Here is a 72089-nt window from a genome sequence, read left to right as displayed (position 1 = left end):
TGATGTTCGTTTTAAGATTTTGGATCTGTTCAGCTGTTGAGCGACCTTTTCTGAACCCTCCTTGGTATTCACCTATTTGATGTTCGACTTGTGCTTCCGAACGCTCCAGGATGGCAAGTGATAGAATTTTGTAAGTCACGGGTAGCAAAGATATTCCTCTGTAGTTGTTGATGTTCTTCATGGTGCCTTTTTGGTGTAATGGATGGATCAAAGCTATTTTCCAATCTTCGGGTAGGGTCTCCTTGTTCCAAATTTCTTCTATTTTCTTTTGCAAGATAACAAGTGATTCCTCTGGGGCATATTTCCATAGTTCTGCTACTACTGAGTCTTCCCCCGGCGCTTTGTTATTTTTGAGAGGGCAATGTGGCGCTTGATTTCATCTCTGTCGGGTGGTCTGGAATCTGGGAACCTGAGTAAGGGTTCCTTGTTCTCAATGGCGCTTTGCGGTTTAGAGCAATTAAGTAAATTCTTGAAGTAATCTCCCAGAATGCTGCAATTTTCTTCACTTGACGTTGCCAGTGTGCCGTCCTTTCGCTCAAAGCATAGAGATGGTGTTTTATAGCCAATGAGTTTGCTTTTGAAGGCTCTGTAGTACTCTCTGCTTTCATTCTTCCTAAAGTTTTGTTCTATCTCTTCAATGAGAGATTTTTCGTAATTACGTTTCTCAGTTCTGAACACCCTAGCTGCTTGGGCTCGTTGGGTTTTGTAGGTTTCCCAATCATTTTCTGATTTCGTAGAGTAGTACTGTTTCCACGCATTGAGTCTTTCTTGGAGGACTAATTCGCAGGTACTATTCCACCAGGCATGCTTTCTTCTCTTGATTTCTTCAACGTGTTTGGCGGCCTCAACAAGGAGACTTTCGGCGTTGTTAAAGTCACATTCATTTGGTCTAGCCTTCTCCTGGAACTCCTGGACCCTTTGCCGAAGTTTATCATTGTCGAAGCGTGTGATCTGTTTGGTTGTCTTCCTTGTGTTTGCGGGAATTGGTTTGAATTTGATAAGAGACATATAATGATCTGAGGCCACATTGATGCCTTTCTTCACCTTGACATTAATAATCCCAGGGCTGTTTCTCCTGGAGATTGCAACATGATCAATTTGGAACTCTCCGAGAGCTTGGACGGGAGAACGCCAAGTTATTTGCTTTCTGGGTAGATGGCGAAAGTGGTTCGACATGACCTGCAGGTTGTGATTTTCGCAAATGGACACCAGTCTTTTGCCGTTGGGATTGGTTCTTTTGTGAGCAGGGTAATTTCCTATAACTTTCTTGTACTTCTGTTCACGACCTACTTGGGCATTGAAGTCACCCAAAAGAAGCTTGACATGGTGTTTGTGGATTTTGTTTAATTTTTCATCCAGTAGGTCCCAGAAATTATCAACTTCGTCTGGATCAGACTTGTTCTTATCGTTTGTAGGAGCATGTGCGTTAACTAGGACGTAGGTTTTGTTCGCGCATTTTATTGTGAGTATAGACAATCTGTCATTCACAGGTTCGAAATTTGCAACCGATTTAAGGATCTTGGTTCTAATAGCAAACACGGTTCCAAGCATCACAGCTCCATTGAGGATTCCTCTTTGCGCTTTGCTCTTGAAAAATCGGTAGCCTTCGGATTCAAAAATCTCTTCATCTGGGTACCTTGTTTCCTGTAGTGCCGTTATGGATATCTGATTTTCGTGAAGAGCTTTGGTGAGGGTTTTCAGCTTGCCAGTTTGTGTAAGTGAATTTATGTTGAAAGTTGCTAGAAAGGTTTTAGATTTTGGCCTGAGTTTTTGACTCTTCGGGGTACACCGAGACGCTCCGACTCGTCTCTTGCATGATGTCGAGTCTCCCCCAGAATCCGAACGAGACTCGTGCGCCGTGGCGTTCACGACGAGGGATTTATCCGAAGATTTACCCCCTGGGGTATGTTTCTTGAAATGTTGTGCCATCATGCTTTTTGACTTGACTTTGCTTTGGACGGGTACCCATCCTTTTACAACTAGGGTTGTTAGCCCTAGAGGTTGCCTTAAGATGTTTCCTGGCTTCTGGTCATTTACCAGTCTTCGCCGTAACCTTGGCAAGGGACCAGTTTTATTCACGGTGGTATTTTATTTCCCTACTACCCTCTGACTCTGCTGGCGGCAGAGCCAGCGAGCTTCTCCAATTCCAATGGGACGCGCCCGATGGAGGTAACCGGTGTATCCCCACACGGGTATTATTATTATTATTATTATTATTATTATTATTATTATTATTATTATTATTATTATTATTATTATTATTATTATTATTATTATTATTTACAGGGACTGCCATATGGTACCAACTCTTATTGAACGACGGAACTGCAGCGTTAGACTGAACTCGTGAACGGTACGGTGGAAAAATTGTTGAGTTCCGTGTGCACAAGGGCGTGGGGTGGTAATGGTTAAGGCACAACCCCAGCATTTTCCTTATGTGCAAAATAGAATCCACGGAAATATCTCTTCAGGGCAGCCGAGATTGGAGTACGAGCCCACTATCTCACGAATGCAAGCTGAATGGCATGTGATATAAACCGTGTAGCCGGTCCAAGTGAAAAATCCTCGGCCTGTTTCCAGTCACTAGACCGGGTCAGGAATGAAATTAATAAAGACATCATCTAGCGGTGAGGATAGGAACTATACCGGCTACCGAAACCTGTCACACTCCTCATGGACATGATTAATGACTGACATGAAATGAAATGAAATTGGAGAGTTTTTCTGGAATGGAGAATGACGGGGAAAACCGGAGTACCCGGAGACATCGTGTCCTATCTCCGCTTTGTGCAGCAAATCCGGGATTTGAACCACGGATTGGAGCGGTGAGAGGCTGTGCGCCGTCCTCAGAGCCACAGCTGGTCGAGATATGTTTCAAAAATTAAAGACGTATTGTACGTTAGAACTTGTATCATCGAGGTCGACAGTCTGTGTGCATAATCATCATCGTCTTAGTGTTGTTCCGCAGTAGCAGAGTTCACCTTTTAAAATCTTATTTCGTCATTTCGCTCGGTTCTCTGCATTAGTTGGACAAATGCCGGAGATTCTCAGGTCCTTGCTGACAGTGACTTGTCATCGTTGATGGGTCTGTCACATAGTCGTTGGCCGTCGACGGCACGATTATAGGATGTACTGGCAACTAATCTCCCGTTGTCCGACTCGTTGTCTGAATGGTCAGCGTACTGGGCTTCGGTTCAGAGGGTCCCGGGTTCAATTCCCGGCCGGGTCGGGGATTTTAATCTTCATTGGTTAATTCTAATAACCCGGGGGCTGGGTGTTTATGCTGTCCCCAACATCCCTGCAACTCACACACCACACATAACACTATCCTCCACCACAATAACACGCAGTTACATGGCAGATGCCGCCCATCTTCATCGGAGGGTCTGCCTTACAAGGGCTGCACTCGGCTAGAAATAGCCACACGAAATTAATTAAAAATCTCCCGTTCACTCCGTGTGAGATTTGTGCTGGACAAAGCGGAGGCAGGATAGGATTTTCTCAGCGTACTCCGATTTTTCCTATCATATTTCATTCCAGCAACACTCTGCAATATCATTTCATTCCATCTGTCATTCATTAATCATTGCCCCAGAGGAGTGCGACAGGCTTTTGCAGCCGGTACAATCCCATCCTACCGCTAGAAGAAGGCTTCACTCATTTAACTCGCGAATAACTGGAAAAAGGCTCTGGAGTTTTCATTGGAAACTGTTCCAGGTGTTGCCTGTAAGACGGAGCCAAAGTAGCACTTCTTTCACTTGATCGTGAATGGGAACAGTACCAAACTGCTACCTGATAGTGTTGTTAATGATGTGGCCCTTTGTTTATGTGGGTAATGCCTATTGGAATCCTGACGATAACATGTGCTAATTGATGATGATTATGATGATTGTTAAAAGGGCGTAACATCTAGATCATCGGCCCCAACATCTGCTATTTACTATTCTGTTTATTTATCGTATGGCTTTTAGTGGCGGAAGTGTCCGAGAACATGTTCAGCTCGCCCGGTGCAGGTCTTTCTATTTGACGCCCATGGGATGATCATGATAATGAAGAAGGGAGAACGTGAAACTCGTTGTCGGTACATAGCCTACTCCTGTCGAATATCACCAAGGGTTACGCTCAAAGCTTTACGTCGCCATCCGACGAACGAATCATCATCAACAGTGTCATATGCCCTTAATGCACATGAACACCGCAGATAGGTTCAGAATTTAAATCCAGGCATTTGGCACGTAATCTAGTGATTAGAAACTATATACCACCACTTCTTCTACCTACCAGCCATCACTCCGACAGTGAAAATCCTTTTTACCAACGGGACTCGAACCATCTAGCCTGGTGTCAGAGCATATACGCTTTAACGATCATGGCCACCAGGTACGCCTGTGCAAATTTACTCTCTGCACTGATGGACCTAGATCCATGGCCAGCGATACAATTATACCATCATTAAGAAGTGATGAAACTGGTTAGATTCCTGGCTCTGCAAACAAATTTTAAAAGTGGTACAAGGTTTGGAACGGGATCTACTCAGCCTCGGAAGGTCAATTGAGAAGAGGGGTTTTGATTTCCACCTCAGTCATCTTCAAAGTGGATCTCCGTGGTTTTCCACTTCTACTCCAAGCAGATGCCGGGATGGTAGGTACAGTAACTTTAGGCCACCTTCCCTCTTCCTTGTCTATCCCTTCAAATCTTCCTAACTCACACAAGGCCCCTATAGAGTATAACAGGTAAGGACGCATGGGCAATGTTCTGGTTCTTCTCTCCAGTTGTATCCCCGACCAACAATCTAGCGCACCAGAACACTGCACATGATGTGGTAGAGGTGGGATCCCTCGCTGTGTCCGAGGATAACACCAACCCTGGACGGTAGACGGATTAATAATCATAATCATAATCATAATCATAATCATAATCATAATCATAATAATAATAATAATAATACTATTGTCTTCGCATCCCCTTAACTACTTTTGATGGATTCAGGAGACGCCGGGGGCCATGATTTTGTTCCGCAGTTTAAGTGCTAGTAAATCTATCGACACGAGTATGAAAAATCTGAGCACCTTCAAATACCAAGATCGAACCTGCCAAGTTGGGGTCAGAAGGCCTCAACCGTCTGAGCCACACAGCCCAGCATAACAAAAATCTTCATACATTTCCATCAGAATATTGTTGAATAATTGATCAATGTATTTTACTGACAGTGATAAAATACGCTACACTAGAGCAGCTGGGACTGTCAAAAATATCGACGCACGGCAATTATTGGGTTAAAATGTCAGCTTACGACACCTCCCGGTGCTATGCCACATTTGGTGTTTTTCATTATGCTTTTCGCTGCACTTCTGCCTGGTCCTTTTCCAATTGCCTGAGGTCAGCAGGATGCATAGATTAAGCCCAGTTTTACGGCCGGATGCCTTTCCCAACGCTATGAGCTGTCTGTGTTCAATGAAGATCCGGAAATCAAACAGAAGTGGTATTTAAAATGCTACACATTTTTTAAACATAGTGACTGAAACGTTCATATTAAAGAGGCTAATTAATACTTACGACAGTGAATGAATTATATAAAATGTAAACTTCGTCAAGCAATTCAGATTTTAAACTAGGTATTTCCTTTCTAGTTATTTCTGGGGAACGTTGTAAACATCTCAGCAACATTTAAGCTAAGGACTAACATAGAGAACTTCAGTTAATAAATAACATTACACAAACGTTAAAAATATCTCCACCAGGCGAGTTACTATGCAGGTAGGGCCGCGTAGCTGTGAGCTTGCACTCCAGAGATAGTGGGTTCGAACTCTACTATTGGCAGTCTTGAAGATGGTTTTCCGTTTTTCACACAAGGAAAATACTAGGGCTGTACCTTCATGAAGGCCACGGCCGCTTCCTTCCCAGTCCTAGGCTTTTCCTATCGCTTTATCGCCATACCTGTGTCGGTGCGACGTAAAGCAAATTGCAAAAAAGAAAAAATCTCCAGTAGAGTGAAATTTGCTATTATCTTCAATTGATATTTTTTCGTGTTTTCGGCCCTTATTTATTTATTTATTTATTTATTTATTTATTTATTTATTTATTTATTTATTTATTTATTTATTTATTTATTTATTTATTTATTTATTTATTGAATCCTTTTACCCTTCAGGGTTTGTTTTTCCCCTGGCTCAGCGAGGGATCCCAGCCCCACCGCCTCAAGGGCAGTGTCTTGGAGCATGAGATACTTGGTCCGGGGAATACAACTAGGGAGGAGGAGTAGGACCACGCCCAGGTGGTCTCACTTCCTATGCTGAACAGGGACTTTGTAGGGGATGCAAAGATTGGAAGGGATGGGAAATGAACGTAGAAGGAAGCGGCTGTAGCCTTAAGATAGATACCTTCCCGGCATTCGCCTGGAGAAGAAGTGGGAAACCACGGAAATCGGCAATCGAACCCCCCTGTACTCAGTTGACCTCGGGAGGCTGAGTGGACCCCGTCCCAGCCGTCGTACCTCTTTTAAAATTTTGTGGCAGAGCCGGGAATTGAACCCGGGCCCCAGGGAGTGGCAGTTAATCACACTAACAATTACACCACAGTGGTGGAACTTCAAGTCCCTGAACATAATTTATTTCAAAAATTTAAAAAATCCCCATAATTATTATATAAAAATATAAGTGTTGTTTACCAGCCCCATGAATGATAATATTGATTACGTACAGATGAAATGAGAAATGTTCCGTTTGGCACCAAAGAGTAAAGCATCATCCGACGTGGAATCAGAATGTTGTGGTTTTGGCTCACACTGCTCTCTAGATGGCCATTTTCGTACACTCAACCACACAAAATTTGGTCTCTAGCTAAATTCGAAGAGCTCTCGGGGTGGTTCTCATTCTTGTTCCTGTCCTCGTACTAATTTTGGAATTTCGTGGCAGAGCCGGGAATAGAACCCGAGTCTCCGAGGGTGGCAGCTAATCACTCTAAGCACTGCACCTCAGAGGCTGATAAAATATTAAGTACGAGGAACATACAATAAGAACCGTATGCTCATTCTTCTCTTCAGTGATTGTTGTTGTTGTTGTTGTTGTTTGAGTCTTCAGTCCATCTTCAGCATTCTTCTGTAACACCACATTTCAAAAGTTTATATTCTCTGTCTTTCTGAGCTAGTTATCGTCCATGTTTCACTTCCACACAATGCCTCGCTCCAGATGAAAGTCTTCGGAAACACCTTTCTAATTGCTATATCAATGTTTGAAGTGAGAAATGTATTTTCTTAAGAAAGCTCTTCCTTGCTTTTGCTAGTCTGCATTTTATGTCCTTACTACTGCCATCGTTAGTTATTTTACTACCCAAGTAACAATATTCATCTACTTCCTTCTACCCTCTTCGGAAGTAGCCCTACCCAGGGAGTGGCGCCCCTGCCTACGTGAGACCAAGAGCACACTGGCCCGGTGTGTAACATCTGGTAAGGGTCCCAGCTCAGGGTTACGAGTGAAGACCTCAACGTAATCTTTAACGGAGAAGATGGACTTCGGAACGGTGGGGATTGCGGAAGAAGCAGCCCTGTACTTGGGGATTAATACGAGTACAACCTGCTGCCTTGCAGGTTGATAGGGGACTATCAAAGGCTAAGGGAGAAAACCCCAACAGAAATATCCTTTCTCTCCTTAATTGGCTGTTAAAGGGCACTCTTTTGTCCTTGAGTTGGGCAACTGGTTTTAAAGGCGGAGGAACCACAAACGTGGTCAACGGCATAAGGATGTAGAACGCACTGGACAACGACTACATTAAAGGCCTGATGGCAAGTCCTAGTAATCATTATGGCTATGCTCATGACGAAATTATCATCATCCGGAGTAAGTTCCTCAGTCGGAGCTCCGGGAGGAACAGTAGTGAGTACTGGCACGAAGAAAATCAAGTGGTAAGAAAAAATTAAAGTGGCAACCTGGAATGTGAGAACAATGAGCCAAGGAAGAAAAATACATAATACGATTAAAGAAATGGATAGGATGGACTTAGATATACTTGGTGTTAGTGAGATGCGATGGCCGAATACGGAAGATGTTTCCATAAATAAACATAGAGTGCTATATTCGGGTAGAACTGATGGAATGCATGAACATGAAGTCGGTGTAATACTTTCAGCGGAAGTAGCAAGGTGTATCAAAAGTTTCACACTTGTATCAGCCAGAGTAATGATGTTACAGCTGAGTGCTAGGCCTATTTAGATAAACATTATACAAGTGTATGCGCCTACAATGGACAAGGAAGATGAAGAGGTAGAATAATTCTACGAAAGCATAAATGGAATTTTGGAAAACCTTAACAAACATGACCTGACAGTTGTGATGGGAGATTTCAATGCGAAAGTGGGGGAAGGTAGGACATCAACATGGTAGGACCGTTTGGACTAGGAGAGAGGAATTCCAGAGGGGATGATCTTGAAAGTTTTGCGATGTGAAATGATTTAGTGATCATGAACACTTGGTTTAAACTCCCACCTAGAAGGCTATATATATGGAAGTCTCCAATGGACAAACCCGGGAAATGTGTGAGAAACCAGATTGATTTCATATTGGTAAATAAACGTTTCAGGAACAGTTGCACCGCAGTGAGAACCTACCCAGGTTAAGATCACACACCACTTGTTGGAGTTTTCATAGTCAAAGTGAAGAAAGTGAAGAGAAAGAACAGGCAAAACTACAATTGAGGAAAATCAAAGACCCAATAGTGAAACAGAACATGCAAGTAGAACTTAACTTGAAGATTATCACAGAGGAAAACATCACCAGCAATAATGTCAAATTAGAATTAACTAAACTACAAAACGCCGTTCAGCAAAGAAAAGAGAAGTACATGAAATCGGACGAGAAAAAGAGAAAGTCATGGATGACAGAGGAAATACTGAACCTAATGGAGAAAAGAAGAGTCAATAAAAGAAAACCTGCAGAATACAGAAAGATAAATTCAGACATCAGAAGAAAGATTAGGGAGGCAAAAGAAAAAGTGGAGCAATGTGAGGAGATTGAGTTATATCAAAGTAGGTATGACAGCTTCAATGTACACAGGAAAGTAAGAGAAGTAACAGGGAAATACAGGAATGGCACTGGTGGAAAGTTAATAGATGAAGCCGGGAACTTGATGGTGGATTTAGAAGACAAAAAAGAGATTTGGAAAAAAAAATATATAGATGATTTATTTTGTGACACTAGATGTGCTTTCACACAAAATACAAATGCAATAAGCGGCACAGATAGAATATATTAGAAGAAGAAGTTCAAACAGCCATCAATCAGATGAAGGACGAAAAGGCAGTGGGACCAGATAAAGTAGAAGCAGAGCACTTAAAACTGATGGATGAACATCATGTAAAATGGTTGACCAAAATTTTCAACCAAATTTATGTATCCGGGAACATTCCATCGGAATGTCTCAAATCAGAGTTCATCACCTTGCCCAAAAAGCCAAACGCAAACCAATGTGCAGACTACCGCACAATAAGCTTGATGAATCATCTCTTGAAAGTGTTCTTGAGAGTGATACACAGAAGAATATACAGACGTGTGAAGATCAGATAGCCCCTAATCAATTTGGGTTTATTAAAGCAGTAGGTACAAGAGAAGCTTTGTTCAGTGTACAGGTCCTCTTTCAGAGATATAGAGATGTAAATAAGAATGTATTTGATTGTTTCATAGACTACCAGAAAGCCTTTGACTGTGTAAAACATTAAAAATTGATGGAGATTTTGAAAAATATTGGAATGGAGGAAAGAAATCTGCGAATCATCAAGATGCTGTACTAAAATCAAACAGCGGTGTTGCGTGTTGAAGGAGAACACACCGACGCAGTCAAAATCCTTAGAGGAGTGAGGCAGGGATGTATCTTGTCACCTATACTATTTAATTTGTATTCAGAATACATATTTAGAGAAGCCTTGGAAGATACAGTCGCCTCTTACGACAGGCAGGGGATACCGTGGGTGAATTCTTCGTTCGTCTGCATCCCCCACCCACAGGGGTTGTGTGTTTGCTCCGCGAGAGGTATTTTATTTCCGTCAAGTCCACCGGCAAGCCGGTTAGGATCACCCTATCTTCCACCTGGGATCACCGAGCTCGATAGCTGCAGTCGCTTAAGTGCGGCCAGTATCCAGTATTCGGGAGATAGTAGGTTCGAACCCTACTGTCGGCAGCCCTGAAAATGGTTTTCCGTGGTTTCCCATTTTCACACCAGCCAAATGCTGGGGCTGTACCTTAATTAAGGCCACGGCCGCTTCCTTCCCACTCCTAGACCTTTCCTGTCCCATCGTCGCCGTAAGACCTATCTGTGTCGGTGCGACGTAAAGAAACTAGCAAAAAAACCACCTGGGACGCGCCACGTGGGAGTATCACTTCTCCCCCCGCTACGCCAGCGTAGTAGGTTCGTGGTTTTATACAGATTGTAGATAATTCTTCGTTCTAGGTATCTGATCCCAATCACCTTCCGAATCTTGAATAGCTTGGTCTAATGAACATTATCGAATGCCATTTCTAGATCTACGAACGCCATGTACGTGGGCTTGTCGTTCTAAATTCGATCCTCTCAGGTCAAGCGTAAAGTAAGGATTGCTTCACGTGTTCGTACATTTCTTCTGAAGCCTATACATCCTAATTGAGGTGGTTATTTGTGAGAATGGGCCTTGAGCCGAAACTTCGTCACCGAGCTCGATAGCTGCTGTCGCTTAATTGCGGCCAGTATCCAGTATTCCGGAATAGTTGGTTCGCATCCTACTGTCGGCAGCCCTGAAGACGGTTTTCCGTGGTTTCCCATTATCATACCAGGCGAATGCTGGGGCTATACCTTAATTAAGGCCACGGCCGCTTCCTTCCCACTCCTAGCCCTTTCCTGTCCATCGTCGCCGTAACACCTATCTGTGTCGGTGCGACGTAAAGCAACTTGCGAAACTTCGTCGCGAGTAAAGACGATATATCTCTGTCTACAATCTATACGATATAAAACGCTGAAAATCTGTTTAAAATAACCATTTTTTGATAATTGTGATGGTATACTTTGCAAAATACTCAATTAATAATAGCTAATTTACCTACATAACTTGTCAGGCTTGAAAGCTTTCACCTCCCAAATAACATGAACATTCAAATCCATCAACAGTAAAGTTAATTTCCCCACAGTGGGCGGTTGGTATTATTGAATGATTACTTTGTTCTATACTGAACCCCTTCAATGTAATACGAGATTCTATTTGCGAACCAGAAGGTGGCAGCGCAAATCGATGCGACATCAGTTGATATTAGATCGGTTCACGTTTCATGTCAGAGAAGTGATACTCATATGAATTCCGCTTGAAATATTGCCTTCATCACCGACTCAAGATTTCTGTAATATATTACTCAAATCTTACGGGATTCTTTGTAAGGGAATTTGGGAAAATCTGTTTCTTTTCAATAGGATTGTATGAGGTGGGGCATTACATATTGTGTTCCAATGTAATGAACGCCATTTTACTTTACCATTTTTTTTTGCTAGTGTCTTTACGTCGCACCGACACAGATAGGTCTTATGGCGACGATGGGATGGGAAAGGCCTAGGAGTTGGAAGGAAGCGGTCGTGGCCTTAATTAACGTACAGCCCCAGCATTTGCCTGGTGTGAAAAATGGAAACAACGGAAAACCATCTTCAGGGCTGCCGACAGTGGGGCTCGAATCCACGATCTCCCGGATGCAAGGTCACAGCCGCACGCCTCTACGCGCACGGCAAACTCGCCCGGTACTTTACCAGTTAAAGCAACATGTGTTTCTCTCTGAGTAGTACTAGGTTCGTTATTAAGGGCAGTCGGAAATTACGAGGAACGGTTAAATGGCGTTAATGCGTTGCTCATCTCATAGATAATTTGAAAAAATAACTTGATACCTCGCAGAGTTTACATTTTTGCTCCTGAAGTTATGCAACCAGATCGCTTCGCAGGCGAATTCAAAAATGGGCTTTGTGAGGCGGTGTTGCTAAATCTCGCGTTGCAACACAAGGTTCCTTCGATTGGTGCTCTCAAGGTGGTCTTAAGTCACCTGCAGAGAATAGGAAGAGAGGAAGAGAAGCGATCAATCGCATTTGAACAGTGGTGCAACAGAAGAATGATAAAGATCAGTTGAAGAGAAAGGATGACAAATGAAGAAGTGTATAAGAAAGTCCACATAGGGCAAGAAGCACACTTCTGTTGTTAAAAACATTTTCCTTCTAACCCAACTGATAGTATTTGTGATAAAGAGGCTTCTCTTTTACCAAATACAGCTTTTGCTTGACTGATCCTACTTCTTATTTCGTTATTTCTTCTAGCCTTTCTTATAACCTTGCATCCACGGTAACTAACTTGTCCCACGTCATCTAATATTGACCCTTAATTATGATTTTTGCTTTTTATGCCTCTTCTCTGTCACGTACTTCTGGTAACTTTAGTGTTTTGTTTATTGATTTCATATTATATTCTTCTCCCATTATTATTATTATTATTATTATTATTATTATTATTATTATTATTATTTCGTGTGGCTATTTCTAGCCGTGTGCAGCCCTTGTAAGGCAGACCCTCCGTTGAGAGTGGGCGGCATCTGCCGTGTGTAGGTAACTGTGTGTTATTGTGGTGGAGGATAGTGTTTTGTGTGGTGTGGTGTGAGAGTTGCAGGGATGTTGGGGACAGCACAAACACCCAGTCCCCAGGCCATTGGAATTTACCAATGAAGGTTAAAATCCCCGACCCGGCCGGGAATCGAACCCGGGACCCACTGAACCGAAGGCCAGTACGCTGACCATTCAGCCAACGAGTCGGACATTATTATTATTATTATTATTATTATTATTATTATTATTATTATTATTATTATTATTATTATTATTATTATTATTATTATTGTTGTTGTTGTTGTTGTTTCGTTTCGGCCAACTAAGGACACGTCATTTCAACTGTTTCCTTTGAGCTTAAATGTTTGTCCAGTATTCCTTCATTCGTATACGATGTTGCTCATTTCGCTCTTTCGTCCGTGCCTTTCCAGTTTTCATCTTCGGCTTTGGTTGGAAACTGTGATGATCTTGGAGTTTTTTCTTAAGTGGATCACGCTCCTGAACATCTTTGAATGAGATCCCAATCTCCCGCAGGTCTTTCTGTACCTCACTGAACCATACCCCCTTTAACTGCTTCTCTTGGAGGAAAGTGAAAATGCGGTTGGTCAACCGTGTTGACTTCATTCGAGCCATGTGTCCATAATAAGTTATTATTATTATTATTATTATTATTATTATTATTATTATTATTATTAATATTATTGACTGGCTCCATGGTTAAATGGTTAGCATGCTGACCTTTTGTCCTGGGATATCTTGGGTTTTATTCCCGGCAGTATGGCGGATTTTAACTTACATTAGTTAATTCCTCTGGCTCGGGGGCTGGGCATTTGTGCCGTCTTCAGCATTACAATTCATCTTAGGTAGGGTCCCATCTTCAGAGACAAGCAAGTCGCCTATACGGCGTCAACTCGAAAGACTTTCACTAGGCCTCTCTGTAGGCCATAAGCAATTATTATTATTATTATTATTATTCTTATTATTATTATTATTATTATTATTATTATTATTATTATTATTATAAGTTTTAGTATTGCTGCTGCAGCTGCTGCTGCTGCTGCAGGACTCAAGAGGTAATGGAAACAGAAGCGAGCATCCAAAAGAAAGTAGTCATAAACGCTCTCTAATAGGCTTAGATCACTAATAATTAGTATTGCTGAGTGGTCACCATTTTGGTATTAAATCCGCGGGGTCCCGCGTTCCATGCCTGGTCGCATACAAATATTTTAATATTCAATGATTAATTCTCTCGGATCTGGAATTTGTTGATTGTGTTATCCCCTACGTTTCAGCAGACCACACACAACACCAACATGCAGTTTCCTATCCATGGCAGACTCTGTCCATGCTCATCCGAGTATTTGCCTTTCCTGGGTGCACCAGGCTAGCAGTAGATACACGAAATTGTAATGCTTATTTTTCTAACCAATCTGCTAAAAGTCCTTTTCATGATGATATTTACATCCAGATAAGTTACACAGGAAGCCCACTGGAGAGTCCGTTCTGACATTCATCCCATCTGCATTTATTTGTTTCTTCCAGTGTCTTTCGTGTTCGATTCAACAACTCATAAAATGGTTCCTTGCTTAATCTTCATTCAAACTGACGTTGAATGACCAGCGACCAAATTATAATCAAGTGTCAGTACTTGTTAATCTTCTAATGTATAAAACGGAATAACCGCTTGTCACCGTATGATTACAAATTCAATATTTAACCGTTGCTCCTGTCAATCACAATATTTTTCTTCCATTGCTGTAATCACTTTTAGTTAATGTCCCATTCACATGCTATTGCCTTTCTTGTTTTGTTTTAATCTGTTGAAATATTAATAGACAGGTCAGTTAAAACACAATTATTTCCCTGAATGTCATACACGTTAAATCTATATATGTATTGTTTGTGAATGACGTTCTACAAGTTTGGTTTTCTCGAAAGCCTAATTTGTTTATTACCGAATTCATAGAATTTATCGTCGATTTTTTTTCACTTGAGATACTGAGTTTATCCATGTCGGTGATGTTTGGCATCAATGTATCCAGGCATTCTCTGTAGCTCAGACTGCAGAGCACTGGCTTTCTGAGCTCATGTTGGGAGGTTCAATCCCGGTTCAGTGAGATGGTATCTCAAGGTGCTCAATTAAACCAGCGTCGTGTCGACAGATTAACGGATACATAAAGAATGCCTGGGGGAAAAATTCCTTTACCTAGGCGTCCCGTGAACCGTAACAATAGCCAGTGGTATGCAAAACAATTTTATTATTATTATTATTATTATTATTATTATTATTATTATTATTATTAGAGAATCCATGCTGCTTTGCAGCATTCGTTATACATATATCGGATAACTCGTCTTGATATGCCTGTCGTAGTCATATTGTTTTGTCTGCACTTTTCAATGCCACTTGTTGGCTGAATGGTCAGCGTACTGGCCTTCGGTTCAGAGGGTCCCTGGTTCGATTCACGGCCTGGTCGGGGATTTTAACCTTCATTGGTTAATTCCAGTGGCCCGGGGGCTGGGTGTTCGTGCTGTCCCCAACATTCCTGCAACTCACAAACCACACATAACACTATCCTCCACCACAATAACACGCAGTTACCTACACAGGGCAGATGCCTTCCCACCCTCACCGGAGGGTCTGCCTTACAAGGGCTGTACTCGGCTAGAAATATCCACACAAAATTATTATTATTAATGGTTTTATGAACATGTAATAAGAAGCGCGTTATGATAAGGCACAGTTCGTAGTCAGAATTCATCCATTTTGAGGTTATCATGTTGTCTGATTGGTAAGAGTCTGTCCCATGTTCGCTTTTTTTCTTCCCTGCAGTTCTTGATGTGAATCTTGGTATTGTGTTGAAGAAGGCAATGGTATTTTTAAGCGCAGTTCTTCTATATAGAACGGTTCTCTTGAGGGCTCTAAGGAGCCTTTTTGGCCAGGAAGAGAACTTTTTCAAGATACATCGCTTTCACTCTTTCTAGAGTACCTAGGTTCACCTTCGGTAATGTCTAAGGCGTATGTCGTGGTGGGGTCTGTTTGTAAGTAGACTTATTTCTCTTAGCAGCATGTAACTTATTAGGAGCAGTCTGCCATCTGTTGAATACATTTGGAAGCTGGGAAAGATTAGGAAATCAAAGAGTATCTACCATGGAATAATGTTCTTCCGTGATCAGGGAAAGTGTACAGTCTCTGGCTTGACAGGTAGTAATCAAACATGGCTGCATACAATGGCATTACTAAGGATGAAAATTACATACTCAGAATATTAATAAAAGTGTTAGTCACTTAGCAACCTAATAAGTACAGAGTGTATTGAGGGTTAGGATAAGCCTTCGGCTGCAGTTATTGAAGTGATCATTTGATGATTTAATTTCATGATTATTCAAAGTTGGCTGATCTTGGAGACCTAGACGGACTAACCCCGAATTTAAATTCAGTAAAATGAAATGTTCTATTTGATCGTAATAAGCTCCTGATATGTTATAGCTTTAAGTGTTAATAATATATTTGAAAAACTGCAGAATTCTATCGTAATTGTTTAAATTCATATCAATTTAATGTGGAATGGGTTTCTACACAAACGAAGTTGGATATACTTGAGCTCAACATCGTTATGAACGTCGCAGTTACAACGTTCACACCGAGCTCGATAGCTGCAGTCGCTTAAGTGCGGCCAGTATCTAGTAATCGGGAGATAGTGGGTTCGAGCCCCACTGTCGGTTTTCGGTGGTTTCCCATTTTCACACCAGGCAAATGCCGGGGCTGTACCTTAATTAAGGCCACGGCCGCTTCCTTCCACTTCCTAGGCCTTTCCCATCCCATCGTCGCAATAAGACATCTGGGTCGGTGCGACGTAAAACAAATAGCAAAAAAAAAAAAAAAAAACAATGTTCACAATTAATATTTACAAAAACGTACAATCTTACGACTATAACACATTGAGATTTTATTATGATCAGATGGTATGCTTTAATTTCACGGAGTTTAGATGTCAAGGTTCTCCCATACAGGGTCAAAAAACAGGTTATTTTTCCGTTCCGATTAAAATGGCTAAATCAGTGAGCAGGTAAAAGAAAATTGCACATCACTCTTAAAATCAGAAAAAGTGCAGATATAATATGATGTAATTGGGTTTGACTTTTAATCTCGTGTATCCATACAATTTAATCTGACTTTTGATGATAATGATGATGTTTGTTGTTTAAACGGGCATAACATCTAGGTCATCGACCCCTAATATTACGAAATGCTACGAAATATAAAGATAATTTAAAAGTCCAGAATCATCCACTGACCAGAATTCAAAACGTGATAACGTATAATGAATGGATGGATGGATATCAATTTAAAACAATCAGTGGATCCGACCCGCAATGCCCCACATTCCCAGAAACTGACGTAAAACAATAGCATTACTGACCAAGCGACTGCTTCTAAAGCACAATACTGAGACGACGATGCTTGTAGTGTAAAGGGGCCCAGAATCCAGATCAACGGCTCCCCATAATGGTACGTATCGCTAGGAAAGTAGAATCATGTTATTTATCATATTGCGTTATTAATCAAAATAGCGTAGACTCGCGGTATTACACATCCACCGGTAATGTAATACGCACTTGTAATACAGAACTATGGTGTGTCTCACATAGGTGTAGTAATCAGAGGGACTCGTGCTCTCGCGTGGTGTTCCTCACATAGTGGGAACTAATCATAAGCAAGGCAGACCTATGGTGTCGCTCATATAGTGGTACTAATCACAGGTACTGTAAAACGCACCTTGATTCACACACTGTAGCTACTAATCACAAACCAATTGTGTACCTAACAGTGGTACTACGCGCAAGTAGTAACGACCCATGGTATTCCCCGCGTGGTGGTACTAATTACAAGAAATCCCATGGTTCTAATTCGATCATAACTTGATCACCCCTTTTAGTCGCCTCTTACGACAGGCGGGGGATACCGTGAGTGTATTCTTCGCCGGCGTCTCCCACCCACAGGGGGACGTGTGTATGGTCCGCGAGAGCTATTTTATTTCGCTCAAGTCCGCCGGCAAGCTGTTTAGGACCCCCGTATCCGCCACCTGGGACGCGCAACGTGGGATTATCACCTCTCCCCCAGCTATGCCAGCGTAGTAGATTCGTGGAAACTGACTTTTAGGGGTTCTAGACTTGATTGTCGATACTGGCTCTCCAACAAAGTCTAATTCGCATTCTTCTGCTAGACTCTTCGTCATTCATGTTTCTTGGGAACTTTCGTTCTCTTCTGACTTCAACGAGGTAAGGTTTGAGAAACATACGACATCTTCATTTAGGTTTGTTTAGGCATTACATTGTTGACACTGTTGAGTAATGGCTAGGTTCTGGTAAATGAAATCGGACGAGCTACGTTTGCGATATACAATATTAACTGTATGGCACTGTCTTTCCCATTTTTCCTCAGGAGCCCCTCAGATTGTGGGTTTAACCTCGGTTACTTCTCGGAATTTATTTTTTCTTTTAACCCAGATACTTTTATGTATGTGTAAGTGAGTGCTTACTGCCTCCTTTTCAGAGCCTAGTGCACAACATAAAACATCCTAGATAATAATTTTATTTAATTCGGAGGACACTACTAATACACTATAAAACCATAATTAAAATACTTATTATTAGGGGCTATCTGGTTGAGATTGTAAAATGTGTTTCATTCCCATGCCATGGTGGTTCGATTTTCATTAAGAAATCTAGAAAAAACAAGGAGATTTTTCATCCTGGAGATGGACATAACCTTGAAGTTCATTCATCCTGTGCCGGAAGTAAGTGGCAGGCCTGTTTCTGGGGGTTATCAGGCTGGAATTGAACTCGCCACTCTGTCCGAATTAGTGCTGTGGGTGTGAATAGTGAAAGCCATTTACTTCTACATAGATCTGGAGTACGTAGGTGATGTAACTTTCTTTTTGCAGAATCACACTGAAAATGAAATGTCGTATGGCTTTTAGTGCCGGCTCGCCACGTGCAGGTCTTTCTATTTGACTCCAGCAGGCGATGTGCGCGTCGTGATGAGGATGAAATGATGATGAAGACCACACATACACCCAGCCCCCGTGCCATTGGAATTAACCAATTAAGGTTAAAATCCCCGACCCGGCCGGGAATCGAACCCTCGACCCTCTAAACTGAAGGCCAGTACGCTGACCGTTCATCCAGCGAGTCGGACAGAATCACACTGCAAGAAAGGAACACTCAGACTACTCACTGAGACCAATGGATCGGACTTGTTGTGGAGTAGAGTTTCAGAACTATTACATCGTAGCGGTTTTGTCTGAAATCATCGTTAATTGTTTAAGAATGTATTAAAAGTTTATTAATGACATCTTTCAAAACCGAGACATGCTGTTCATCAAACTGTTTTGTCCTAGTTAGCTCAGCTCTACACTAGACATATTCAGCTAATGAGCATCCATAGAAAGTAAGGTACTTGAATTACATGGACATCGGGACAAATGAATGGGGGGTGGGAGAGAGACCGTACTTATTCCCGTGCAGATCATGTATAGTGAGCTCTCTCTCCTTCTGTTACTTGCGTATCGTATGGAGACAGAACAGCATTTCCAGCACATCCATGCTAGAGAATTGCTACACATGGCGAATTTCCCGGGACCGTACTGGATTGCACTCATTTGTCCCAACGTCTAAATAGTTACGCGACTGCCATGATTGTGGTCGTTCACGTTACGAGTGAGATGTTCAGGGAGTTGCTAAACGAGTCACTTTAGTGGCTTTTGTGTACAGTATTTTGTTTCATACTATTGTGAATTTACTTATTTTAAATTTAAGGAATTTTTCTACACAAATAAAATCGTAACCACCGTGTCTCTTTACATTGAATATTTTGGCGAAATTTTCATTCAGTTACCCGTTTCAGGTGCAATAATGACCTTTTGCATATCTTTAGATTTGGTGTCTGTCTGTCTGTCTGTCTGTCTGTCTGTCTGTCTGTCTGTCTGTCTGTCTGTCTGTCTGTCTGTCTGTCTGTCTGTCTGTCTGTCTGTCTGAGTTCTTATAAATGGAAAACTACTTACTGGATATATTTGTACCAAATTTCATATATGGAAACTACCTGCATTTGGGTAGGTTTTAAAGCCAATATTATTTATAAATCCTTGAATGGATTGGGGGTTTATAGCAGAATCGAAACAGTGATTTTACCCTCTCAAACATTATATATGGCTAACTTTAATGGAAATCTGCCAGCCTTAATGGAAATCAATTTATAAAAAAAAATCTTCTGTGCACTTTTTCGATGGTGGGATTAATAAGGAAGATATCATTAACGGACGGTTTTTCAGTACAAGTCCCATTTGAGATCGAATCAAAATCTACGTATTGTTGAAAAACAATAGTGGGATTATGTGGACTACTAAGTGCTACTGACTGATTGCACAAAACACCTGAAAGTTACACTGATTGGAGTTAACACAACTAGAGCCTCGAGATGAATGTGAAGGAAAGGAAGTTCAAGGTAGTCAGTTCAGAGTGTTGGTGTTGAAACCGTGTGGAATTGAACGTCTTACCCATCATAACTGTCTTGAATGCCGCTAGAGTGAAGAATGGGAGCATATTCAAGATATCAAGATAAGAATCGAGCGGACAGGAAACACATTCATCAAGGTAAAGGAACTCCCAAGTAAACGGCATCTAAATTTGGATCTGAGATTTTGAATCGTCAGAGGTTATTTGTTTCCATCACTGATGTTCAGGATGAAAGTATTAGTTATGACCGAGGACAAGTGCGAAAGACTAGACACCGAAATGTATGTTAACAGATGAATTTTACGAATCTCGTTAACGGAAAGACAGAGACGTTCCAAGGTAATGGATAGACTAGAAATTGGAAGTGAACTGCTGTTTTCGATCAAAATATTGAAACACGAATATTTGGGACACGTGATGATAGGAGCTTACAACTAATGATTCTGGGTAACATGGAAGGCCGGGAAAGCTTTCTGGAGGATGAACCTTAGGGGCGGGTACGGCGTAACTATTGCTACAATTTTCTCTATAGGAATCTCGAAAGCAAGGATCTCCATGATGATCGCCAAATTTCGATGAAGAATGCAAAGAAGTATGAAGTTGTTTATAGGCTGTCACATATTGACATAAACATGTCTTATGGTGGCACAGTCATCTGAAAATATGCGTCACGAAATTATCGATACAAAATGTGTGACGTGATATTGCCTAGCAACCATGCAGGCTGTGATTGAATATTGATGGATGGCGAGGATTGAGAGACATATTAACAAAGAGGGGCGTTAGCGTATAGATGGTCGATGTGGTCTTCCAGGCTGTGATGTGAACTATTGACTGCGAGACATATTTATCAAAAAGTGGCATTAGCGTAGAGATGGTCGATACGATATTCTAGGCTTAGAGACATATTATCAAAGAGTGGCGATAGAGTACAGATTGTTGTTGTGAACTTGCGGACTGCAATGTGAAGTATAGATGGGTGGCCATTAATGACAGACATATTTTCAAAGAGTGGCGATAGAGTACAGATGGTTGTTGTGAACTTGCAGGCTGTAATGTGATGTATTGACCGATGGCCATGAATGAGAGATATACCTAAGAAGACGCTTTTATCAAAGAATCCTCATCTCACCAAAATCTATAGAACTGATTATTTCATTCGTTGTAGTTTCGTGGGCTCTGTCAGTTTCTCCCTTTCAGTGCACTGAATTATACATTTGTCGACTCCAAATTCCACATGATGTCTCTCAAAAATGATTCGTTACATGTAAAATATTACTCGCTATAAATTTTTGTTTCATATATCTAAAGACATATTTATGATCATTTAATTTTTACCAAAGGGAGATCTAACACCATCCTATTTTTCTGATTTCTTTTAATAAGGTTTGACATCATTTATAACAGATATTCTTCCGCAAATCTTCCAATTTCTGCTCTAATATTTCTTGAAAATCCTGTCTGAGTTTGCACGACGATAAGCAGACTGTGATAAGAGGTAAAGGTTCGGAGCCAGCCACAAGTATGTGGAAACTATGGAAGTTGGCAGATAAAGAGTGTAGGAAAAGTGGAAGAGGTACATATTGGGAGGCTGGCACAAGTAAGTGGAAACCATGGAAATTGGTAGATTCAAGAGTGTAGGAAAGGTGTAAAAGGTAAATATTCGGAGACTGGCACAAGTAAGTGGAAGGGATAGAAGTTGGTAGATTCAAAAGTGTAGGGAGGGTGGAAAAGGTAAAGATTCGAACCCTGGCACGAGTAAGTTGAAGCCATGGAAGTTGGTATATTCAAGAGTTTAGGAATGGAGGGAAAGATAAAAGTTCGGACCCTGGCAAAGTAAGTGGAATCGGTAGAAGTTGGTTGGTTCAAGAGGTTAGGAAACGTGGAAATATTCCAATCCTAAACAGAATGTTCAGAATTACACTGATTTTACTAGATATCTGTCCGTTCAATTACAACATCACACAAATTTTCAATTTCCCCGGGCAAAGAGGAAACAGATTCCCACACTTGAATACTGTACGTGAACAATTTCGAAGTGTGTTGGTTGTAACTCGACATGCTCTCTCTAAATTGTTAATTGAAAAATTTGTTGCTGATATTTGTGTCACTACATCGCAATTGGATTAAAGTAGCGAGTTAACGTAACGACATTTCATTGCAGGTCGAGTTAATTTTAAATTGCAGTTGACTCAATTATATATGTGATGAGCGTTTAGGTGGTGAACCCCGGGGTGCCCAACGACCAGTTAATAGAACTCGTTCGTATTACATGACAACGAGAATGGTGGGCAAGTAACACGCCCATCTGCTGGTGTACAGTAGTTACCTGATTTCAGAACACAGTGCAGTAGCAAGCTAATGTTTCACCAGTACCCTTCTTCCGAAAGGAGTGCTTAACCATTTCAATCCTAACACTCCTTTTTGGAACCTATGCATTAATCCTACTCTTAAAATACCTAAAAGGATTGGCAAGTGAAAGTATTAATGGGTCAGAAAAACTAAACTGAGATGTTTTGGTCTAGCTAAGGCAATGAACGTGTTTTATGATCCATATAAATAAAATCGTACCGACCGTGTTGGCCGTGCGGTTAGGGGCGCGCGGCTGTGGGCTTGCATCCGGGAGATAGTGGATTCGAATCCCACTGTCGGCAGCCATGAAGATGGTTTTCGGTGGTTTCCCATTTTCACACCAGGCAAATTCTGGGGCTGTACCTCAATTAAGGCCACGGCCGATTCCTTCCAACTCTTTGGCCTTTCCTGTCCCATCGTTACCACAAGATCTATCCGTGTCGGTGCGACGCAAAGCCACTAGCAAAAAATTGTAATGACCGTGTGTCTGTATATTGACTATTTTCGACGAAAGTTATTCGTGTAATGATTACCAACTGCATATTTTTAGCTTTGGTGTTCGTTTGTTTGTTTGTCTGAGTTCTTATAACTTGAAAAATACTGGATATACTTCTTCCAGACTTCATATTTATAATCCACCTGTCCTTGGGTAGGTTTCAAAGGAAATAATGTTTCTAAATCCCAGAACGGACAGGCTTTTTTTTTTTTTGCTAGGGGCTTTACGTCGCACCGACACAGATAGGTCTTATGGCGACGATGGGATAGGAAAGGCCTAGGAGTTGGAAGGAAGCGGCCGTGGCCTTAATTAAGGTACAGCCCCAGCATTTGCCTGGTGTGAAAATGGGAAACCACGGAAAACCATTTTCAGGGCTGCCGATAGTGGGATTCGAACCTACTATCTCCCGGATGCAAGCTCACAGCCGCGCGCCTCTACGCGCACGGCCAACTCGCCCGGTGACAGGCGGTTTATACGAAACCAGAACTTAGAATTAGTAATATCATATCTGGCCGGCCAAAGTCGCGCCAGTCACCGCGGTTATACGCAGGACGTGGGGACCAGAATCGTTACCAACACCAGTTCGGATTCTTTGGGTACCAAGAATTATATGTTTTAATTCTCCCAGGATTCGAGATAGTTTCATATATTATTAGCCAAGAAAGCGGGGAAAAGGAAGCCTTTGGCACTTTAGGTATAATTTAGGAGGATAATAGGAAGATAACAAGGGAAATTCATTAACGGAGTGTTGTACACGCTGTCATGTTATTTAAAGGTGGGTTAAAGGGTTCAAGGGGAGAGATCCAGCTTAACACGGGGAATATAGGCCAATATTCATTCCTTTGCTATATTATGTTACAAACGTTGTTGACAAATGCTGCACATTTACCAGTATTGGCATGCTTCCTAGCAATCAGAAGCAACTTCAATAATGTCAAAATTCTACTTATAACAATTTTAAATAAAATGTTCAAAATTTCACCGCCTTTTAGACAATATATCACGGTTTTCTTCATAACTATCTTACTGTTTCACGAATAAGTATGATTTTTTGAGGTTTTCCTCCCATTGTGTTGTACTACAATCTGTACCTAATTCAGATCAATAGTATTTTATATAACACATTTATTTACACGAATATTAATATTTTCAGGTGCTCGGAATAAAAATCGACAAAAAAATATCTAAATCACAGTCTGTGTTAGTGCTTGAGGTTCATTTTGTAGGTGGAGGTTTGATACACACTTTATAAAAGGAAAAGTACGAAAATTCTTATAAACTTTGAATTTATAAGGGAAACAGTGATATAGACTACTGTTAAAAAGGCGAGAAATTTTGAACATTTTGTTTTAAAGTATTATAATTATTGGAATTTTGATATTATTGAAGTTGCTTCTGGTTGCCAATACTGGGATATGTGCAGCAATTGTCAACAACAATGGTAGGTTATTTAACAATCGAATGAATATTAACCTATTGTTTTCCTTTGTTAAGCTGGGTCTCCCCCCTAAGGAGCTATTTTACTCTTTTCGATAGAGCAGATAATGAGGGAGGTTATCGTCAACGATAGGTTTCATGAGCCTTCAGCCACAGTGCCACTTCCGGTTTCAGATGAACAACAATATGTAACCGAAAAGTGGGGAGAATTTCGCACGACTTCGGACCAGGAACTGTGCCGTTCAATAAACTCTGTGGCTGTTCTCATTTAGTCTCCCCTTTATCGCACTTCACGCTACTGCCATGTGCTTTCGTTGAAGATTATCACTTTACCATGCCGTATTCAACGTTTGAACGTAAGCATGTAACTTCGCATAAATTTATGAAGGAGTCGTGAAATCAATCACCAAGTCCCGTGCGAGGAACGGGTACCTATGCTAGTCTTCCACATAAATACAAGAAGACCGAGCTCGATAGCTGCAGTCGTTTAAGTGCGGCCAGTATCCAGTAATCGGGAGATAGTGGGTTCGAGCCCCACTGTCGACAGCCCTGAAGATGGTTTTCCGTGGTTTCCCATTTTCACACCAGGCAAAAACCGGGGCTGTTCCTTAATTAACGCCACGGCAGCTTCCTTCCAATCCCTAGGCCTTTCGTATCCCATCGTCGCCATAAGACCTACCTGTGTCCGCGCGACGTAAAGCAAATAGCAAATACAAGAAGAACATTTGCCAGTCCCATTAATTTGTTTGTGGCAACTTCACAATGTTCCACGTTTCAGAACTTTCGAAATGGAATGGAGAAATATAGTTTTTACTATTTGTTTTACTTCGCACCAACACAGATAGGTTTTATGGCGACAATGGGATAGGAAAGGCCTAGGGGTGGGAAGGAAGTAGCTGTAGCCTGAAATAATGTACAGCTCGGTGTGAAAATGCGATACTACGGAAATCCACCTTCAGGGCTGCCGACAGTGGGACTCGAACCCACTATCTCCCGGATGCAAGCTCACAGTCGCGCGCCCCTAAGCGCACGGCCAACTCGCCCGGTGGGGAAAGATAGTTTCATGCATGTATGTACGAGGGTTGATTCAAAAGTTATGACAATGATTTATTATTTTCCGAAAATGTGCACACGCCAAAAATATTATACCACTTGGAAGCGTTAAAATCCTTTACCGTGACCCTTTCTACGTTGTGGAACAATAATAATGTTATTGTTGATTCGTAACACTAACTAATTTGACGGTTTTTGGAGATGTCGAGGTGCCTGAATGTTGTCCTGTGGGACTTCCTTTCGGTGCCAACAAATCTACCGACACGGGGCTTGCGTATTTGAGCACGTTTAAATACCACCGATCAAAAGCGAACCTGCCAACTTGGGCACAGAAAGACAGCGCCTTAACCGTCTGCGTCACTCAGTTCTGTTGTGACAATCAGGGAACATATCTCAACTTTGCTTTTTTCTTTTTCTTTGTTTTGATAGGAATCTGCTTTTCTGCATTCGCGAAAATTGTGATAATCCAATACAACATTAAATTTAGTTAGTGGAAAGCGCATTTATTGACGGAGTCGTCGTTCCACGATAAGTAATGATAATAATATTTGTCGAGGTGTTTCTCTGGACATACTAACAACCAGATCAATTTACAAATTTCCCTTCCTCTCATTCTTGCCCCAAATCATGGTATGACAAGGAAATAACCCTGCGGATATTATTGTACCTATATGAACAGATCAATGCCTTTGCTGGCGGGATGTAGTGTTTACAGTGCACTATATCTTCTGGTATGGGCTAGGACAAATTTCTTACTTTCAATGACCTGTTTCAGTCTCATCCTTGGCTTTGACAATATGAAAATGACCTAGGTATGAGTGATTCTAATAATACCGTTCCTTATGCAGCCAGTCGAAAGGGTGAAAATATCGCTTATAGGGTCGGTCGGTGATTGCATTTCAGTGGACTTGGCAGACTGATATGTAACAGCAACTTGTGGCTCAGTGAAGAAAGCAACGGGAAACTACCTCACTCCTCATTTCTCTACTATGCTTCTTCAGTGACACCTAGGATATCTATGACAGCTGTTGGTGCAGCTGTAGAGGATCAAACCAGTCTTCGGGCTGAAAGCCCAAAAACAACACATGTACAGGTTTGACGGAAACAAGGTGAACTAGCCACATGAGCGTTAGAGGGTTGGTCACACTGATTAATAATTTTAAATGAAATAAGTCGATATCTTCCGTCGTCACTTTATCAGTTGCTGAACTGAGCCAATCAGATCGCTTCGCGGCCAAATTCAAGTAGGCTTTTAAATCTGCACGTGGCAGACCGGTTTAAAAGCACCAATGGAAGGAGAAGCTTCACCGATGGGCGGAATTTGAACATGGACCTCCAAGCTAACAGAATAGCGCCATGGCATGTACGCTACAGTGACAACGGTGAAACTCATGGTGTGGTTGAGATCTACGCTGATTCCTCGGTATGGCTCCCAAACTGTTCGGGAACATCGTCTCGCAAACCCCATGTAAAATCGACGGCCCAGTATTTCTTCTACCGAGCTCGATAGCTTAAGTGCGGCCAGTATCCAGTAATCGGGAGATAGTAGGTTCGAACCCCACTGTCGGCAGCCCTGAAAATAGTTTTCCACGGTTTCCCATTTTCACACCAGGCAAATGCTGGGGCAGTACCTTAATTAAGGCCACGGCCGCTTCCTTCCAACTCCTAGCCATTTCCTGTCCCATCGTCGCCATAAGACCTGTCTGTGTCAGTGCGACGTAAAACAACTAGCAAAAAAAAAAGTATTTCTTCATTACATTCTTGCGACCAGGTGTTGCCGGTCCGTTTCCTATTTGTGTGATCATCGCTGATCGTTTGATTCCGGAATCCAGTTAATTTTATAATGGTTTTTCTATAATAATATCTATTATATAGGCTACTGTAACCTGTGCTATGTTCTCTTCCTCCATGTCCTCCTTTACTCCCTTAAGCCAATTAATTTGTGTCTATCTGCTCTCTATGTAACCCAAAATTCCCTTAGCTGTCGTCTCCAATGGCATTCTTTTGATGCTTACGTAGAAACAAAGCTTTCCCTTTTTTTTAATGATGTTGTGATTTTCTTTCCTTTTTCTATAATTCAGCATTTGCTCGCAGTCGACATGATTGTCCCACTTTCTAAGGTCCTGGTATTTTCCTCAAGATTTTCCTCTCTTTTTTATTTCATTCTTTTCTAGTATGCTCTTCTTGTTCAATGAAATGCAATCGATCGCATGCATGCTCTCTGGGTTTATCACAGTGCTGTAATAACCGAGTTTTGCAGTTTTTGAGATTGACTTTTTGCTATATACATTGCGACATAGCTGACATGCCGTTTTCCTCTTTCTTGCACTTTCCTGTAAGTTAACGCTAATCCTGGTAGCTCTGTAGGAGTTATCCTCTCTCCGCGATATTTAATCTTCTGTACTCAATTATTGTTACGTACTTAGAGACAATATTCTGTGTTGGATCACTTCTGCACTGAGTCATTAGTTCTGTCTTTTCGTACGATATTTCAAGTCCGGTATTTATTATTATTATTATTATTATTATTATTATTATTATTATTATTATTATTATTATTATTATTATTATTATTATTATTATTATTATTTGTTGATGATATTGCACTAATTGCCGAAGACATCTCTGATGCACAGAAACAGATTGCTATACTGGAAGAGAAAACAGCAAAGGTAGGGATTAAAATCTCATATGAAAGGACTAAATGTATGACAAATATCAAAACTTCTCCACCTGAACTTACCATTGGTATGAATAGACTTCCAAGAGTAAACAAATTTAATTACCAAGGTAAATGGATCACGGAAAATGGCAATTAAAATAAATCAGTAGCGTCAAGATTTCAGAAAATCGAAATTGCTTTTCAACACTCAAAGAATGCTTGTCCTGGAATTGTAAAATTTGTCATTACTTAACAGTGATAAAAGCTGAAGTTCTTTATGCTTCAGAAACGCTGAATTTACATCATGAAATTTAAAGGAACAATTAGATATTACAGAAAGGAAAATGATAAAAATCTTAGGGCCAAGAATTAAAAATACCTTAACTTACTGATGCAATGAGACTGCGAGACGGCGATGAATTCAATTTATAATTCATTTGAAATGAATGATTAACAACAGACTTACTTATCAAATACACAACTTTATGCGAATCAAACGTACGAGGTCAACATCGTGCAAGCAAACAGAGAAAGACCTCAGTGAATTAGGATCACAAAACCTACACGATAGCAATGTAATCGGGAAAATTGTTCTCACAAGGGGATTTGAGGAAGACGAGAAGAAACCAACATGGCGTACTTGGTTGGAGGAACAGAAATTAACAACAATCGATGAAAATGAAGAATAATTGGGCAAAGAGGGAAACTCAACAAATGTTGATTCCGCGTGATTCTAAGTGGCCCATTCGCACAGAAGGAAAATATGGCGATTATTGTTGTTGTTGTAACCAGTACAGTTTACCGTATGTTTGGTTGTCTTGGTCTTGTTTCAATTTCAAACAAATCTGTGTTGCCTAATTGCGTCTTGTCACTTTCAGAACTCCAAATGTGGCTCCATTCGAAGAGTATTAATCAGCTGCCGCACTATACGTCACTGAAGACTAAATGTTTTTGGTCATTAACCTAGATACAGTCACGGGCAAGTGCATGCCATATGCGCTCTCAGTGGACACTGCGCTCAACATGAAGTGAGTGAGGATTGACTCTCGACCTCATTCTATACAAGTACAGTACATGTGACATGCTGGGGTGAAGTACGTGGTATTTTCTGCTTCCTTTACCTCATTAACAGATGATTAACACACCGTTTCGTATCAGTAATGGTCGTTTCTATTGTACTAGGTACATATCAAGAAATATTTCGTACATAGAGGTGGGCTAAGGGTGCATTCTTCCCGAAGGCAGGTCCGAACCTCCGCAGAGGTGTGCCTGAGCCGGAGTTTACGTACGGTAGGGTGGCCAATTCCTTTCCGCTCCTCCATTCCCTTACCCCCCACCAACAGCGCGTGGCAACTGATCCAAATTTTGACCACGCCCAATGTCGCTTAACGTCGGAGATCTCACGGGATCCGGTGTTTCAATACGGCTACGGCCGTTGGCTTGTACATAGAAGGTGTGATAAATACTTTGCCAAAATTTTGATTGATCAACTCGTTCATTGCTATATTTTAGATGTGCACATTTGCCTTCTTTGTCGGGCCTTATGACAAAAAAAAAAACACCGATAATTTCATTTTTATTTATTTATTTATTTATTTATTTATTTTGCAATTTGCTTTACTTCGCACCGACACAGAAAGGCCTTATGGTAACGATGGGAAAGTAAAGTGCTATGAGTGAGAAAAAAGAGGCCGTGGCCTTAATTAATGTACAGCCCCAGCATTTGCCTGGTCTGGAAATGGGACACCACGGAAAACCATTTTAAGAACTGCCGACAGAGAAGTTCGAACCCACTACCTCCCGAATGCAACCTCACAGCAGCGCGACCCCAACCGTACGGCCAACTCGCTCGGTAGATAATTTAAGTACGTATATTTTGTTATAAATATGTTTTTTGGATTAGGGGTCATCTGAAAATTTGCGTTACATGAGTAAGTGTCACAACAGGTGTGACGGATGTGTAACCTTAGCAAACGTCCAGGCTATGTCTTATGGCTGATGGTCATCCGAAATTAGCAATCGCTGATGGAGGGAAAATTGGTTTACTTTTCCCTTAAAATGTACTGAAAATTTTACTGCAATATCAAGTTTAAGTACACAAGAACTATTGTAATGATGCAAATATTCTCGCGTGAGATTGTTTGGAAAATCCTTTGAGAAATAAAACGAATATATATGTAGCATGCTCTGTTATCTTTAAAAATGGTTTTCCGTGGTTTCACTTTTTCTCACCATGTAAATGCTGGAGCTGTACCTCAATTCAGAGCGCTGTCGCCATCTTCCCAATCCTAGTTCTTTCCCATTCTTCCGATGCCGAAAACCTTCGATTGGTTAGTGCGATGTTAAGAAAGTAGCAAAAGTAATAATAATAATAATACTATTTGCTTTACGTCCCACTAACTACTCTTTTACGGTTTTCGGAGACGCCGAGGTGCCGGAATTTAGTTCCGCAGGAGTTCTTTTACGTGCCAGTAAATCTACCGACACGAGACTGACGTATTTGAACACCTTCAAATACCACCGGACTGAGCCAGGATCGAACCTGCCAAGTTGGGGTCAGAAGGCCAGCGCCTCAACCGTCTGAGCCACTCAGCCCGGCAGTAGCAAAAGTAAGTGGACATGATGATAATAATAATAATAATAATAATAATAATAATAATAATAATAATAATAATAATAATAATAATAATAATAATTGTTACTGTGGTTTGGTGGATTAGCAGAGGTGAAAGAAGGTGCGGGGGTGAACAGGTCTCAAAAATACGAAATTAAAGTTAAGATAAAATTTAACAAGGTTATATTTTCTTTGCAAAATCAAGAAATAACAAGAATGGCAGGTACAGAGTAGCAAAGTAAAAAAAAACGTGAATGTACAATGACAGTGTTACAGGATTTGGGCTCCGGGAGCCAGACACATAATTCTTGAGCAATGAGCCCAACTTTACTTATATTCAAGGTTCAACAAAGGGGCAGAAAACCCCGATCATGCCTAGGAGCACTTGCTCCTATTTACACGGTAAAGCCTCCTCGAGGCATACAGCAACTCAATTTTCAAGAAAGAGCAACTCGTTCTCAAAATTTAAGCCTGTCAAAGGCCACACCAAACTCCACTTTCAAGTTGTCCTCGAAGGACATGAAAACAGGGGTAAAAATACCCAACCTACTGAGGCCTATTAAGTAAAGAAACAGGTCAATTATATGGCCTCTACAATACCAACTTGAGAGGAGGCGTTCTTGCACTCCTAATACACTTTATATAAAACCTACTTGGCACTAGGCCGTTACTGCAAGGGCTAATCCCATACTAGAGGGGTGACTTATAGAAGAAGACAATTTACATTACATTAAGGAAGAAACGGTTGAGAAAATAAGTTCACCTCAACGCAATATGAGTGGGAGGTCGAGAGGGTTAAGCACTCTTATCCCAATATGTAGTTCAAAAGATAGAATTGATACGAAGTGTCTTTACATTTTAGGGGAAAAGTTACATGGTAGAAAGGCTTCGGACCTGCCCCGAGAGTTAAACTGCTGAGCTAGCAAGAAAAGAAGTTATTAAACGGCCATTACCTGGTGGCTGAACTGCTGCCCGAAGAAAGAGGCGCTTCCCGCCCCCTGCTACGTACTTTACACACTGATAGATGTTACTGAAGTGGCGCAGAGACCCTAAAATCAGCAGTTTATAAACCCTCGTGGAAAGTTCGAGACGTTTCATGAATGAGAAGCCACACCCCCCCTCACTTTATTGGCTAGGGTTAAGCAACATATCCAAGTTGAAGAAGATACACCTGATTGGTCATAAATTAATTAAAGAAATTCGGGATTGGCTAAATTCAAACCTGGCGGAACGAAAGGATTAACATTGCCAACACAAACAATGACTGAAGGAAATTTAACAAAGAGCAAACTTATACATACTAAATTTCTTGAAAAAAAAAGTTCCTTCACTTCGCACTAGGGTGCACAATAGTAGTTCTTAAGTAGTGCCATCTAGAAGAGAATGTTCACACTTCTTGCTACAGAGAAAACAAAAATGAATCGAAACTGACACAGTTCAGAACTTCAAAATTTTACAAGTAGTGACATCTTCTGAGAAACTTGAAAATTAACACAGTAGATAAAGTTCAGACTTCCTCCAGTAGAGGAGTTTCAACTGGCGCAAAGTTTGAATTAGCGGCGTGGAGGTGTACCGCCCGGTACAATAATAATAATAATAACAGTAATAATAATCTACAATTCTAGAAAAATATTACTAAAATAGGGGGATGATTTCTTAAACTGAAAGCAACAGCTGAGTACTTCTACTGATTCACTACTTGCTTTTAGTAAGAGTAGCCTAACGATGATGATAATACGGTAATCATAAGACCATACTCGCTTAAATCTTCCACGGTTTGATATCGCTCTGACATCTTGTGGAATGAGGGACACTGTAGAAAACGAGTTGGCAATGTTGCTCATAATACTTCTCGATTTATTTTTTCCCAGCCGGTTGTTGTCATTTCTTTCTTTCTTTTCTTTTTTGCTACAGTCACATTTATGCGTATAATGACAAAGAATCTTTTCATTATTCTACGAAATGTCCATTTTCAGCCTTGTATCATAGGACTTGCGCAGCTTTGAGACAATAATAAAGCAGAAATTCTGTGTAACTGAATTGAGGTCCCATCTAGATTTTGAACATAACTCAACCCATTTGATATGATATTGACAAATTCCTAAATACAACATTATTACTATTTGAATTTACAGAACTGCGGTTGAAAAGCTTCGCATATCAGTGAATGGATAATCTCCAACTAATTACACAGAGCATCGAAAATGGTACGTAATTTATGATTAATTAGTCTGATTTCAACATGCTAGGAAACATTTGAACAGCACGGTGTTCTGCGTCTCTCTGTATGTTTGTACGTACATCCATGAAATACTAGGGCACACATACACATAGCTGATATTAATTTTGATAATGGAACGTATGACCAAGCGCGTTGTCCCAAAGAAACTCGGCAGCTAGATACGATTTTCATTTAATCACGCTGAAGCCATTCGCTATACACCATGCTGACACTGTCGGGAAATTCTAAACTGAGCGTTTATTTATTTCACTAGAATGTGTTTGGCGAGCAAAGAGACTTTCCGCTTAAGGTTCAATGTAGTTTAGTGGGTACGGCTTTGGTACGAATAATTTTTAAGACACCTTATGGGGTACAGTAAATGTAATGAAGGTCCGTCCTGCCTGTGTCAGGACGTGGGCATTCCCTTATCCCTTCTTGTAGACCTAACATAAACACACAGTCTGGAAACATTCAAACGCTCTTGAAATTTACCATATTTCCGAACCAGTATTTCTATTCATTTCCCCTCACACACCACGCGACAAAACTTTGAAAAGCTTCTCTTCTGGCCGAAAGCATTATCAAGGGGACTTCCTAGACAACGGGTTCAATATGCGTGATGTAACTGTTTATTTATTATTTTATTTTTTTGCTAGTTGTTTTACGTCGCATCGACACAGATAGATCTTATGGCGACGATGTGATAGGAAAGGCCTAGGAATGAGAAGGGAGCGGCCGTGGCATTAATTAAGGTACAGCCCCAGCTTTTGCCTTGTGTGAAAATGGGAAACCACGGAAAATCATCTTCAGGGCTGCCGACAGTGAGGTTCGGACCCACTATCTCCCGAATACTGAATACGAGCCGCCAACTGTAAAAGAAAAAGTATTCGATCTGAAGCAGGCCCCCTGCCGACTACCTATCACAATCCAGTTGACTGAGCAAGCGGCTTCGTGGTTTGGTCACGTAGCAGTCAGCTTGCATTCGGGATTTAGTGGGTTTGAACCCCCACTATGTTTTTCGTGGTTTCCTATTTTCATAACAGGAAAATGCAGGGCCTGTTCCTTAATTAAGGCCATACTCGCTTCCTTCCCACTCCTAGTCCTTTCCTGTCCCACTGTCGCCGTAAGACCTACCTGTGTCCGTGCGACGCAAAAATTGAGTTGAGGAGTTTTCATTATAATGGTAGGCCCCTTCCCCGCTGCCAATCCACAATCTACACAAGGTATTCACTTTTGAATTTGTCTATGACTTGCTCCATAGTTTATTTCTTTCCACGGCCCCCTTAACATAAAATGTGATAGTAAGTAGCCTACATTTTAACGAAAGATTCCAGCTGTATGCTTTCCAAATTTGAGCATAGTCCGTCAAGAAGCCAAGGATAAAACTTGCACCAAAACACAGATAAGCACATTATTCTCGAAAACTTTTAGAGATACTAAAGGAATGTATAAAAACATTTTTCTGAGAAATTGAATTTTAGAAAAGCATTTTTTTTTTTTGCTAGGGGCTTTACGTCGCACCGACTCATATAGGTCTTATGGCAAGGCTGGGATAAGAAAGGATTAGGAGTGGGAAGGAAGCGGCCGTGACCGTAATTAACGTACAGCCCCAGCATTTGCCTGGTGTGAAAATGGGAAACCACGGACAACCATCTTCAGGGCTGCCGACAGTGGGATTCAAACCTACTATCTCCCGGATGCAAGCTCACAGCCGCGAGCCTCTAACCGCACGGCCAACTCGCCCGGTTTTAGAAACGCTTGGTACACTCCATTGTTCAATACTATCAACTACTTAGACTGTATATTCAGTTTTAAGGGTCTAGGCTTACGTTTTCCTCTGACTTGCTTCACATTTTCTATCACTACATGCTTCACTTAAAAGACAGCGTGATAGTTAATAACTCATATATTTATCGAAGGTACCACCTATAAGTTTGAGAAATTGTAAATCAATCAAACAAGTGGAAAAGTGCACATTCAAACACTCAGATTTATAATTGCTGCCATTTTTCTTTCAATCACGCTTCTCGCAGGAATTCTTTCATACTTCGGAAAGGTGCATAGTCTATGTTCACCGCAATGATATTATATTTCAAATAGTGTAGTTCTTTTTCACTAATAATATTAATTACATTTATTATAATTAACATTTACGTATATATTGTCATCACTTCAATGTAAATGATATCTTATGAGTATAGTATTTCCTAATACTGTAGTCCTTTTTCACTGATAACAACCCATGCACATATGATTATTTAAAAACAAATCATGATTTTATACTAAGATGCTTTGTTTGTCAGCGAGACAGACTAAGTTTGTTTATTTTGTTTCGTTCTGTTGAATTTTCCTTCTTTTCCAAACTCATTAACCTTTTTATGTTATATTTTGAAATGTTCTATGTGTGTACTAATATGTGCTGCTTTTTGTAAATGGAGGCAATCTCTGTAAAAGGTAATGTTTAAACAAACAAGCAAATACATTTTTAAAATCGATCCTGTAACCTCTGAGATTACCACTTACATACAAAATAATAATCTTATTGTCTCTCTTTATATATTAGTAGAAAAGAATACTCCCATCCCCTAGTTACGTATCACCAGGATCTCTAAATTGCGTTTTCTAAGTTTTTGTAATATTTTATTTTTGTCCTAGACGTTAAACGTTCACGTTTCTTAAGTGTGAATGGGGTGATGAATGAGAGTGAATATGGTTGTTTATTGTAACGTGTTGCAGTTTATGCTTTATTTATACTTTAGTTAGTTTGGTTAGACACTTTACTTAGTTAAGTTTATACTTCGGCTTTTACATATTAAATATTTATGAATTAGGTCATTTCAGTTTTTATACTGTTAGTATATATTAAAGAGCCTCCGTGGCTCAGACGGCAGCGCGTCGGCCCCTCACCGCTGGATACCGTGGTTCAAATCCCGGTCACTCCATGTGAGATTTGTGCTGGACAAAGCGGAGGCGGGACAGGTTTCTCTCCGGGTACTCCGGTTTTCCCTGCAATCTTTCATTCCAGCAACACTCTCCATTCTCATTTCATAGCATCTATCAGTCATTAATGTAAATCATTTGGGAGTGGCGACCCCATCGTAATAATAGCCTATATCTGATTCATTCATTACATCCCTGACCTGGTCAATGACTGGAAAGCAGGTTGTAGGTTTTCATTTTCATTTTAAGTACATATTAAAAAGTAAGTTGCTGAAATTCTTATATTGTAAAATTGTAAACGTTATATTGTAAGTTAGTACTCATTTATATACATAAAATGGTTAAGTGTTAGAAAGGGCCAGGAACCCTAACTTCACCACAATAAGGTCGCTTTATTAAAAATAATAAATAACAATAAAATAATAATAATAATAATAATAATAATAATAATAATAATAATAATAATAATAATAATAATAATAAACCATGTTTACAAGATCAAGAATGGCAACAAGTGGATCCAAGGAGTAAAAAAAGATATGACAGAGATTGAAATAACAGACGATATATTACAAGACAGAAAAACTTCCAGAATATTGATACAAAATTTCAAGGATTTCCAGGAAAAGGAAAGAGGAAAGGTAATAATAACATCTGGACACAAGAGAGGAGGAAGCAGATGAAGAACTATTGGATGTCAAGAAGAAAAGGATTAACATGAATTCACAGGGTTACTGTCCGACTCGTTGGCTGAACGGTCAGCGTACTGGCCTTCGGTTCAGAGGGTCCCGGGTTCGATTCCCGGCCGGGTCGGGGAATTTAACCTTAATTGGTTTATTCCTACTGCACGGGGGCTGGGTGTATGTGTTGTCTTCATCATGATTTCATCATCACAACGCGCAGGTCGCCTACGGGGGTCAAATAGAAAGACCTGCACTTTGGCGAGCCGAACCCGTCCTGGGATATCCCGGCACTGAAAGCCATACGACATTTCATTTCACAGGGTTACTTTCCGTGATCCTTAGATGGCCAAAATCGAAGAAAGCAGAAGAAGAAGAAGAATAACAAAAATGAAATGGCGTATGGCTTTTAATGCCGGAAATGTCGGAGGACAAGTTCGCCTCGCCAGATGCAGGTCTTTTGACTTGACTCCCGTAGGCAACCTGCACGTCGTGATGAAATGATGATGAAGACGACAGATACACCCAGCCCCCAGACCAGCGAAATTAACCAATGATGGTTAAAATTTCCGACCCTGGTGGGAATCGAACCCGGCACCCCTGTGACAAAAGACCAGCACGCCAACCACCTAGCCATGGAGCCGGACATAATAGATTAGGACAGGAATGGCGAATCTATGACACGCGTGCCACTAGGTGACACGCAAACACGATTTGTATTTCACACCACACAACATTTTAACATTACGTTTTAAGAAAGAAGCACGTTACAATTAATTCTATGACCATAGGTTATTTTTTTTTTTACAAATTTTATTCGTTTAAAGCGGAGCCTCCTTGTCTCCGGCGGCAACGCGCCAGCCTCTCGCCACTGAGTTCCGTGGTTCAAATCACGGTCACTTCATGTGGAATTTGTGCTGGACAAAGTGGAGGCGGAGCAGGTTTTTCTCCGGGTTCTCTGGTTCATTAATTCCAGCAACACTCTCCAATATACTTCATCTGTCAGTCATTCCACCAGAGTAATGCGACAGGCTTTGGCAACCGACACAATTCCTACCCTCGCCGCTAGATGGGGATTCATTCATTCTATTCCTAACCCGGTCGAATGACTGGAAATAGGCTTCGGATTTTTAGTTTCGTTAGGTTAAAGCAAAAAATTATTTTTCCCTAAAATTTACTTGTTTCAAAAATGTAATTTTCATTGATCTTTGAAAAATAAAATCATGATACATTCAGTTGAAGGGATTTATATGTAATGCAATCTAATACTTAAAATAAGCCATAGCAGGGTTTTTATGAGGATATTTAAAGGAAAATAACCAATGACACGCTAATCGGGAAAGGTTTGCCATCCCTGGCCTAGGACAACATGTATCTTACCCCTATTAATTCGTGTTAGTGCAAGTATTTATCTGTGAATGTCTGAACAGTGTTATCCCTAGCTTACAATAGATATTCTGAATGAATGAATGAATGAATGAATGAATGAATGAATGAATGAATGAATGAATGAATGAAATGCCTGATGGACTCTAATATACTAGTAGGCCTTCTGATATACGCCTTTATACATGTACTAGGTTACTCGTAACGAAGTTGGCTCGTGAAACGTTTGCCTCTACGTGCGAAAATGTACATAACACTATCATTTGGAAGTCTGATCAATAACAGGATATTGCCATAACCTTCAATCTCTCTGAAGACTGCATTACGCCTGCACCCCGGCGTGTCACACACAATCTCTGCAGTACTGCGACAATTTTCAGGAGCTCTAAGACGTGCCTTTTAAAGTAGATGTGGCAATAAGCATTCATGTCGTCACCCTTTACTGCCTTATTGATCCTCATGAAGGAGTGTACCAGGATCCTTGTTGTACGTAATGACATCATCTGCGTCATGGGCGAAAACAACAATACGGACATGCAAACGACAGACAGGAGTTATTTTAGCCATGTAGTAAGACATAAATCTAGTCTAGTAAAGCTATGTTCCATCCATACGAATGAGAGGATTATGCCAGGAATTTCTAGGTTGCGTCTAGAAATTCCTGGCATAATCCTCTCATTCGTATGGATGGAACATAGCTTTAATATCACAGATTTTTGATTTTCAGTGTTTTAACCCTTAACTACCCGGGCACCACAATATAGACAAACATACCCCGGCCCAGCCTGAGAGACCTCTGTCAGAATTTGCTTTTAATATTAAAAATACCCATCTCTACTTTGTTATTTGCGTATGTTATAATCAAGAAAGACTTGTCACAAACTTCTACAATGAAAAAGCAAAACATTGTAGGTAGAGAAGAGCAGTATTTTTTAAATATATCACGAAAAAACAAGGAACAATTATTTGCATATGTTTACTCCTATGAACATAATAAATATTTACAATATGGTATAGACGACGCTTAAGCATATTTGGAAGCCTAATACATTAATAAAACACAGTGTAAACAACTGTATGATATACACAAGTTTTCTTGAAAATTGCGAGCACTTCAATCCACATGTTTCCAGACTTCCTTCTTGTCTTCTAAGTCCTGGAAGTTTCTCCACGATGTTGTGTTTCTTCCTTGCGGAGTAGCAAATGCAGGGAGAGGAACTCAATTTGAATTTGCTTTTACCATGAAACGCTTTGGGAGGTGTGCTGAAGTCACCAGTGTCACCTGATTGAAGTGCGTGAACCATCACCACTGTTTTATTAGAATTTTCCCCTCCTACACATCCGTCTTCTTGTTCCGAAGGACTGTCATGTTCTGAGGTCAAATATAATTATGTCCTTTTCTCCAGATACTTCATTTCCTGAAACATGGTCTACCCAGTCTTGTATTGATTGATTGATTGATTGATTGATTGATTGATTGATTGATTGATTGATTGATTGATTGATTGATTGATTGATTGATTGATTGATTGATTGATTGATTGATTGATTGATTGATTGATTGATTGATTGATTGATTGATTGATTGAATGAATGAATGAATGAATGAATGAATGAATGAATGAATGAATACCTACAACCTGTTTTCCAGTCATTGACCGGGTCAGGGATAGAAGGAATGAAACTGATATAGGCTATTAGTACGATGGGGACGCCACTCCCAAAGCGATTTATAATCATAATTTCTGTCACCAAACGTAACAGTTTCTGACATCCCTGTAGCCCTCCGTATTACACTCACATTTGGTTCAAGTCTGTCAGACGTACACAACGCCGTAACAAATTATATCTTGTGAACAGTTTAGCAATTGTTGCCTCTTAATTGGCTGTTGTTTTCAAAACGATTACAAAGCCGGATGAGTCCACACTAACTACGGAAATGGAGCTATCTAAATATTAAGGATCTCGCGCGGTCCAGAAGAACGGAATTCTCTACTTTTCAGTTTATCCATACACACAAAAAATAAGTCATAGAACTTATTTAGAATTTTAAACATTCCTCCTAATATAGCTTCAGTCCTCTAGATTTAATGTTTGACTCCGTACTTAAATGGTCAAGGTTTCTCCGGTTTGATTCACAGCCGAATCGTGCATATTTTAGCGTGCATTATTTATCTGCTGTGGCTCGCAAACTGGTAATTTCTTCCCTCTATAACAATGCTTTAACTCGCACTCTACACTTCCCTACACTACAACGAAACTCAGTTCCCTTTCTTCGGCAAACTTTGCCCACTTTCATGGGAGAGTCTTCCTTGTTGCACCTGGCTGTAACACGTACAAAAAATTATTATTATGATTATTATTATTATTATTATTACTATTATTATTATTATTATTATTATTATTATTTTATTTTATTTTAAAGACATCTGATACCGCGTTAAGCAACAATCATAAAATACTGGAAGCCCTCTTTGCAGCCCAAAATCTTCGTATTATTCCTCTGGCAGCCTGTCTTATTGCCTCTGCCCATCCCCTATTCAATTTCTATTCGCCACGGAAGCCTCTGAAGCTGCCAATGACTGATTTGGTTTATTATTATTTGCTCGGTTTAGAGTGTCTTTCCGATTTAATCCACACTGCCCAGCTTCACGTTTTCCTCCCTAAACCACTTGCTTGATGATGATGCTTGTTGTTTAAAGGGCCCTTAACAGCGAGGTCATCGGCCCCTAATGGTACGAAATGAAAGAACAAAAATGTCAAATTCATCCACTGACCAAAAAAAAATAATGCCATGAAGAATGAATGGATGGTCATGAACCCAACAAAATAAGGAAAGAAACAAACAAAATACAGTGGATCAGACTCAAACAAAGATCATACATAATTGATTACTGACCAAGGAACCACTCATAAAGCACGATGATGCTTGATGTCTAAAGGGGTGCAAAATCCATGTCTAAGGCTCCACAGAATGGTACATGTCGCAAGTTAAGTAGAACCATGGTATTTGTCATGTTGGCGTACTAATCAAAAGTAGCGAAACTCACGGTGTTCCACATAAGATGGTACTACTCACAAGTATTGTACTTCGTACAGGTAACGCAGACCTATGGTGTTTCTCACACAATGACGCCACTCAGACCCAACGCAAACCAATGAGTTTCCTCACCCAGGTGTACTAGGCACGGATGCCGGTCCCACGGGCTCCGTGGTGTTCCTCACATAGTGGATACTAATCAAAGGCAACGGAGACCCACGGTGTCGCTCATATAGTGGTACAACTCACAGGCTACGCCCAGACCCGCGGTGGTGCTCACATGGGTACGACGCACGGGTACTGGAAACCCCCAGGCCAAGCTCATGACTACTACCGATCACAAACCTATTTCGTACCTCATGTAGTGGTACAACTCGCAAGTACAGGCAACCCAAGGTGTTCCCCGCGTGATGGTACGAATCAAAAGTAGTTTCATGGTTCTAATTCAATCATCCCTTGGTCGCCCCTTTTAGTCGCCTCTCACGACAGGCAGGGGATACCGTGGGTGTATTATTCGTCAGCCTCCCCCATCCACAGGGGGTGTGTGTTTGGTCCGCGAGAGGTATTTTATTTCCCTCAAGTCCGCCGGCAAGCCGGTTAGGACCCCCTATCTGCCACCTGGAACGCGCCACGTGGGAGTATCACCTCTCCCCCTGCTACGCCTGCGCAGCAGGTTCGTGGCCTCCCTAAACCATTTATTGGAAACTTTAATTCTGCTGTCAAGTGTCAAGTGTTTCTAAAATTTGCTTTGTCGGTCTCTTCTCATCCCTTTTATACAGATGTCCATAAAACTTGAGTTTCCTCATTCTCATTGACTCAATCTTTTGCTTTCCTGGTATAGTTCTCTCCTTCCTAGCAACCTATACTGGCCATCCACAATTTTTGGATCCATTATTTTGCAGAGGATCTTCCTCTCAAATTTCTCGGCTTCTCTTAGTCCTCGCATTCCTGTCATTCGGAGGCATTCACTAGGATACAGACACTCTGTTTCAACCAGTTCTGCAGTGTCTTTATTTTGCCTTGAGATGGCTTTTCTGTAGTAAAAGCATGTGTCTTGGAGAAAGGGAGCGGCCATCTTATCTCGCCTGGTGTAATTGGCTTCTCTCTCGCTAATTTTCCCCGATGTATTATTATTAAAGCTTCGTTTCGGCCGGCAGTGGATCACGTTATTTCAACCGTTTGTACCCTCGAGCTTTAATTCTTTCCCAGTATTCCCACATTCGCTTTCTCTGAGCCTCCTTTCTTTGATCAGTCCACTCCATGCCTCTTTTCCACTTCGGTTTTCTTGGAATCGCTGGTATGCTCGAACTTTCGTCTGGAGAGGAACACGTTCCTGGATGTCTTCATGTGTGTTCTCTATTTCTTGTAGGTCATTTTTCAACTTCGGGTGAACCAGGGTCCCTTGGTTTTCTTGTTTATAACGTAGGAAAAGATCCGCTTGATCAATATCCGCGACCCGATGCGTGTTATGTGTCCATAAATATGAATCCTCAGTTTCCAAATGGCATCCGTTATCCCTTCTACATGCAGGTACAATTATGCATTGTTATGCCATCTCCTACACTCACCATTTTCTTTGATTGATCCTAGGATATTTCACACGATTTTTCTTTCTTTGGCTTCTAACTTTTCAATTACACACTTCCTGTTCAATGCAAAGCATTCTGCTGCACACAGAGCCTCTGGAAGTATGACTGACAAATAATGCCTAAGCTTGTCGTTGTTGGACACTGATCTTTTGTTGTAGATATTGTTATTATCATTGTTATTATTATTATTATTATTATTATTATTATTATTATTATTATTATTATTATTATTATCATGTGGAGTAGCGTGTTAACGCGCTACGGCTATAGATCCATATTCTGCATTCTGGAGACGAGTGAGTTCAAACTTCATCGTCCACTGTCCAAAGAATGATTGTGGTTTTCGCTTCTTCACTTTCAGGTAAAATACCGGGTCAGTTCCTATTCATAGGCTACCAGCCGATTCCTCCCACCTCTTTACACAATTTAATTCACCGTCATTCATTTCATTGTCATTAGCTCTTCATATAAGGCTGGTGTCAGGAGATGCATCCGGCCGTCTCGCCTTTGAGACCTTGGTTCCATAGAAGTAGCGTATTAAAAGACGGAGCTAAGGAGGCTCATTTTGGCATTGCCCATTTTTATAAAGGCCAAATTCCCTTGCTGATGCCACGTGTGAATTACCAGATAAAAATCTCTACCTTCAATCGACTGGGTTTCGAACCTCTGCTTTCCGGTTGGGAAGCCAGCAACTAAACTACAAAGCTAATTTCGCCCGCTACGTTCTCACTATTCAGTGCAGAACTGTTTTCGACTGTACCTAAAACTCCAAAACTCAACTATTTTGCATTGAATTCTTTGTTACATTTTATAGTTTCCATCCCGTTTATTTGAAGGGCTGTTGTAGAGACAACTTCATCACTAAATCCCCAAACCCCATGACGCAACAGCCCCGAAGGGCCATGGCCTACCAAGCGACCGCTGCTCAGCCCGAAGGCTTGCAGATTACGAGGTGCCGTGAGATCAGCATGACGGATCTTCTCGGCCGTTATTCTTGGCTTTCTAGACCGGAGCCGCTATCTTACCGTCAGATAGCTCCTCAATTGTAATCGCGTAGGCTGAGTGGAACTCGAATCAGCCCTCAGATACAGGTAAATATCCCTGACTTGGCCGAGAATCGAACCCAGGGCATCGGGGTTAGAGGCAGACACGCTACCCGTACACCGCGAGGCCGGCCTACTTCATCACTACAGGAGAATAATTTTCAGGCACGAATAGGTTAGAACGCAAACGTATTTAACCAAGGCGCAAGTGTATCCTAGCCCGCACAACGGCCCAGCAGGGAGATTTGCATAAATATCAGCGATCTGAACTATCAAAACCCCTCAACGTTATGCAACTCACCAACTTAACTGTAGAGCAGATAGATGACACTTGCGCCTTGTTCAAATACGTTGCATTGTAGCCTACTGAAAATCCACAGTCTGTTTCCAGTCATTTGACGGGGTCGAATGAATGAAGCCACCATCTACCGGCGAGGATAGGAACTGTGCCGGCTGCCGAAGCCTGTTGCACTCCTCTGGGGCAATGCTTCATGACTGGCAGATACAATGAAATGATATTAGAGTGTATTGCTGGAATGAAAGATGACAGGGAGAACCGGAGTACCTGGAGAAAAACTTGTCCCGCTTCCGCTTTGTCCAGTACAAATCTCACATGGAGTGGCCGGGATATGAACCACGGAACCCAGTGATGAGAGGCCGACGCGCTGCCGCCTGAGCCACGGAGGCTCATGTATTGTAGCTTATTAATACCTAAAAATCCACCCCCTATATCAGTAACATTGAATTCATTAAGTGATTAGTATGCAGTGCTACTTGTAATACATGTGGAAATGAAATAAAAGTGTGATGGGAACTAAGGGAAGTGTAATAGGGGCAGTCATCTGTAAGAGAACAGGGGTGTAAGGAAACAATCTCTTGTCGCTACATTTATTCCCTTCATGTGTTAAGAGTCACAGAATAATTTAGAAGGGGGTGGAATAGAAGTTTAAGGAAACAGGATTAAGAATTTAAAATTTATTGATGGCACTGTTACACGACCTGTGTTTAAGTTATTAAAAGACGTAAATATAATATTAGCGAAGAAGTTCACAACGAATAACAACGGAAGGGGGAAGTATTTAGAATGTTTTTCTTTGTATTTGACAGCAGGAAATTATCATACTGAGGGGTTCAAGGAGGGGAGTAGAATCCATTAACTTCCAGGCAATTAACCAGACGTTGCTGTTGTTGATGTTGTTGCTGTAGCTTTATACAAGTGGTTGACTCTAGGAGTCCTCCTGGTTCATTTCAATGCTTTCAAATTTCTTCCGAACAGACCATGGTGGTCCTTGGAGTAGTTTACGGTAAATGACTCATATCTTTATAAATTTGATTGAGTGATTGGCTGCCTTTTCCCCCTAGGAATTAACCAGGTTCTAATTTATGTCCCAGACCGAGCGAACTTTACGGTCACTAAAATCTCGTTTCTGATATGTTCCTGTTTCTAACAGGGAATCGAACCGAATGCGCCTTTACCGCCATGGCTAGCCAGCCTCTCATTTCATTATTTTCTCTATCTCAAGGCAGTATCGTGGAATCTTCCTAGTTAAGTCACTTCGGACGAAATTACTACCAGGCGAGTTGGCCGTGCGGTTAGGGGCGCGCAGCTGTGACCTTGCATCCAGGAGATAGTCGGTTCGAACCCCGGTGTGGGTAGCCGTGAAGATGTTTTTCGTCGTTTCCCATTTTCACACCGGGCAAACACTGGAGATGTACCTTAATTAAGCCCACGGCCACGTTCTTCCCATTCCTAGGCCTTTCCTATCCGATCGTCGCCATAAGACCTATCTGTGTCGGTGTGACGTAAAGTAAATAGCAAAAGAAGTCAGTACTCGCGTTCCTACACGCGCGCTTTAGGCTTGTAAAGGAGTGAAAAGGAACTGGCTGCATGTCGTAAGAGTTTTGCTAGTTGCCTAAAGTCACCCTAACACACAAGATTTCTCGGAATTTGAAGCATCGCCTCATGAAAACGGCCGAGTTTTTTCACAAATTCTGGCTGAGTGGCTCAAACGCGGTAGAGAACTGATGGGTCTGATTCCGGAGGTTAGAAAAGTGCTCAAATATACTAGCCAAGTGTCAGTAGAATTATCAGCATGTAAAAGAACTCATGTGCGACAAACTTACGGCTGCTAGAAGAATGTCTGGAGGTCTGAAGCTTCATAAAATTAGAGCTGGAAGGGAAAAGTACCCTCAGAAGCCCTGGTGCGTATGAAACGCAAGGATACAAGGCACATCTGCTCGGCTTGTCAAGTTCCTTTGCACAAGGGCAGCTGCTTCACACGATACCACACAATAAGAAAGTTCTAGAATCCCTGGTAAGTGCTCGCACCAAGTTTCAATAATGTATCTCATGTCATTTACAAGTATGCTACGTCTCATGCTAGGCGTGCTTTAGTTGTTCGGTACGCAGAGCAGAGCGCGCCCATGTGTTAAAATAATGAGAATTAGATTGCCCATTTTAATTGGGAGAGTTGTTCTATTTTAAGCCATAATACAGTTCATGTCCGCCTCTGTGGTGTAGTAGTTAGTGTGATTAACTGCCATCCCCGGAGACGGGGTTCGATTCCCGGCTCTGTCACGAAATTTGAAAAGTGTTACGAGGGTTGGAACGGGGTCCACTCAGCCTCGGGATGTCAACAGAGTAGAGGGGGATTCGATTCCCTCCTCAGCTATCCGCGAAGTGGTTTTCAGTGGTTTCCCACTTTTCTTCCAGGCAAAATGTCACGATGGTGCCTAACTCAATGTCACGGCCACTTTCTTTCCTCTTCCTTATCTGTCCCTTCCAATCTTCCCATCCTCTAAATAGGACCGTGTTCAGCATAGCAGGTGAGGCCGCCTGGATGAGGTACTGTCCTCCTCCCCAGTTGTATCCCCTGACCCATGAGTCAGAGGGAGAAATCAACCATGGAGGGTAAAGAGATTCAGAAAGAAAAATTTTCTTCCGGAGAGTAAATTCTTGAACATTCAGTGACTACCTGTGATAATAATCATTAAAAATCCCCTAGCGCTACGGGCCTCTTGGTGCCATCGGCCAAGTGACTACTGCTCAGATTATGAGGTGGCGTGTGGTCAGCACCATGAATCAATCCTCTCGGGCGTTTTTCATGGCTATGTACGCCGGAGCTGCCATATCGCCGTTAGATAGTTCTTCAAATTCATTCGTTACGTCCTTTCTGTACGCAGCCTGACACAATACTGCAGTCCCATCGCCCTGTGAGTGGTACACGTATGCACAGAAATGGCGTTTCAATATAAACAAAGCATGCCCCCCACCACCATCACCTCGCTTAACACATTGCTGCAGGTGTATAGCCCGCTGCAAGACTGTTGTGACTGGGAAGTAAGTGTAATTCGACTGATTACTTGTTGAAATAGTAATTTGTAATTGCAAATGGGTACAATTTTCTTAGGTAACTGAAATTCAGTCCTGTTGCATTTTTCTTGTACTTTTCCCATCACTGATCCGTCACAGACGGGTTTAATATATTGTACCATTTCAAGATTTTCTAGTCTACGGGAACAAATTTAATAACAAGGTGCAAAATATATCACTATAGATGATTATTCCGTTTGTTTCAAACGTATTATTTACAATATAAGACAAATATTTTGAAGATTCCTGTGGCATCACCGTATTGTCCTATGATTCTCGAAAATAAATTAAACCCCACTGGAACAAAACTTTGAACAAAAATAAATAAAAATCGACTGATTATAAACTTTAATGGGTATATTGACCCCCACGTCGAGGCTTGTTGGTTTAGACCGTGGCGTGTTCCAATAATCCCCACCCCTCTCATTCCCCTTGGGCACCCGCCATCACTCGGTGAAACCCACACCGCACGTGTTTCAGTCGACACACTGGTCAAATAAATCATGTTTAGAGCTATGTTATCTGGCCTGCCCCGTATCACAGGTTGGCTTAACCTAGCGTGTACCGTCTGCTCAATAACATTCATTAAAAAATCTCAGCAGGAAAAAAGGAAGGTTAAACATTAATGAAATGTAATTAAATACATTCGTATATAGTAGCTCGTGTTGAATTTCATCGCACGTTTATATTCAATGGTCCCTCCTATATATGTGTATTGCTTTTTGACGTATGTTACTCAATTTTCCGCGTCGAGATAAAAAATATTGTATTCTATCGAACACGGCAGAGAGCGTAGTGGTCATCTAGCACAAAGGCATATTCCACCTCGGAATCCATGATGAATCATTTCGTACTTGGCTCTTCATTGGGACACTAGTTCTAAAACTCTGATCCGCGACCTACAAGGAGGCCGGGCGTACTTCAGATGAAGATTAAAACTTGCTTAACAAATTCTTCCAGCGTCGTATTGTACGAGTAAGATGTCTTCCTTTTATTTGGAGGTCCTGGTTTTGCTTCTTAGCCTGTTTAAATATTTTAATTCTGGACTTAAGACTGTATCGGAGTTCACTTAGCCTCGTGATCTCTGATACGTTTTGCTTCACCGACCAATATGTGAAGTTCGGACCAAATGCTGACTGAATAATAGAAATGATACCTAACCAAAACCTAGATTAAATCTACAAAAACAACACAGTAATAATAACAATTGAAATGTTTATTTACACTTTTATGTTGCATACTCGTATGCTTTGAATTTATATTTCAAATTATTTTTTAAAATAATTAATATTGTTCATAATTTTTACTGTGCAGTAATGCTGTTAAGTGCTAGAGAAGAAAAGACAAATTAAAAAAATTAATAATTTAGATACTGACTAAATTATACAACTACATGAAAAATCCAGAAATTCGTTGTAAAAATACAGGAAGTTATTTCCTAGACCAGAGATAGGAGTTACAGCATTCAAAAATGTCAAGCCATGAAAATAGCACCAATGAATCAAGACAAGTAACATGAATTCACAATGGCTAACGACAATGACTTTTCATTAATAAAGCCTGTCGTACACGATCAGCTTGTTATTTCAATTCAATATTTCGCAAGAGAAATTGTCATATCTTGCCAAAGATAGTTCAGAATTCCTGAAGGTTTGACAAGATTTGAAATTTTTTTTTTTTTGCTAGTTGCTTTACATTGCACCGATACAGATAGGTCTTACGGCGACGATGGGACAGGAAAGGGATAGGAGTGGGAAGGAAGCGGCCGTGGCTTTAATTATGCCTGGTGTGAAAATGGGAAACCACGGAAAACCATCTTCAGGGCTGCCGATAGTGGGGTTCGAACCTACTATCTCCAGAATACTGGATACTGGCCGCACTTAAGCGACTGCAGCTGTCGAGCTCGGTGAAAATATTTAACAAGGTTTGACAGCATTTGGTTTTAAAATGGAGCAGTTGTGGTTCTTGGACTAGCTGTGGGATATATTCTTAATAAGAAGAGAAACGCGCAAGAAAGGATAATTTACATTGGAAAAAGATTAATGTAGTAACCCTCAACATATTTTTGCAATGTATTTACCGCCATAAAGTAGTTTGCAGATGTTATGTTATCTTCCATTTTCTTCCAAATACACTTTTCTACATGATAGGTTGTTGTTAGCAATCCTTTCCGTTCTAAGCAACTGTCACGTACAAAAACAGGTAGCATTTTTACAACAAACATGGACTGTTGTTCCCTTGGTGCAATATTTTCTGATTCCATATGAAGTCCATTGTTTAGCCGGTAGGCATTCGTTAGAATATCTGATTTCTCTTGTCTACTAAGTTTAAGTCCGAGTGTCGATAATTAACTCTATGGACAATTGCTATGGAGTTCGTCGCGGTAACGTTTTACAGGGTTTGTGCATCTCCCTGAACGTTTTAAATATTAAACAGTACTTGAATTTTATTCCGGAAGGAAGAGATAAAGACACGAGCAATAATACGAGTAATGGAAATACAGTTAAATCTCCATGTACCAAAGAGAGCCAAGTTACAACGGCTAGTTAACTTAGTTATATCCAACTACCAAATGTACCCATGCTTCAATACGGCATTCCACAATGCATACGGATTTCTAAGTAAATTATTGCACACGCAGTAAGTAAGGTTTTATTAAAGTCCAGGTCTCTTAGCGTTATCCGAGAACCACCACGGGGAGGTTCCCATACTTTGTTTCCGATTTAAGGTGCACGTTGGGAGGAGAATATTTTTTTGACAAGTTGCTTTATGTCGCACCAACACAGTTAGGTCTTATGGCGACGATGGAGTAGGGAAGGGATAGGAGTAGGAAGGAAACGGCCATGGCCTTAATTAAGGTACAGCCCCAAGTTGGGGAGTTTTGATGATAATGGCAGTCCACGTGCAAATACCGGAACACATTTTGCGGTGTGAAATGATAAGCTACACTCCACGGTACTGCTGAAATACTAAGAGCCACGCTTAGGATTATTCGAAGACGATTGTAACCTCCAACGGTATTCCGCAAATATACTGCAGAATGGCAGCTTGACGTCTCTCTCGGTTTCTACCCAACGAACAACCATGAATTTACGGAAATTACGATTAAACTGATATCAAGTTACCTCCATGCTGGCAAGCAGCCAGAGAAGCTGCCATGGCAACCGGGAGTACCGTTGTCGGTCTGCGAGGGTTTCCGTCACTCTACGCAGAACATGAAACCCGTGGAAAATAGAAAATTTCTCCGTCAGTTGAAGAGCAAACGAAATTATGTTGATAACATATATTATGTAACGTTTCACATACAGTGTAGAGAGTTTACATAATATTAATGGTGTATGAGAAAATATCAAATAAGTCGTTTGATCTGCCTATAAATCCCCAGTCTGTTCTATGATGTTTAAATTATATGCATATCAAAACGTACTCCTGGATGAATATACTCTAAACATGAAGTTTGGTCGAAATCTATCCAGCCATTTCGCCGTCATGGTGGAACGGACACACAGACAGACATACAGACACGAAATCTATAAACCACTGGTACGCTCTTAAGTTGACCTAAAACGGATAAATACATGAAAAATTGCCAAAATTAACGAAATTACAGACAGTGGACCTCCTATCACTTTATTTATATAAATAAGGAGATACGATACCCGTAGCTTCCAATGCAGGTTTCATACATTATCGGTAACACCTCCAAAACGATATACGCCTACTTGGTTACAATACCTCCAAGCAGCAATATTATTGGTCTGTAGACAAATGACGAAACGTATTGCAGCAGAATACCGTCGTGAATGAATCATTTTATGACACGTCATAGCTGTGTAACCTTCTTCATTTTTAAAATTAGAGTGCGCCTTATATTCAGAACTGTTCGATATTTTCCCTCTTTCCATTCTTGTCTTCGCAAGCGATGGGATGCTTTGAGCATAATTTAAAATAACAATTACGGAACCTGTAGGGAAGGATCAAAGTGCTGTAATTGGATGCAAATCTCCACGAGCCTGCGTATCTGATTTACATGAACATCACCGATGAGTTCCATGCATTGCATCGGAGCTGTGAATGTTTTCTACAGCACTGAACTAAATAACCATCGCTCGAACACGCACAGCATCACTTATACCTCAAATATCTAAATCGAATACAAATAATTTGCACAAACATTAATTACAACACATAACTCCTTCAGTATGCTGCTGAGTGTGAGTGCTAAACGCTTAAAGCGTATGCTTAGTTTTGATCTTACAATAAAGGCTTTTATATGACCAACACTTTACCTCAGCATCATGACTTCAATTCCCGGCCAGATCGGGGATATTAGGCAGGTCTCCTTATTACCCCTGGCGTGGGAACTGGGTGTTTGTGTTTATCTCCATACACTACCCCTCGCCTTTAATACAGCGTGTACCATAATTGATAACGCAAATTAAACAAGCTTTAAGTACGTGATACTATAATTTTTTTTTAAATGTCTTAGTAAATATGGTCCGCAAACGAGTCGTTTGAGTGATAATTTAGAATTTGTGTTTACCAGCCACTACCGACTTGACTCTGCGGAAACGTCATCTTAGTGAAAGGTACCAATATAAGATTAAGAAAAGCTATTCGATTCTTTGGTAGAAGTGCAGTTGCTTTTAATGAACAAGAATACATTCTTTTCTTCCTCTTCTTCTTCTTCTTCTTCTTATCATTATAACATATTTATTTATTTATTTATTTATTTATTTATTTATTTATTTATTTATTTATTTATTTATTTATTTATTTATTTATTTATTTATTTATTTATTTATTTATTTATTGAGATCGAGAAAGGGCAAGCCGCACGTACACGGAAGTGCTTCAATCCCCCTCATAAACTTTAGTGAATATTTACATATCTGTAGACGATTTCAGATTGACATATTTACACACCAAACACTGTACTCTTAAAATAGTAATTATTTATACTATACATAATAGAGTAAGAAGACGCAGTCATTTATACCCTCATTCATAACGCTGTATACACACTCTTTCACGAGCAACCTCACACCCATACGCATACATTCTCGCCCAGATACAACAGTACTTGCACACATCATTCTTGAAATTCTAATTTATACAAGTTATATATGCCACACATGCGTATCTATTTACATACATATTTTCTTCACTGCGTGGAGGAAGTGAGGATGAGGGAGCAGTTTTATTTCAGATGGTAGAAGATTCCAAAGACGAGCAGACCGTGCGTTAAAACCATTTTACGGGTTACAATGACTGTACAGCGTAATTACTCGTCGTTAAAGGAAGTATCTTTGACACACTAAGTTAGAAGTGGTGGTTGATAACCACACATTTTAAATTATCTTGCAAACAGCTCGTTTGAGGACCCATGTTTAGTAAGATTTTTTGCTTCGAGATCCCAAGATGAGAGGTTTAGTAGTTTAGTGATGTTTTATTTTACATGGCGAGATTTGTTTGGCCTTCTTCAAACATAGCACAGAAAGTCGGATTTTGGATGGAATATCAGCTTACTGGTTCGACATTGGTGTTCCCCGACTCATCACCACCAGCCGAATGAAGTACTACACCACTAATGCCCGGTAATATTCGTCTACGCAACGTGGCACAAATGAAATAGAAATGTAAAACGCTGTGAAAAAAGTCATATTCTTCTCCCAAAATAGACAATGTTAAGGATAATATCTCTGTGATCAGCATAATCTAAACGAAATGTTGTTTCTATTTCATCTATGTTAACAGCTAAGTGACTGGACCAGAAAGCCTTAGCGCATCGGACAGTCTCAAACACATCTTGCCCCGACAGTGATCCCGTTTGCTTCCTTTAATGTTGCGAATTCTCTTTCTTCCCTTGCTGGACGTATCTCCTTTGGTACCAATCCAGCCGGCAACACATAAACTGCTCTTCAAAGGTCTGTGCTCGTCTGTAATTTCTTCAATTGTAAAGGGTACAAACCGTCTCTAAACCTTGGCTTAGCTGTAATCGATTGACGATAGAAGGCTATTTCGAAGCCCAATAAAACACAGATGACTGTCGCAAGGTTATGGCAAAATAATATCCCGACAGAAGTTACGGAAATAAACATAAGGACAGAGAAGGTTTTATATTGCATATTTAGACTTACATCTAATATTACTAGCATCACGATATAGGGTGTTTTCTTATATACATATGATATGAGTAAAGAAGCGAAGTCACAGATAAGGCTATGAATGAGTTGTAGGATTGTGAATCACTGCAGGGGGACTTCAACAATGTCGTGAGATGGACAGCAGACATTGGTATGAATGAAAGTAAGTGGGATGAAATTACAAGTTGTAAATTTCACTAAGAGCAAATGTGCTCACAGTTTTAAATATTTTACTTATTGTGTTGTACCTAGGTATTAATGTAAAGAAAGATTTTAACTGGGATAATCATATTAATGAGGTTACAAAACTCTTCACATGGTTATGAGAGTATTATTTTAGGGGTTGTAGTAAGGATGTAAAGGAGAGGACGGATAAGTCTCTGGTAAGACCGTAGTTAGAGTATGGTTCCAGTGTATGGGACCCTCACCACTACTCCGTAAAACGAGAACTGGAAAACATTCAAAGCATGATTTGTTCTGGATGATTTCGAACAAAGGAGTAGTGTTACGAGAATGTTGTGAACCTTGGGCTGGGAAGACTTGGGAGTAAGAAGACGAGATGCTCGACTATGTGGTATGTAGTCTATCGAACTATCGGTAGAGAGTTGGCGTGGAATGACAAAAGTAGACGAATAAGTTTGAGCGGAGCTTTTAAAAGTAGGAAAGATCATAATATGAAGATAAAGTTGGAGTTCAAGAGGACAAATTGGAGGAGTGAGATATTGGAATAAATGATCAAGGGAAATGTTCGAGTAATTTCCAAGTTCTTTGAAAAGGTTCAAGAAAAATCTAAGTAAGCAATCGGTAGGGAATCTGCCACCTAGATGACAGCCCTAAATGCAGATCAGTGGTGATTGATTGATTGATTGATTGATTGATTGATTGATTGATTGATTGATTGATTGATTGATTGATTGATTGATTGATTGATTGATTGATTGATTGATTGATTGATTGATTGATTGATTGATTGATTGATTGATTGATTGATTGATTGATTGAGCGCAAAGCGTTGTATATTCGATCGTGAAGAATATCAACTTCAATAATTTAATCGAGGTAGCAAATTATAGTACGCTGTTCTTAAAGTAGGCAGTAACTATGACTGGTCTCTTACAGCCATACTGACCGCGAAATACGCAATCCTATTTAATGAGCCTCACTAGCATTTATTATTTTTATGCGGGGTGAATGTACAACAACTTTAGGATGTGGTGTGCCTGCTCTTCACATGATGAAATACTTTCTAATAGCAGATGTCGTTATAAATGAACCGCAATGACATTTCCAATCTAATATCGTATATAAAAAGAAAAGTTGTTGTAGTTACGAGTGTTTTGTAAATTTTCCTCTGGCTAAAATTATACGACAGTTTCATCTAATCTCGTAAAAAAATACCATCAATTAATCGCAAAATCACTATCACTGATCACGAGGTTGATGATACCTTACAGAGAATTGCAAGTCATGCAACACAGCAAGTGAAGCAGTTTAAATACCTTGGACAGGTTCTGACAGAAAATCTTGGTTGCGAAACTGAAGATGCATAGCCGTGGCGAAAAGAGCATTTTATGACAAAAAGTCTCTGATTTGTCGAGGTAACATGTCCCTCAGTTTAACTGAAAAGATTTTTAAGATCTACGTATGGCCAGTTGCGATATATTGTGGACGAACCTGGCTAGACATTGAATAAAGAGAGGAAATATAAAGACTAGAAGCCATTGAGAGGTTGTGCTGGCGAAGGTTAAAACAATAAGCTGTGTGGAGAAGACGACCAATAAGGATGTACTGGAGCGAGTTAATGAGACCGACAGCTTATCAATATAGTCAAAAAAACAAGATCAACATAGCTGGGACACAGTTTGTGACATGGCAGTTTAATCAGTGAAATAAGGGCAAAATTTCTGGTAAACGCATTCGTGGGAGGTCAAGAGAAATTTATGAAGACATTCTTCAGTGATCCAAAAATGTTATGAAACAGCCAAAAGAACAGCCCAAGATAGATTTATTGGGAGAAGGCGCATCGAAGAGACATGCCAGTTGTATGACTGAAGACGACGACGATGTGATAATGATTTCATTTAAGTTCGTCATCGAGGCCCGCTACCGCGTAATACTCAGGCAGTCATTCAATCATCTGTCAGGAGTACTAGAAATTTCACCCTATAATAAAGCGTGTATCTTAATTCATTTTACACACTTTCAGGGCTTTTTGCAGGGATAGAGAAGATAAGGTTTTGAGTAGAAACTTATGTATAAAAAAACGTACCATTTTTCCGCTATAAGCAAACCGCCACCATGCACTTTAATCTCTGACGTCTGCTATGTCAATGAGCCGAGCTTAAAATGTACAGCTCGGGAGATGTAGCATGAACACACAAAGAGATATGCAGTAACCTCAAGGCCCCCTGCACAAGCAGATCTTCGTATGACTCCCCCTTCAGGTGGCCCGACAGAAATGACGTAAGCACTTCACTCACGGGACGCAGCGGCTACGCGGCATTGAAACGCGAGTAGGTGTTTTGTTCGGAGCGGAAAAGCGGTACATTTCTGGACACATGCTTTTATATACAAAATATGTTCTTCTCGGTTCCCTCTGCAAGCCCTGGAAGTGTGCAATTTGTCCTTATGTTCCCAATTTAAGTAGCCCTAAACATTCAAATACCGTGCTCGATAGCTGCAGTCGCTTAAGTGCGGCCAGTATCCAGCATTCGGGAGATAGTGGGTTCGAACCCTACCGTCGGCAGCCCTGAATATGGTTTTCCGTGGTTTCCCATTTTGACGCTAGGCAAATGCTGGGGCTGTACCTTAATTAAGGCTACGGTCACATCCTTCGCTCTCCAAACCATTTCCTATCTATCGTCGCCATAAGACCTATCTACGTCGCTGCGACGTAGCCTAAAGCAAAATGTAAAAAGAAATCCAAATATTTGCGAAAAGTATTTTAGAATAATTGAAAACCTCCCCAGAATAAGGATGCGACCAACAAATTCCTGCAACTCGTACATCACACACACCACCATCCTCAACTACAAAAACACGCTGTCCCCTTACACGGCAGATTATGCCCACCATCGTCGGAGGGTCTGCCTTACAAGGGCTGCATCCAGCGAACCAAACATGTCCTCGGACACACTCGGCAAAAAAGCCATTCCAGAAATATTATTTTTGTTTCTTAATCCGTTTACCCTCCGGGGTTGGTTTTCCCTCGAACTCGGCGAGGGATCCCACCTCTACTGCCTCAAGGGCAGTGTCCTGGAGTGTGAGACTTTGGGTCAGGGTGTTGGAAGGAGGACCAGTACCCCTCGCACAAACAGCGTCACCTGCTATGCTGAACAGGGGCCTTGTGGAGGGGGAGGGATGGGAAGATTGGAAGGCATAGACAAGGAAGACTGGAGGAAGTAGCCATCGCCTTAAGTTACGAATCATCCGAGCATTTGTCTGGAGAAGTGGGAAACCAAGGAAAACCACTTCGAGGATGGCTGAGGTGGGAATCGAACCCCCTCTATTCACTTGACCTCCCGAGACTGAGTGGACCCCGTACCAGCCCTCATACCACTTCGCATATTGCGTGGCAGTGCCGGGAATCGAATCCGGACCTCCAGGAACGGCAGTTAATCACGCTAATCACTACTCCACAGAGGTGGACATCATGGGAGGAATAAATACATAAATAAATTCATTGTCGAGTATAATTGTATGCGTATGTACGGTACTGATTGGGTCACCTTATATTTATGCAGTTTGATAAAACACTATTCGTAACAGAACTAGCCATTGAAATTCTAACCTCAGACCTACGGGTGGAAAGCCAATGTGACAATCACGAGTTCAAAATAAAGGACATAATTAATGAATTAAGTGACAGCACATAATTTAGCATCCCTTATTTCATTGAGCCAACGGTCGTAGCCGTGTTGAAACACCGGATCCCGTGAGATCTCCGAAGTTAAGCAACATTGGGCGTGGTCAGGATTTGGATGGGTTGCCACGCGCTGTTGGTGGGGGGGTAAGGGAATGGAGGAGCGGAAAGGAACTGGCCATCCTACCGCACGTAAACTCCGGCTCAGGAACACCTCTGCGGAGGTTCGGACCTGTCTTCGGGGAGAATAACTCTTACCTTTTGCCAACGGCCTTAGCCGTGTTGAAACACCGGATCCCGTGAGATCTCCGAAGTTAAGCAACATTGGGCGTGGTCAGGAGTTGGATGGGTTGCCACGCGCTGTTGGTGGGGGGTAAGGGAATAGAGGAGCGGAAAGGAACTGGCCTCCCTACCGCACGTAAACTCCGGCTCAGGAACACCTCTGCGGAGGTTCGGACCTGCCTTCGAGCAGAATAACCCTTACCTTACCTATTTCATTGACACGGCTGGTAGGGGGTACGATAAATTTAGTATCCCCTGCCTACCTTAGGAGACGACTAAAGCAGGCTGTCAACATGACAGAGTACTTTGAGTACAACGAGATCCCTCTTGTTTTCACTTACTTGAACCTGAATCCCCCACTTTCATTACCGAGCGAGTTGGACGTGTGGTTAGGTGCGCGCAGCTGTGAACTTGCATTCGTGAGATAGTAGGTTCGATTCCCACTGTCGGTAGCCCTGAATATACTGTAGTTTTCCGACCTTTCCCATTTTCACGCCAGGCAAATGCTGGAGCTGTACCTTAATTAAGTGTGATTGCTGTCTGAGAGACTGATTACCTCGGACCGAGTAGAGGTATTTCACTAGCCTTGACATAGAACACCGGAATATATTCGAAACGTCAGCAAACAATGCACAGAAAACAACAACACGGCTCAATCCGGAAATGGAACTAAATCGTCGCCATAACACCTATCCATTTCGTACTTTCTCATTTTCATACCAGACAAATGTTGGAGTTGTACTATAATTAAGGCCACGGTCGCTTCCTTCCCGTTCCTAGGCCTTTTCCTACCTACCGTCGCCACAAGACCTATCTGTGTAGGTGCGACGTAAAACAACTCATAAAAACCCACTTTCATTGTTTCTGTCTTATACCTTGTAAATGTAACTTAAAAGCTTTTCAGTTTATCGAGCACACAAATTTAATATAAATACCCCTATTCGATCCCAGGTAATCAAATCAGTCTCCCAGACAGCAATCATACTACGAAAGTGGTTGCTGACCTACCCTACCCTCTTTGGCTGACGTAAGCCCCCTGGCTGTCTCGTGAGAATTCTGGAATGTATGTGTCACAGCCAGGTAGTGGGCCTTTCCCACGCTGTTATGTAATTAGAGGTTCCCCCTGCATGTTTATGTTGAGGTCTGTATCTATTAATCTCTGTATGATACGCATCTAATAATTGCTAAATGTATTTCCTTCTTCTAAATTTATATGTTGCGGGCGTCAGTGGTCAGGAACAACTCTCGTAGTATGATTTCTGTCTGAGAGACTGATTACCTCGCACCGAGTAGAGGTATTTCACTAGCCTTGACATAGAACACCGGAATATATTCGAAACGTCAGCAAACAATACACAGAAAACAACAACACGGTTCAATCCGGAAATGGAACTAAATTCTACACACCGTGGAAGCTTCATTTCTAATAAAACGAATGATAATAAAAAGACGACCATGAATCCCAAACAATCAGTGAATCAAATTCACAATGCCTTATTTTCTGAGATGATTCTTATTGCCCAAAGTGGACCAAAATCCTGGTCACCGAACCCTCATAATAATACTAATCACTGGTAAAGAAAGACAACAATATTCCTCCAAATGAGATACTAATCACAGGTAACGCAGACTCCTGGTGTTCCCTGCATGTTGGTGCTAATCACAGTTAATGTAGACCCATGGTATGTCACACATAATGGCACCACTCACTGGTAAGGTAGACCCATGGTGTTCCTCACGTAAGGGCATATCAGAAGCAACGCAGACCCATGATGCTCCTCACACTGTGGGACTAATCACGGTCTCCGGCGATGTCTGTGGTGTTCCTAACATAGTGGTACAATCGCAGGCCACGTATACTCATGGTGTCGCACACATAGTGGTAAAAATCATAGGCAATATAGACCCACGGTGAATCACACATTCTGGTACCACCCGCAGGTAACCGAGACCCATAGTGTTCCTCATATAGTGGGACTACTCTCAGGCAATGCAGACCCATGGTATTCCTCGCATAGTGGTACTAAACACGAGCAATGCACAATCCCGTGGTGTTCTTCACATAGTAGTACTACTCATAGGTAACGCAGACCCATTCTGAATACAGGGGAAACAACACACTCTAGTGCAGCGTACGGTACCTTCTCGACATAGTGATCTCTGAGAAAGAATCTACATAGTTTTGGTGTCTAGGAAACTATCTATATTATGAAATTTAGATCAAATTTCCTCGAGGTTCACATTCTTATTGATGGACACTATTATCACAGGCAACGTCCAGACCCGAGGAGTTCCTCACACAATGGCACTGCTTCTAGATAACGTAGACCCATGTTGGTCTTCAGACGGTGGTATTAATTGCAAATAACGTCGACCAATGGTACTCTTCAATTAATGGTACTAATCACAAGCAGTCTCATGGTTCTGATTTCTTCAACCTTGGTCGCACCTGTTAGTGCCCTCTTACTTAAACAGGGAATAAAAATACACACTATATTATAGTTTAGTGTTTATATTAACTTGCGTGTTCGACAAACTGAAAAGCTTTTAACTGAGTCGACAATGGGAAGTAGAGATAGGTGAAAAATAACATAGCAGTTACTTTGTCACAGTTACATGCCTGTCACTGTTACAAATGTAAAGAGGACAAAAGTAACAGGTTACCGAGTAACTGGGAACTGTCACTAGTAGCATCAGCTTACAGACAAAGAATATGACCTTCAGAGTTCAGATAGTAACTTACGCATGTCTTCCAAGTGAGAGCACTTTCGTAGGGGGTTGCTTTAAGTCAAGGGCCGATGACCTTCGATGTTAGGCCCCTTTAAACAACAAGCATCATCATCATCAAGCTTTAAGTCAAATACACTATAGTGTATAATATACTCTATAGTGTATTCGTTTCAGTTGCTGCTGTCATCTGATAACTAAAGTGTAAACTGTTATGACGTATTCAACTGCTCGGGGGGTAATGTTGCCTGGTGTGAAAATGGGAAACCACGGAAAACCATCTTTAGGGCTGCCGACTATCTCCCGATTACTGGATACTGGCCGCACTCAAGCGACTCGAGCTCCGTATTATAAGTTTCACCCGTATTATTTTTCTTGTACCATAAATAACTTAGTATGCTGACTTTCCATATCGATATTATAGATAACATAACATTGCCTCATTTTACTTAATTGATCCTCTTGTACCGGTTTGTGTCGAGATTTGGCAGACAGATCATCATGTTTCCTTGTCGTCCATCCTTGATCGGGGCATTGTCCAACTCACTCCTCTAGATTCCATTAAAGACGCTATGTTGTCTTCTCACTTCATCCCTTGTCTACCTCTCGTTAACTTTATAGCAAATAGGAATGAGAGTTTTGCTGCACCGACTATCACCAGTGTAGTGATGCGTGCGCGCATGTGCGAGTGAGTGAATGGGAGAGCTGTAAGGAGACAAACTTGAAGCCGTTAGCAGACTGCGAGTAACGTTGTACGTTCTTTTTAACTGTTACTTTTCACAGTTACTTTATTGTAGCAGTGCCAGATGTAGCAGTTACACAAAAGTAACCGTTTATCACATCTCTACTGGAAATGACGGCTTTCTTCTTAACAAATGATATCCTGTAGGCCACTCTGGTAGTTTTCGAGGACTAAGGAGTCGCTCATTTACGGGCATTTCCACTTTTGACGACACTTTTACTTATAAAAGGGATCAAATGAAAATCCACAGCCTGTTTCCAGTCATTCTACCGGGTCAGAAATGGAATGAATGAAGCCCCATCTAGCGGCGAGGATAGGAAATGTGCCGGCTGCTGAAACCTGTCGCACTCCTATGAGGCAATGATTAATGACTGATAGATGAAAGGAAATGTTAACGCAGAGTGTTTCTGGACTGAAATATGACAGGGTAAACCGGAGTACCCGGTAAAAACCTGTCCTGCGTCCGCTTTGTCCGGCACAAATCTCACATGTTGTGACCGGGATTTGAACCACGGCATCCAGCAGTGAGAGGCCAGCGCGCTGCCGCCTGAGCTACGGAAGCTTCTAAAAGGGTTGAACCTTTCATCAAACAGTTTACTGCTAAGAGAAATTAGTATTCCCCTCAAAACAATATCAGTAATCACCACCAAATTTCCTGTCTACGTTGCCTGCACTTAAATACGACACTGACAGCAAAAGAATGACCTCTTATGTTCGTCAATCATTAAAAATGTGCCCCTCGAGGAAATTTCATCAAAATTTCATAATTTAGACACCTTGGTAGAAGCAAAACTAAGTAGACTGGGTCTCGGAGATCGCTTTGTCGTAGTTCTGAACTTCCTGCCGAAGTTCTGTTGACACATTAACTCCCTGGCGGATTCCTTGCAGACGATCTCGCTGGTACCGAGTCGCAAAGTATGCGTATCTCCCCTGAGTGGTTTGTAATTGATGCAGTGAGACGATCACATCAAAGAACATAGGACATAGTTGGGAGTCAAACAGTATACAAGTTACGAGTTATTCATGAAGTCCATAATTTATAGCTACAAAGTCCCCAGGAGATGCAGCTTTGTTCACCATCGAATTTCATGTTAACAGTCAATAGATAACCCTTTAATTGCCGGCAATAAACTCGCCAAATGAATGTTATGTGCACTCGAGCTGCTGCAGCAGTTTTCCATGTTGGTCATTTAGGAATTTATTTAATGTGCTTCTGTAATTTCGTTTTTACGATTCAATATCAAATATAAAGTTATTAGGTCTGTAATTACTATTTATTGCTGGCAGAGGACTGAAATTGGAATTAAACTATTTACAAATTTCTCGTCGTTATAAGTACAAGTTAAAAGTTTAGGCGTCCCAGGCATTGATCACCGAGCAAATTATAATATTCTGTATTTTAAAGTTGAAAATAAATCTTAGCAGAAATAGGTGACCCCATACAACGAAAAACGTAAAATTTAGCGATTTCTTCAATTGTGCGGAAAGTTGAAGGGCTACAGAGCCAGGAGAGGTTTCAAATTGTGAGTCTCGGAGAGCTCTATCCAAACTAAAAATGTAAATTTCAAAAATCACTTCCGGTCTAAATGCAGTTCCGGAAAAACAGCCTAACATCACTTGTTTCTTTACTCGTTTTCTTCCTTTATTCAAATCCTATCCAAATTAACTTATTTACATAATTCTTTCTGTAATGGGTTCCTTGGTTCACGCATTTTTTTATTTCTGAAATATGCCCACACCGAATGTAGGTACTGTATAAGTACTTTCTCTTTGCTAGTTGCTTTACGTCGCACCGACACAGATAGGTCTTATGGCGACGATAGGATAGGAAAGGCCTAGGAGTTGGAAGGAAGCGGCCGTGGCCTTAATTAAGGTACAGCCCCAGCATTTGCCTGGTGTGAAAATGGGAAACCACGGAAAACCATCTTCAGGGTTGCCGACAGTGGGGCTCGAACCCACGATCTCTCGGATGCAAGCTCACAGCCGCGGTATAAGGACTTAAATGAAACTCTGCATTGACTCACATTCGCGCTCATAGTGGTAGAAAAAGGCAAACTGCTAATCTTATCGACCGGATAACGATGATTAAGAAAAATAGTAAATTTTAGAAATAAATAAATAATATATCCTCATACTTTATTATATTTACCTAAAATTCATAGCTCATATCACTAGGATGTTTTCAACATTGAGCTGCTTGCCTGAAAGGCTAGAAGTGTATTTCTTTTTTAATTGGAAAGGTTCACCGCATTCGTGTTCTATGTCAATAAAGTTAGGAAACCATCTTCACATGACTTACCCACTGAGCTTGTAAGGAAACAAAGCAGCGAGAGAAGCGAAAATTGTAAGTATTACAAGGAACCAGTGGACCACTTATTCAACTAAGGCCCGGTTTCATCAACACATGTTAAATATATACTAACAAGTAGTTAGTTAATACTGAGTTAAAAATTTAACATCTTGTTAGGTTTCTTGCATTTCATCAAAATTTCCCTGTGAAATGTTAACTAATCGACTGTCAACTCTCCCAACATTGCGAACTGGTGCGAATCAAGGAGGCAGTGGTACAAACATTCTGTTTTACAGCGCGCTCCGATGCGCTTTTGTCTGAGTACAGCTGTTAAATATGGCGCGTGAAGTGACACGGAGTCGTAGTTCTAATTTTTTCCCCCTTCGAAAAAGAGTTGTTAATTGAATTAGTTAGTAAATACAGTGAAGTTATTGAGTGCAAGCGCACGATAAAAGAAAAGGACGAGGCGTGGAAGAAACGTCCGCGAGGGTTTCAGTGGGGTTAACAGATACTTTCTTTGCGGGCATCTACTATCACCTATCAAAATCCCTTCGTTAATTGTCCCCACTTCAAACTGTGCTCTGATATGGGAGTTATTAAATATTGTACTGTCGTGTACAGAACCAGGCCACCTAGCAACAATATCCCTGATTTGGAGGTTAGGATCACTAATCACCTGAACATTAACATTAACAGAGAAATATCCCTTCCGATTACAATATATGTCGGCCCTATTGCCTCCAGGTGATTGGATTCTTACATATGTGCAATCTATTTCACCTAGCACACAAGGAAAACGTCTTATTTCATAGAAGTCGCGGATAATTTGCTGACGTTCTTCTACTGAAGGGAATGTTACTTACCTCCTTCTCATGGATGCTATTGCTGCAGACACTCGACAAACAACTCTACTAACAGTGGCTTTAGAAATTCCAGTATTGCCTCCGACAATTATGTGAAAGGAATTAGTAGCAAAAAATCGTACTGTTATCAGTACCTGCAACATTCGAGAAAGAGGTAAGTTTCTCTTCGTAGGATATTCCAACCTCAATCGAATTTCGTCAACAACCTTAGCAACTACTATTTTCGATAACCTGTATCTATGAGAAAATTCTGCATTCGTCAAATTTTCAAAGTCATTACGTCGCTAAACTCTTCTTCGATCAGGATTATTGTGGAAAAGATTTAAATAGAGCAATTCCGCATCTAAATGGAGATTCACAGGAGCCATTTTGGAACAGGTTACTAAATGCTAATGTTAGCCATTTAACATGGGAAATGGCTGATGTTAACGTTAATTCGCAGTTTAACATTAACAGTTGTTGATGAAACGCAAATTTTCTTAAATTGTATGTTAAAATCATTTAACACATTGTTAAGTACTAAGTAACATGTATCCCGTTTCTTAGTGTGGGATTAAGGATGGTGTGGATGAAATTATGTTTTTACGGCCGGATTCTATTCCTGACGGCAACATATTTGAGAAGCTAATGAAGATGAAGATGGGTAAGGAGGTGGAAAGGATCGGGTGTGGCCTAGGAACTGCCCCGATATTTGCATGGAAGTGAAAATGGAAAACGACAAAACTATTCTCAAGACAGTCAACAGTGGGCTGCTAACACGTGCGTCTCCCGACTGCAGAGCTTGGCTCCAAACACTCGCCCGGCCACTCTGATCGGTTAAATAACACGCCATTACGCTATAAAAAGAAGAACCACCGGGCAGAACAATTTGCTAGCCAATGGGATATGAAAAAATCATCCAGTCAAATAGATATAATCAATTACTAAGGCAATTAACCAACCAGAAAATCAAGCAGTCAACTTTCAATAGAACAAGCCAAGCAGGAAATTGGCTTTGACAATGTGAAAGTAACATGAGGTATGAGCAATGCAATTCCTTATGCAGCCAGTTCCCGATATGAATGGTGTAAGTGTGTCCTTTGTAGGGTCAGCTGGTGTATACATTTCAGTGACCGATATGTAATAGGAACTTCTGGTTCGGTGAGGAAAACGACGGGAAACTACCTCACTCCTCAATTCCCGAGGACACCATTTCAGTGACGCCTAGGACATAAGGATTTGTTCAGCTTTCGGGCTATATATTCAACATACACTCAACTTAACACGCCTTAATTTTTGTTGTTCCCACTGGAGTATAGATATCTCCACTGTGGTCTTCGATTTTCCGGGGTCTTAGCCTCGTTCGAAGTGTTTTCCATTTCAGGATTAGATCCCAACTGTTATTTCATGACGACGTCGCCCTCCCTTCTTCTGAATGTTTATACAGAACAGGTGGTAGAGGAATTTGGAAAGGGAATGACAATCCAAGGAGAGAATATCAAAACCCTCAGATTTGCCGGCAATCAGGGGCGTATACTGCAAATAGTTTTCAGAGGTTTCCCATTTTCACACCTGGAAAATGCCGGGGCTGTAACTCAGTAACTCACTTCCTTCCCACTCCTAGCTCTTTTCTGCCCCGTCGTCACCGTAAGACCTATCTGTCCTGTGCGACGTAAAGCAACTTGTAAAAAATACCTAGTCCACAAGCCAGGGACATTAAGAATACGAGGGTTTTGATACCGAGAATAACCAGGCCGAGTGGAACGAAGGCAAGCATTCTATCCATTGCGCCACAAAGCCGGACTTTAATTTGCCAAACCTTAGGCTACCATCTCTATTGATCAGGTGTTGATTATTGACAGAAGCAACGGCCAGGGCAGTAGCTTGTGAAAGAGCACGGACAACACAGTAGGCTACTCCGTTGGCTATTGGCTGCAGCTCAGAACGCTTACGGCTTGACATTCACTAAACCAGCTATTGGAAAGGGGTAACCTAAGACTAGTGGTAGTCCACGTCTTGATCCCAGCATACGCAACTCCCGGCGATATTGTTATTGTTATTTTATTTCAGTATGCAGAAGATCTGGATAAATTGCTGAATGTTATGGACAGAGTCTTGGAAAATAAGTACAAAACTAACCTAAATCCAAGGCACTACAGCCCTTGAAGGACCATGACCTACTAAGCGACCGCTACGCAGCCCAAAGGCCCGCAGATTAGAAGGTGTCATGTGGTCAGCACGACGAATCCTCTCGGCCGTTATTCTTGGCTTTCTAGATCGGGGCCGCAATCTCACCGTCAGTTAACTCCTCAATTCTAATAACGTAGGTTGAGTGGACCTCCAACCAGCCAAAAATTCCTGGCCTGGCCAGGAATCGAACCCGGGGCCTCCGGGCAAGAGGCAGGCATGCTACAAAAGAAGTACAAGATGAAAATATATAAGTCCAAAACAAAAGTAATGGAGTGTAGGCGTAGCCATAAGACCTATCTGAGTCTGTACGAAGGTAAAATCAATGTTAAATTGTTATTATTTATTTATTTTATATTTATTAAGTTTATTTATTTTTTTATTTACTTAATTTTATCTAGTGGTTTAACGTCACACTAACACATCAAAGGCTTTCAGCGGAGCAATGATGGGAAAAGGGTAGGGATGGGAAGGTAACGGCCATGGCCTACATTAAAACACAGGCCCAGCATTTGCCTGGTGTAAGCATCGAAAATAACGGAAAACAATCATCAGGGCTATCGACGGTGGGATTCGAGCCCACCATCTCATAATGCAAACTCCAGCTACGTGATCGTAACCGCACAGCCAACTCCCTCGGTTTTATTATTATTATTATTATTATTATTATTATTATCATTATTATTATTATTATTATTATTATTATTATATTATTATCATTATTATTCTACAACTTTTCCCCGCACCTGCGCGGTCATGGGTGCGAACTGTCGCACATGTGGATTTGACCCTGTTTTACGGCTGTATGCCCTTCCTGACGCCAGCACTACTTGAGGCGTGTAATCATAATGGCGAACGAAGTCTGGGGATGTAGGAAATATTAGATTAGGAAATTAAGTCTTATAGGAAGTAGATGCATATTGTTACCTGAGTGATAAAATAACTAACGATGGCAGACGTAAGAAAGACCTGAAATGCAGACTAGCACAAGCAAGGAAGCCCTTTCTCAAGAAACGAAATTTGCTCACTTCGAACATTGTTGTTACAAGTATTTGAAAAATGCTTTTGTAGACTTGTCTGGAGCGTGGCATTGTATGGAAGGGGAACGTGGACGATAACTAGCTCAGAAATAAAAAAAGAGAAGCTTTTGGAATTCGGGATTGTAGAAGAATGCTGAAAGTGAGCTGGGTAGATCGAATCGAATTCATGAGAGGAGAACGGTTTTGACAGGAAGAAGATATTGAATGACAGGACACATCTAAAGACACCCGGTACTTGTTCAGTTGTTTATGAGGGAAGTGTAAGCGATAAAAACGGTAGGGGTAGACCAAGGCATGAGTGTGACAAACAGATTCGAGCATATGTAAAATGCAGTACTTACGTAGAGATGAAAAGGTTATCACAGGATGAGGTGGCATGGAGAGCTGTATCAAACTGATCGCTCAAATAACAACAATAACATATTGCATAAGCGGAAAAGAGAACGGGGTAAACGGCATAGTGATCCGCATTACTGACAACTCTACTTGTGTTTGCATGGCCACCTGGCAGAACGTTGCCGGCGGGCCCCACTTTGACACGTGTTCACCAGACTTGGACATTTGATGGCATCTGCTGGTTCTTCTGTAACTAGCCGGCAGTCAAGGTTGATAGAATCTCGGTACTGAAGGTTCTGGCACTGCCTTCGTGATGTACAGGCCGTACTGTACCTCCGATGACGTCACGCAAAGAGGCGAACTGTTTCCTCCGTCTGAACCGTGTAATGCAAGGACATGATGCGTCTGTACCTTTAGTAATTATGAAATATTCACAAACGTTGTATTAATATTGCAGGTGAGATCACTAAAACCTGTAATCGCATCATAACTCGTAAGTCAGATCTGTGTAATTTTGGGAGAAGTAGTTTTGAAGTGCGATCTATGCGGTCAAACCTTCAGTGTTTTACTCGTCAATGTACCCAACAAATAATTAGCCCATTATGCATTAATACAAATATGGAACAACAAACGTGCAACAATAAAAACTTTACTTTCATACATCCAGATGGCCATAAATAGTTACTTCCCACATTCACGGAAACTGCCGAGGAATGGTTTTTACTCGCATTCATTTCGGGGAGAAAAGGCAGCGTGTACTCAACATTACGAACCCAAGAAATAACGATATGTAGGTTCCATTGGTTACTGTCCACTTTTATACTTTTTCTGTCTCAACAAAGAAATATTCTGCTGTAAATCTGTGTAGCAAGAAAGTCAAAAGCAGAACTCATCATCAGTTCTGGAAAATGACTGAAACATACACCTTTATTCTTCGTAACAGGTATTTTTGGTTGGTATTTTCGTTTTTCATAAAGGTAACCTGCCCCCATACGAAGAAAATGAAAATATTAATGCATATTTACTTGTATAGTTGTATTTAGGCGTGGTACGCACAAGTTCTTAACGTTCTGACAAATGCGAACTTTCACACACTGTGTTTAAATTTGTAGCACATTATATTTCCGCAAAAACGTCTTATACGATAACAATTGAATGAATAAATTACACGAGAATTATTACGTCCCTTGAATTTACAATACTCACCACGACTAGATACCGTGCCTAACCTAAACTATGAGGTATCATTATTTTAATAACAGCTGTTTACGTAAATCCTGATGTGATAAATTTAAAGAAAAAACATGCAATATAATTAAATATAAATGTTTGTCTCTCAACGGTCATAATTATATTAAGAATGCCCCCAATCCTTATGGATTACATTCACAAGTACAATTTGTAACATTCTCTTAGCTCACCTCAATTGATCAGCTGATTGGCTTAGCGCGCTTTCTACAGTACGGCCTCTACATTACGAAGGCAGTGGTTTTGGTTATTGCATGCTACCATTTTGTTTTCGTTCGTTTTCTGTTTTATGATTCACTTGTTTCGTTTTCCGACCTCATGTTTACATCGTTCGGTGAGCCATGTCGTATGTAAGATGGCGCATCCAGGCCTGACCGCGTGTTGTGATCCGGACGAAATATATTTAATGAATTTTATGCGGATAAGTATTCGGAATGCCATCATGACGTTAAAAGACACAAGTTCGATATTGAAAGCTCTTTTGAGGAAAGTGTCAGTAGTAGTGACCTGGGGTAGTCGCGAATGTGATTAAATGAAATGACGTATGACTTTTGGTGCCGGGAGTGTCCAAGCACAAGTTCACTGAATGTGACGTGTGTATGGAAGTGATATTTCAATTTCATCTGCTGAGTAGGTGATAAACATTGGTGTACCGACATTAGAAGATTTCTCAGGAGTTCAGGCAAGACTTCATGAATTTGAAAATATTGAACAAGTAGTAGGAATTAGTTTTGGTGAAGACATTTTTTTCTGAATTTGTGATAGAACAAACGAACTTGTATCACCAGCAATCTGCTTCATCACATAAAATATCCCCACCGAGCGAGTTGGCCGTTGGGTTAGGATCCAACTGTGAGCTTGCATTCGGGAGATAGTGGGTTCGAATACAGAAGATGGTTTTCCTTTGTTTCTCATTTTCACACAAAGCAAATGCTGGGGCTGTACCTTAATTAAGGCGACGGCCGCTACCTCCCCATTCGTAGCCTTTTCCCATAATTCCCTTTTCCTACTAGTTGGCTGAACGGTCAGCGTATTCGCCTTCGGTTCAGAGGGTCCCGAATTCGATTTCCTGCCGCGTTGGGGATTTTAACCTTCACTGGTTAATTCCAGCGGCTCGGGGGACTGGGTGTTTGTGCTGTCTCCAACATCACTGCAACTCACACACCACACAACACTATCCTCCACCACAATAACACGCAATTTCCTACACATGACAGATGCCGCCCACCCTCATCGGAGGGTCTGCCTTACAAGAGCTGCACCCGGCTAGAAATAGCCACACGAAATTATTATTATTATTATTATTATTATTATTATTATTATTATTATTATTATTATTATTATTATTATTATTATTATTATTATTATTATTATTATTATTTCTCTTCTCGAAAACCTTCGATTTGTCAGTGCGACTTTGAACAAGTAGCAAAAAACACAATAAATACCGTATCCCCTATGGACATGAAGTGGTGTGAAGTAACTAGCAATGAGGTGAGGATAATTTTTGCTTCGTTTGTTTTTATTGGGCTGGTAAGAAAGTTACGAGCAATGGCTAACTGAATGACACGAGGTACCCATGCACAAGTAGTTGTGTGCCCGTTCACAAAGGTCATTGCAATAGGAATCTACCACATCAGAAATCATTATTAGGACTCTTTCAGAAGGCCTCCAATAAATATCGTCACAATCAGTGTAAGGTGAGTGAAGCCAGGCTCATTTGATTCCATGTATGCGCATTAGCATTAAGTTGCTTAACCCTTTCAGACCGAGTACGCACAATTGTGCGGGTTCGTATTTTAGTTATCCCTGACCGTATTTGATGTTTTTTCGGCGCTACACCGGACTGCAGTGATTGTGCAGGACACGTGACGTGTATTTCAATTGATTTTAGTATGCGCTTGACCGCCAGGGCGAAGGAAGAAGAGTTTAAAAAGCACAGTTGATCGGCGAGATGGCAGGAAGCAGTAGTGCCGAAAGTATTTATTTACTGCGTTTATGTTAATCTAGAAGCTTTACTGAATACCGGAATATATTCAATGAAGTGTGTACATTGGTTAGTGAACGTAAATTTTGAAGCTACACCATCGTACGTGATACAACGAGGTTTTGAATTTTGATACGCACAATTGTGTGGGTCCTGTTTTTCGGATGTTAGTTTTTATTTTGTAAAATATAATATGTGTATTGAGGAACATTTTAGTCAGTTCTTGACGTACAAACAAAAATTCACACCTCCAGTTTTCTTTCAGGTCTGAAAGGGTTAAGGAATGGCCGTGGTAAGACCCAAATCAGAGTATGGTTCCAGTGCATGGGATCCACACCAGGATCACTTGATACGAGACCTGGCAAAAATCTAAGGGAATGCAACACGAATTGTTCTGGGTGGTTTCCGTCGAAGGAGTAGAGTTACGAAAATGTAATTTTTTGTGCTGAGAAGACTTGGGAGTAAGGAGACTAGTTGCTCGACTATGAAGTATGTTTCGGAGCTTTTAAAAGAAGCAATGTGGACAATTTTTTTTTTTTTTTTTTTGCTAGTTGCTTTACGTCGCACCGTCACAGATAAGTCTTATGGCGACAATGGGACAGGAAAGGGCTAGGAGTGGGAAGGAAGCGGCCGTGGCCTTAATTAAGGTACAGCCCCAGCATTCGCCTGGTGGGAAAATGGAAAACCACGGAAACCATTCAGGGCTGCCGACAGTGGGGTTCGAACCAACTATCTCGCGAATACTGGATACTGGCCGCACTTAAGCGACTGCAGCTATCGAGCTCGGTGAAAGAGGACAAAATGGGACAAATGTTCATTTGCCGGGCTGAGAGTCTCAGACCTTTGAGGTGCTGGCCTTTTGACCCCAACTTGTCAGGTTCGATCCTAGCTCAGTCCGGTGGTATTTGATAGTGCTCAAATACGTCAGCCTCGTGTAGGTAGATTTACTGGCACGTAAAAGAACTCCCGTGGAACTAAATTCCGGCACCTCTGCGTCTTCGAAAACCGAAAAAGTAGTTAATGGGACATAAATCCTTTAACATTATTGTTAAATATTAATTTATAAGACTCGGAGCAAGGGATTGGAATATGTACATTATCAAGGGAAATGTTTGCTAAATTTCCGAGTTCTTTGGAAACGTTTAAGAAAAAGCTGAGTAAACAATTAATAGTGAATCAGCCACGTGCGGGATAGACCTAAATTCAGATCATTGATAACTGACTGATTTGATGGGCGGGCACAGAGGATGAGCAGTGTGAGGAGCACCCACCCAGGCAGCAATATGTTATCATAGGTGGGCAATGAGAGAGCCAGCTGCTTGAGCTAATGTCATAAGCGCGCAAGGACCCGAGAGCAGCCGGTTTCCAATAGTTTGAGCTGTGAAGAATAGTTCGGAGACAAGACGCA

The sequence above is a fragment of the Anabrus simplex genome, chromosome 9 (genome assembly GCF_040414725.1).
Source record: "Anabrus simplex isolate iqAnaSimp1 chromosome 9, ASM4041472v1, whole genome shotgun sequence".
NCBI lineage: Eukaryota > Metazoa > Arthropoda > Insecta > Orthoptera > Tettigoniidae > Anabrus > Anabrus simplex.
The sequence above is the reverse complement of the archived record's forward strand: the minus strand, read 5'-3'. Positions refer to the sequence as shown.